The following is a 71,276-nucleotide window of genomic DNA, read 5'->3' as shown; positions in this document are numbered from 1 at the left end:
TAAAATTGGAATAAATTCTGGAGTTTTACTTTTTAGAAGAAACTTTAAAATGAATATAAAGCAATGCAGGTGGAAAATGTCAATTTGGTTTAAATAAGGACAGGAACAGGTCTGAAACTGCAGTTCCTCTAGTGACCACTTGAGGCTGAATAAAATGGCCAAGTTCAGCCATAACACTCTTGTGTTTATAAGTGCATATAAGAAAATAGTCTTAATCTCTTCAGATATTTTCCTCCATCATAACAACTGAACCTTTTGGCAAGACTGAAAATTGGGTGCATGGCTGCAGATGTGCCGACATAGGTTACTGCACTGGAGCTCTGCAGTGTGTGAGCTTTTAAATGGAATTGTGAGCTGTTATTTTATTAGCCAGGCACTTAGCACTAATTACCAGTTATCCATCTCAGTACACATAAAATTGGGTGGTGCTTACTCCTGATGACATCTTCACCCTTTTGTTCAAATATTGTCACCTGTGGTTCCACAATGGCAGCAGCCATAAAGCTAAAGTTCAGGCTTCCAAAGGTGGAGTTCAGATTTTCCATGATGGGCGACATCAAGATGCCTTTTCCATTTTTTACAGTCTTGAGTAAGAATAGTGGATATAAAAAGTCTGCACATGCCTCACTAAAATGTGTTTTAAAGAAATTAGTCCCAGATAAATCATTTTAGAACTTGGTTTGTGTTAATCCGCCATTGTCGTGCTTAAATGTGGAATTCCTCTTCATCTTCAACTTTCTAGTAGATCCCTGAAGGTTTGTGTCTAAATTGATAAGTCTTTGGAACTGCTGATCATTTCTTCCACCTTAAACAAAAATCCAGCACCAGGTGAAGAAACTCATGCCAGGATGCTGCCACCACCATGCTTCACCATGAGTACTGTATGCAGTTCTGTTTTTGTGACAAACATCTCTGTAGGTGTTATGACTAAGAAGCTGAAACTCAGTCTCACAGGACAGAACAAATTTACCCACTTGCTTTCAGGAGGGTTGATGTGCAGTATGTTGTTGTATGTTGGTGCTAATTTAGCCCTTTTTTAACTCCCCCATAGCCATGTAGTAAACAGTAACTGTGTGAATTCCTGGAGCTCCTTAATGATACAGTGGGACTGTTGCAGCCTCCATGATGAGGTTTCTTTGTGTTTTTTCAGCAATTTTAGAGGGACATCCAGTTCTTGGTGATGCCACTCTTGTGCCATATTTACTGGCTACACTGTGTTCCACAGGACATTTAATGCCCTTTTGTACCCTTCTCCTGACTGAGACCTTTTGATGCTTTGTAAACTCTTTGCTGTAAGATGCAACTTAGTATGGAGGTTCGCCACATAATACACACTTTGCTCACAATTTCCCTGCCATATCGAATGTAATACAACCACTGGTTGCTAGGGAAACGTGTAAAGTGATGGACTTGAGTGCAAACACTGTCCAGCTACTCTCCGAGCTGTCATGAAACTGTGAAAAGTGCAACACAATCTGGAAATGAAGACAATTCACCTTTAAAGTAGCATGTTGGCAGCACTGCAGCCAGCATGATTCATTAAGCACATCTTTTACTTTGTGATTGAACCGTTGCCTTTTCCAGTTTGTGTTGGACTTCACAGTTTCACAACAACTCAGAGAGCAGCTGGACTGTGTTTGCACTCAAGTCCATCAATATGGACAGCAATATGCTAGCGGCTAAAAGAATCACAAGGAGGTTTTTCCCAACAGGCTAGGGAATGCGTATTTTTTCCCCTAGCGACAGGTGGTGGCCAGGAGTCACTGACCCTCTGTATCCTTGTGCGACTGGGACTTTAGCAAACTTCCATCAATCCATCAATCAATTTATGTTTTTGCCTCAAAACCAGTGGTTGCCAGATGGTCTCTAGGCTTGTGTAACTGAGGCCTTATTCACTCGACCCTGCACTGTCACCATGACGGTCACACATCCAAAATGGCCGACAGCCTAATGTCACAGAGTCAGCAGTTTTGCGTCTGCAAAGCCTCAATAGGAAGGTATGTACACATTGAAATGTGCAGGTTATAGTTACATCACAGTCAACACAGCACTGCCTCTGCACTACAGCTGCTACATTCACAGTCTGGCTGAGGCAGACTGTATGGAGTGAAGAAGAGGACCCAAATGCAGACAAGCAAAACGAAAATTGGACTTTTAACACAAAGCGGTATTTTTATTGTGGATGATGAATAAGTACAAAACAAAAGGCGAAATCAACGGCAATGCTAAACAAAACTCTAAACTGCGAGGAAACTAGAAAATAACATGAAAAAAACCCTAAACATGGAAACCTGACAAGAATACGTAAATACCTGGAAACATGACGTGAACTTAGCAGACGACCTGACGACGAATGACTGGAAACACACAGAGTAAATGCACACATGAGGTGATCAGGGGGAAACAGATGATCTGAATGAACGACGTCACAGGGGGGAGAGTAAAACCAAACACACTGAACGTAGGAACGCAAGAACTCTTCAAAATAAAACAGGAAACATAGTGAGAGGCAGACATGAAACACATGAAGGGCGAGGGAGACTTAACACAGGGGTTGAGGACACAAGGGGAATCTAATAACAAAGAACTATAGGCATAATAGAAATGAACTTAGAAAACCTGAAGGACTCAAAACACCCAGGATCGTGACAGCTACAGTCCATTTAATACTCTATATTTTTTTATTCTATTCTTTTTTATAAATATATATCTTCTTTATTTATACAGTTTTTTTTTTCATCTAAGTGCAATTTTACCTTTCATTGTTCAAGATTGAGGAGACACTGAGCCTAAGAATTTCATTGCAGGTAGTAATGAGCCATTGTTACCTGTATATGACAAATAAAAACTTGAAACCTGGATTTTTGCACTTTTACAGGTATTAAAAACGTTTCATATCCACTTTACATGGTAAAAATTGATTTCAATTACTGGCTCATCACTAAAAATATTTAGATATTATTATTAAAAAGAAAGCTAAACTATACTGAGAGGGCCAGGGCTTGGTGAATGCACAACTGGGCTAAGGAGGGACTCGCTGCGGCCTTCACTATCAAATATCACAACATAATGCTGTTCAGGAGCTTCCTGATCATCCAAGAGTAAAGCAAAAATCATCTTTGCACATTGAGCTTTGCTTTCATAGCTCGTGGAAACCAACAGCTACCGCAGCAAGAGGCTTCTGGAGATTTTACATTTTCTGCACAGCAAGTGAATATATTATGAGATCTATAATTTCACCAGCTGTCTCCTTGTGGTCCAGCCTTTTGTTATACACACAGTCCAAGCACTGACTCACTCGTTTCTGTGCCCATTTTCTTCTCTCTCCCTGCACACACCAAGATCCAAAGCCGAGTCCTCGGTTCTTACTCATCCTCACCTAACCTTTACTGCAGCCCATTGGCCGTAAGGACAAGACGCCCCCAGAACAGGCTGCTCCAAGGTATTTTCTAGGCTTGAGTGATCTGAAAAGGTGTGGACTCCAGTACACATGACTCATCTAAATAAGTTGCATGAGTCACTACACACCAAGCTTAAGGTCAGGACATCCACCTTACACTTCCTGTCACAGCAGAGGTACACTGAGATGTGATATTTGGAGTGGAGGCTAAACAGGTTTACAGGAGTGGACAGCAATAACTTCAAAGTTATAGGAGACTCTGTCTAGCACCGCTAAAAGGAAATGTGCTTCCCTTTTCCAAAAACGACTGTGACTGCACCGGTGAGCAGGCTTCACGGCTCGCTTGCCACAAGTACAAGATTGTATTTGTACCAGGTGGCTCCCAAGTGGGTGTATGTGTGCAATTTTTCCTTGCTCAACAACTACTCCCACTGGCTGGGTTCATGAATAAGACTGTTTTTTAATAAAGCTGAAGATGAAGATGCCAATCTAGGTGAAGGAAGATTATATAATTTTTCATTAAAGCCTACTGTGCGGGGGGGGGGGGGGGGGGGGGGGATTATCCTCTTTTTTATTTTAGATGCCATGGAGAAAGTTGGGGAGAAGGGATGCTTAAAAAAGTGTTATTGCCTTAATTCAGGCACCTCTTTTGGGTTAAAAAAAAAAAGCAAAGTCTTGCCTGTAACACACACGCACACCAAAACAATATACATCTGGAAGGACTGATAACCACAACACATGTATAAAGACAGCCTAGAGTAAAAGCTGGAGGACTTTGAAGACCTCGCATTTATGACAGAGAGACTGTTGGAGATGAGAAGAAAGCAAACAGAGAAAAGCATTGAGAATCCTGTACTCTCTACAACTTATTATAGTTAATAGCCATGCTAATCTCCTCTGCTTTCTCATGAAGCAACTTTTATTCCATTTATCCACCTGATGACCCGAGGAGAGCAGCAGACACGGATGAAGTTTACGGTTGAGTAATTGCTTGGGCTCTGCCTAAAGGAGGATATGATAAGCTCCAGCTGCTCCTCGCTGAAATGAAGTCATCTATATTTTAATGCAAAACTGTAGAAAAAGTGCATTTTGCAAAATCTATTAAAAACCATAGTCCAAGCTCCAAGCTCGGCCTGCATTATTTATGCTGTAAAATAGTCATTATCTGCAATCTAATTGGGCGACATAGATCCATAAAAGATCCTTTCAGCTTTATGTCATGGTGCTTGTTTCGTGAAGCCAAAATCCTGACAGACAATCACAGGTGAGCAAGGATATATGTAGTAACAAATTGAGTTTTAAGAAGGAAGCAGCAGGGCCAGAGGCTGTAGGAGCTGAGCCGAGTCGTGCTTGAGGAAATGGCAGAGCAGGTCAGAGGCTGTGCCACTTCCCTACTGTTCTGGCACTGGCAGGAGTCGGGCAGGGGGAGGAAGAGCTCGCAGATGCAAAGCAGAGTAGGCAAAAAGCGCTAACAAGCAACGATGTTCAAAGAATGGCTAGAACAAGGCTAACTGTGAATCCCAGTCTATGATGTGGCAGTGTGGTTTATGGCAGAGATGATTGGAGATGATTGGCAGCCGGCTGCTCATCTCCTGTGCACCTGATCCCACTCGTATAATCAGGACACGACACAGACAGACAAACAAGGAGAGGGAGCGAGGGGGACGCTCCGGGTCAGGAGGGAGTCGAGGCAGAAGTGGTGGGTGAGACACGTCAGATCAAATCCAGACAAACAATCATTCTGTCACATTTTTCATAGAAAATGGTTTTGTCGGTTGTTTTATTTATTTATTTTTGCCTCATTTCTGCACAGTTTTTGTCAAAGGCAAAGTAAAGCGGAAAAAAGTTAAGGATACAAAGGGGAGTGTGGCAGCCAGCACCCCATTACACCTAATCGCCATTCAGGATTCTTGTATAAAAATGAGATTTGGGGGGAAGTTGCATAGCTGGGGCCAGATAAACACCAACTAATGGATGCTGTATTTGCCTTAAGTTTAGCAAGATGGAGGAGCTGTGATTTTGATTTTGGCTTCATCTACCTCTGGATCATCTCCCCCTTGTTTGTCATCTGCTGCATAAATTGGATATATTACAGCTGACCAAACTCAGATTGTCTGAAACCCTAACCCTTAAAGGTTGGGGTCTAACTAGCTAGCTCAGCTTTTTTTCTTTTTAGCTCCGCTTAAAAATCTGAGACTCTCCACCAGTTGCTCTTAGAACTAAAGAAGATTCTAGGATGAGAGGTGAAACGTCTTCAAACCTAAAGAAGTCCAGATGCTTTTCTTTTCAAGCTTCTTAGACTACGATGACCTCGATGACTGAGAACCTTCACAGACATAGCTAGCTCTGACTATAAAAGACTAGCCTAGCCACCGTTAAGTCAACCAAAAGTTCAAGGTCTACTACTCTTAATCTTAATCTCTGTAACCATCTAACAATCACCATTGGTTTTTGTGTTTTTTTTTGTTTGTTTGTTTTTTGTTCAGATATTCAGAAACTTTATTGTCATTGTCATGAGAACAACGAAATTAAGAATGGTCCCCGATCATTGCATCATCCCTAGCAATATCAAAATATAAATAAAACAATAAAATTCAATAAATAAAATAGATAGAATACTTAAAATACTAATAAGATATAACAGTAAAACATTCACATACATTCCCACACACATGCTTCAGACCGTGCATAGATTAACACAAGAGTGGCGTGATGGACATTTTTTTGTAGTATTCAGATGTGTTATTGCAGTTGGATAACAGCTGTGTTTGAGTCTATTAGTCCTTGCTCTGATTGCCCTGTACCGTCTGCCTGAGGGCAACAGTTCGAACAGGGAGTGGCCAGGATGTGAGGTGTCTTTTATGATGTTTTGGGCCTTTTTAAAACAGTGGGCGTTGTGTAGAACTTCCGGTGTGGGGAGAGGGCAGCCAGTGATCTTTTGGGCGGTGTTAATGATCCCTTGGAGTGCTTTCCTCTGAGCCCCTGTGCAGCTAGTGTACCAGATGCATATGCAGTAAGTTAGAACACTCTCAATGGTGGCTCTGTAGAAGGACACCAGCAGTCTCTGTGTGATGTTATTCCTCCTGAGAATTCTCAGGAAGTACAGTCTCTGTTGGGCCTTTTTCAGCAGCTCGGAGGTGTTCACACTCCAGGAAAGGTTCTCCTCTATATTGACTCCCAGGAAGCGGAAGCTTGCCACCCTTTCTACACAGTCCCCATTTATGAATAATGGTTGGATCTCTGCCTTTTTCCTTCTGAAGTCTATTATGAGTTCTTTGGTTTTTGAAGTGTTGAGGAGGAGGTTATTGGCCTTACACCATGACGTCAGCTGCTCCACCTCGTCTCTGTACGTAGACTCGTCTCCCTTGGAAATGAGCCCCACCACTGTGGTGTCATCTGCAAATTTCACAAAGATGTTGCTGTGGTGGCGAGGAGTGCAGTCGTGTGTGTAGAGAGAGTAGAGCAGTGGACTGAGCACACAGCCCTGGGGTGAGCCAGTGCTGAGACTCAGGGCTGAGGATGTGTGATGGCCAACTCTGACTCTCTGTCTACGGCCCGAGAGGAAGCTATTGATCCACATGCAGGTGCTGTATGGAAGCCCCAGGTCTTGTAGCTTGGCCACCAGTTTGTGTGGAAGGATGGTGTTAAAAGCTGAGCAGTAATCCACGAAGAGCATCCGCACATAGCTACCATGCTCTTCCAGGTGAGTTAATGCAGCATGGAGTGCTGTGGCTACAGCGTCTTCCGTGGATCGGTTTGCTCTGTAGGCAAACTGGTGTGGATCCAGGCTGCGGGGCAGGGCTGCTGTGATGTGTCTGCGGACCAGCTTCTCAAAGCATTTCATTACCACTGGGGTGAGTGCCACCGGTCTGTAGTCATTCAGGCCGGTGATGTGGGGCTTCTTAGGCAAGGGGACTATGGTGGAGGACTTCAGGCAGAGTGGGACAGTCGCCTGTGCGAGGGATTTGTTGAAAATCCTGGTGAAGATCCCAGCCAGCTGTCCTGCACAATCCCTCAATATTCGACCTGGCACACCATCAGGACCCGCCGCCTTCCTCGGGTTAACAGCCTGCAGCATGCGCCTCACCTCGTGCTGTTGTTGTTGTTGTTTTAATTGGATAAACTTAAATCAATGACCTGAAGAGTTATCAGCTAATGGCCAGCTGCTAAATTAAAATTTACTTACCAGAAGAAAATGACCAAAAACAAAATGCTACCACCTGTCGTTGAACTGTAAATAACGTTCTCTGGTATGTACTGTCCCAAAAAAGTTCCACTATTTTCTTTACATTTTGATTCTATAGAGTGATTTTTGAAAGTGGTCGGTGTCAGGCCCAAGAAACTATCTACAGCAGATGAACAGCATCAGAAAGCCATGGCCTTAAACAAAATCCAGCAAAGACAAAGGACCTCAGAGATGCATCTGGCCCTTCAGCTGATCCATCTACTGTTCACTGAAGCCTCATCAGAAATGGCCTCACTGGAGCGTAGCTGTCAAGAAAACTTTCTTAAAGAAGGAAACAGACTGGATTGTAAATCAGTAGCAACAGGTCTTATGAAGTAATAAATCTTATTTTGACATTTTTGGTTCAAATGGTCATCAGTATGTGCACAGAAGGAAAGCTGAAAAGTACAACAGGGGTTGTATACAGACATCTCTAAAACATGTTGAGGGGTCTGCCATGTTTTCAGCCAGTGGTGTTGGAGAGGTTGTCAAAATTTATACAATTATGATTGCAGAAAAATACCACCAGATTTAGATCCACCAATCAGTGCCACCTGGAAAACATCTGACTGGCATCCTTCGTTGTTTGCTCTGATGCCCAAACTGCCAAAGCAGTAAAAGCATACCTGGATAGAGAAACACAATGGGGCAGAAGTCATGTATTCCCCGGAGTCCATGTATGTTTGCAGATTTTAATAAATTGATTCACTCACTTTTCAATTTTTCTAGCAAAATATAAAGGTTAACCTTTAACTTTTTTAGCAACTACTGTTTTCCATGAGAGGATTAAAATTGTTCTACTTTGGCTCTGGTACTAAATGACCGAAACTTGTGAGGAGATTTGAAGAATCCCCAAATACAAGACATGTAGATAAGTGAATAACTACAAGTATTTACACTGTGATGGGCAAATTGAATCAAGGCAGGACTTACACTGAAACAGACAGGAAGTTACAAGAATACACAAAGGCCAGCAACAACAAAATAAAACAGGAAACAGCTCGACAGGAAGCCAACATCACATCAACAGGTATTGTGTTGAAAACATACCACGTCTTCATGTTAACCGGTGAGGTGTTGGGGTCATTCTGTAGAGCAAGTTAGTCCATTTCTCAGTGCTTCAGACACATGACAAATTTAGGCCAGATCCTCGGGCATTCTCATGTCGGGTTCATTATTAATTCAGATACATTTTGCACAAATCAGGATGATTTAAGTGATTTAGCAGCTGTGAGCAGCAAATTAATACAAAACCTTTTGTGACCTGTCATCACAGGATTGATTTTGCCTCACTGGCATATGTCATCGCTTTTTTTAGTATGGCACATGCACTATTAACAAGTGTTACATAACCTTAATCAGAGAAGTAAAGTGAAGCTTTGAGAAACCTCCACGCCAGCAAGTACTTTCTCTTTAATCTTTAATTAAGCATAAGGTGCAGTGTTGATTCATCCTTTCTCAACGAGATCTATTTTTAGCCAGCGTCGCCCACTCCTCCCCTCTCTGGGGAGGTAGGGGAAGCCTTTAAAAGCGAAGAAGAGGCTACCCAACAGTCCTGTCAAAGAGTGATTGGATTGAGGAAGGCCACTTCAAAGCATATGTCTGTTTGGATTGTGACATGCATGCTGTAAAATAATCATGGTGTCGGCAGCATGTGACTTCTTGTGCTTGATATCATTCTAGAGAATCAGGGAATATGATTAGAGATGTGGCATATCGAAACAGGAAGCGTTCTTGATTCATAATTCATGTGCTTTGGCACTTGATGTTGGCCCTGCCATCAAGCTAACATTGTGCACTAAGAACCCAGAACAAGTGAAATGTCATTGCATATCAGCATTTCTCACTGTGACATGATGAAGACAATAATGAATAACCAATGAATATTTTAGGACTGTACATCACACCATGCCCATTTCAGCTGGAGCTGGTCTTACTTCAAGTAGCTGGAAGTCATCTCCTGGCCATTTTTATCACCAAATTTGCTACCATTTAGAAAATACTGAGTTTGCATCAGCTATAGGCTTATGGAATAATGCTAGTGGTATTATAAGATAAGATAAGATAAGATAAGATAAGATAACCTTTATTAGTCCCACACGTGGGAAATTTGTTTTGTCACAGCAGGAAGTGGACAGTGCAAAAGTTATGACGCAAAAATTAGAATACAATAAGAATAAATACTGTACACAGCTGTACAGAATAGAATAAAATAATATACTATATACAGTAGAATAAAATAGAATAAAAATATACAATAAGATAAAAATAGAATACGAATGCTATATACAACTGAGTAAAAATACAACGATGCCAGAAAAGATTATTGCACTTAGTGTTATTGCACATGTGTGGATGTGTGTGTTTGTTCAGTTAAAGTCTTTGTTGTGGAGTCTGACAGCAGTGGGGAGGAAAGACCTGCGAAATCTCTCCGTCCCACACCGTGGGTGCCGCAGTCTCCCACTGAAGGAGCTGCTCAGTGCTGTCACAGTCTGCTGCATGGGGTGGGAGACGTTGTCCATCAGGGATGACAGCTTAGCCGCCATTCTCCTGTCACTCACCACCTCCACTGGGTCCAGAGGGCATCCTAGAACAGAGCTGGCCCTTCGGATCACCCTGTTCAGTCTCTTCCTGTCCCCAGCAGAGATGCTGCCGCCCCAGCAGACCACACCATAAAAGATAGCAGAAGCCACCACAGAGTCATAGAAGGTCTTCAGGAGTGGGCCCTCCACCCCAAACGACCTGAGTCTCCGCAGCAGGTACAGCCTGCTCTGCCCTTTCCTGTAGAGGGCGTCTGAGTTATGAGTCCAGTCCAGTCTGTTGTTCAGATGAACACCAAGGTACCTGTAGCTGTCCACAGCCTCAATGTCCATACCCTGGATGTTCAGTGGTTGCAGTGGAGAATGCTTGTGCCTGCGGAAGTCTACCACCAGCTCCTTGGTTTTACTGGCGTTGATCTGGAGGTAGTTCAGCTGGCACCAGTCCACAAAGTCTTGAGTCAGTCCTCTGTACTCCTTGTCGTCCCCATCAGTGATGAGGCCGACTATTGCAGAGTCATCAGAGAACTTCTGCAGGAAGCACTGGGTGGAATTGTGGGAGAAGTCTGCAGTGTAGATGGTGAAGAGGAACGGAGCCAGAACCGTTCCCTGTGGGGCCCCCGTACTGCAGACGACCCTGTCCGACACACAGCCCTGAGTCCTCACATACTGTGGTCGGTCGGTGAGGTAGTCCAAAATCCAGGTAGTGAGGTGATGGTCCACTCCAGAGTTCTCCAGCTTGTCCTTCAGAACCGAGGGAAGAATAGTGTTGAAGGCACTGGAGAAATCAAAGAACATGATTCTCACAGTGCTTCCAGCGGTCTCCAGGTGTAAGCCCAATATCAAGCACCAGCATGGAGTGACCACTAAAGGATTGGCTGGGGGTTTTGGGAAATGGGCTTTCTAACCAAGAGTTAAATGAGAAGATCGATCTCAAATCAGTTCAATAAGTGAGGAGCAAGACTCGGGAGGCAGGTAATTTGGTTTAGCATACAGGCAGCAGAGGTAAGGAAGATGAACATGGCTCTACCCAAACATAAAGTGGATCTAATATGCTCTACATTTCCAATTAGGCACTCCATTAAGACAGCTGTGCATTATTCACAGTTAATAAATCCTTATTAAACCCTTTATTTAATATCACCTATTTTGCAGCACCTCGGTTGAGCATGTGCTTGAAAGAGGCCATATTACCTTCTGTCCTTTTAAGTTTCCCACTTCCCTACAAAGTCCACTTTCCTCTGATAGGTCAACTTCTGGAAACCTTGCTGAGGTGTAGCACCCAGTGAAAATGAGCTCCACTTTCTCTTCTCACCAGTGTGGAGGCTCAAAAACAGACAGCAGAGCTACTAAACCTACAAATGATAACTTCCTGAATCCAAAACTGATCTTGAACAAGCAGCCTGGGCAGCAACAGGAGTGCAGAAAATATGGCAAATATGTTTGTTTCTTGTTTGTTAGCTTTCAGTCACTAATCAATTTTGTTAAGCTACTTGTATGTGTATTTGTAGGAAATGTGCTAAAATTCAGACAGACTTAGGAGGTAAAGTATGTGGTAAAGCTATGTTGCCAAACATTCATATGATAGAATATGTTAAATGGCTGTTATACCACTCCAAGCTCAAGTATGTTTACTCAGTGAATTAACAGTTTCAGGAAATCAACAGCAAACTGTGGTGAGCAACTGCAGGGCGCTCTGTTGTTAGCCACAATAACTGTCAGTTTTACATTTTAAAAAGAAATGCATGAGTACAAAAAAGATTAATCCAATCAGTTGTTCCAGCTTTTTTATATAAATAACCTTCTATAAACAAGTACTTGGTGACAGGGGGAATCTGCACCAAAGGGTTGGGGGTGAGGGGAACGAGGAAAAGGAGAACAAAGGCAGACGGGAAGAAAATACTCACTGTAGGAGATGAGACACAATTTAGTGACATGCAATAGTAGCATTTAAACAAATGGCGAGTCAAAGCTTTAGAGAATTGACTTGTTTTGGTGCATAATCTTTATAGTTCCAGACAAAGACAAGCTACATATCTCCAGCTTATCCCAACTGCTACCTCTTGCAAATTAGCTTAAACCTGTAAAAGCACATGCTACGTTGGTCAGCTTTCATAAATTGAACAGGACAGCAGAAGTCTGTATTTTGACAATGTTTGCCTACCCTGAGAGACCCGTGGGATTTGATCACCTGTCGGCTTTTCCTCATTGGCTGCCAGGGCCACCTACCTTCAAGCAAACACATGAGCTGTATTTGAAAAGCTGTGACTGATGAAAGCACGCTACTGATGGGTTTCATTTATCTATTTAATTATTTTTGTCTAAAATCTTCATTTACTCATGGCTGTTGATTAAACTATTGACAGTCCATTATCCAGGAGCAGGAAATGAGTAAACAAGGATGCTGCCTTTCTCGTCACTCATCGGTGGCTTTTCTAAATCACTGCAGACAGACTAGGTGTAGCTGTCACAGTGGTCCAATAGTCTCAGCTGCTTTTGTGCCATCTGGGTCACATAGGCCCGTCGCCCATGGTAACAACACCCCCTCCCTGGTCTGCCTCCGTGGTAACCCCATTTTCACTTCACATCAGAGCCGTTGCACTGCTCTTATGTTGGTCAGATGCATTTTCTTTTCTTTCTTTTTTTTTCATTTTAGCAGGTTTGTGAAGACTTACCTAATGGATAGTGGATTTTCACAGCACTTTAACATCCTTCATGTGATCATCAGCTAAAGGTGTGATGTCAAACTAAAAGCAAAAGAATTGGGGGGGGGGGGGGGGGGGGGGGGGGGTTCTGATGGTGCATTGCATCATGTTTGCTGTAAATGAAAAGGAAAACTGGATGTGTGTTCATCCTGTGGGAATTGTTGCACTGCCACAGCAGAGGGTGGATGATCCAATACATTTTATTCTGATTAAAAGACTCAAGGGAAATTGATAAATTAACACAAATATGCTGAAGCTTGAACAGCATAAAACTAAATGCTAAAACTAAATAATTATTTATGGGCTTTTATCCATATTTAGATGGGGGGGCGTTGTGTCATGTGCAACAATGCATGCTATAAATCAAGTTTTCCAATTGTCACTTTGTATTTGGCAAAAGAGAATATTGTTAATTTATGATGAAACAAGAGGATTTCAATATAAGCAAAAAACTAAATTCATGATTCATATAGCACCAAATCACAACAACAGTCACCTCTGTGAGCTTTATATCGTAAGTTGTGCTGTCAGCGTTAATCTCGTTAACATGACGTTAACGCCATAACCGCATTAACACGGCAAATCTCCGTTAACGAGTTAACGCGGATCGCCCCGCGCATGGGGCTGGACGGCGCTAACGCATTAACGAGCTAACCGCGCTAACACGTTAACGAGATTAACGCTGACAGCACTAATTGTAAGGTAAAGACGTACAATAATAAAGAGAGAACTCCAACAATCAGACAACCCCCAAACACTTCGCGACAGTGAGAAGGAAAAACTCCCTTTTAACAGGAAGAAACCATCCCTAACTATAAGGCTTTATGAGAAAGTATATTTCTGAGCCTGATCGTAAAAGTAGAGGGTACGGTGTATGTTTTATGTAATAATGATAATAATACATTTTATTTGAAAGAGCCTTTCAGAACACTCAAGGACACTGTACACAGTAGCAACATAAAAGCAAGCAGTTTACACAATCATAAAAGACATAAAACAAATTTAAAATAGCCGAGTGGAGAGTTTATGTGGGATAAGCTATTTTGAACAAGTGAGTTTTGAGTTGGGACTTAAAGAGAGAGAAGGAAGAGATATTTCTTAAATCAGGTAGGGATCTAAACTAAAAGTTGGTTCCATCCTAGAGAGACCTGAAAGCTGAAGGCTCTGCCTCCTATTCCTTGAAGTGATATTATGGTACTATGAGGCCTTTAAGAAAAGATAAGGCCTGTAGATTCAAAGCCTTGTATGTGAGGAAAAGGATTTTAAATTAAATTCTGGATTTTTTTTACATGTATCTGTACCCATCTGCTGTCACCACTGACTTTAAAGCGGTGACTTTATTAAAAAATAAATAAATTTTAACCAAAAACCTGGAGACGCAGAACCTGTGGGCGTGTGACAACATGATGCATTCTGAGTGAAAGCAGCAGCAAGTCTCCGATTATTTAATCCTGGTGTTGTTGTTGTGACACTGAAGCTAAACCAGCAAAGAAACCATCTGACTGTCATGATGCCTTGGCCTGTTTCTTTTAATCGCTAAAAGATGTTTCAGTTGCACAAAATTAGGTGACTTAAATGCAATGTGGAAGCAAGAAAATGTATATTTTTATCTGATGAGTAGCGAAGGGAGAAGGAAAGGACCAAGAGAGTGGGAATTCACACTCTGTGAGGCTTCACATTTTGTGATGAAACCAGTATAAGCTTAACACTTCATCTAAAGTAATGCAATATATATTTATATTCTTCTTCTGTTCAGCAGTTTGGATGTGATAAATGTGATGAACTGATGGACTGATATGGATGGGATCCAGCAGCCTTGTATCTGCAGGGAAACAGTGTACTAATTTTAACTGCATGTTAATCTGAGTGAATTGGGTAGATGCCACTGCACAGCCCATGTGTCTATTGTGTATTTCCAGCTCCGCGTTGAGAAGAAGCGCCATCCGCGCTTGGCAGCTCTCCACTGGTGATGGCACGAAGCTAAACTTTTTGAATTTCAAATAAAGAACGTGTTGAATGTGGAAATATTACCAAACAAACCCTCCCTCCATATCTCTTTCTGTCTGTGGGGGTGCAGGAAAGTTTACACGATGCCAAACTGAGGAAGCACCAGGTATGAATTGGTAAGCCTCTGAGTGTGATGAGGATAATTGAGGCAGGTGGGAGTGTTTCCTTCAGGTGTACAGCGACATCTGAGTCATCTACCGTTGCCATTCACTCAGTAGCTTTGAGACATTGATCGAGTGCCTGGATCAATTCATGAAAGCTCAAGTGGCAGAGATTTTGAGAGATTTCCTGTTGGAAAATCCTCCTAGGAACTTTTTTCTATACTAAACTTAAACAGGAAATGCTTCAGATTTTGGAATGTACTTTTTATTTGTACTTTCTACTCTGTTTGGACAAAGATAACATTTACAGAATATAGTGACAGAGGCCAGTTTATGGGAGTTAGACCCCCTTTTTTTTCCTCCGATGCTCCAAAGTATATAATTGGGTCTGTTTATAACTAAGGGTTGTTTGAGGGCCTGTTTGAATTGTTTTGTTTGATTGTGTTATCCTGTTGGAAGCAGCCATTAGAAGATGGGTACAAGCAAATGTCCCCCACACAATTACACCAGCCTGAGCCACTGATTCTAAGCATGATTGATCCATGTTTTCCTGGTGTCTACACCAAAGACAACATCGAGACTCATCCAGACCAGGCAGCATTTTTCCATCTACTGATGTCCAGTTTTGCAGAGCCTGTGTGAATTGTAAGCCTCAGTTTCCTGTTCTGGCTGACACAAGTGCCACCCAGTGTGGTCTTTTACTGCTGTAGCTTATCAGCAGCAAGGTTTGACAAACAATTTCAAGGGGAATCAGACCTGTTGTTTGACTATGCTGTTTATTTTAACTCACCCCTCAGTGAATTTGCCAGTTTGCTTAGAATCAGTATCTAGAATCACTCGTCTAAAAGATGCTGAATTCAGAGAATCATTGGCTGGATGGTCATTAGTAATTTTGTTTTGCTCTGATGTTCTTTCTGGACTTGTCAAGATCTGCAGGCACAGATCGTCTGTTTGCAGAGAGGATCCAAAATTATTATTTTTTTAACAAAAAGCTAGCTGTTTATTAGGGCTGCATGGAAATGCAAAGCAAAAGCAAGAGGAGACTGGATGTTCACTTATAAGAAGCTAATCTGAAAATCTCAAACTAGCACAGAGAGAGCATGGAGGATGGAGACAAACAGAAGATCTGGCAAGGGACAAAGGGGAACAGACACAACATATACACATGAGGAGACATGCATGGAAAGTGGAGATGCATGAGAACACCGGAGGGACAAATCAGGCATAACATGACAGGGGAAGCAAAACTGGACACAATGCACATGAGACAAGGATGACAAAATAAAACGGGAAGTAACACAAACACGCGCACTGACACTAGGATGGGAATAAGCAAACACGACAGGTTGAGGAGGAACAAGGAAACAGGTAAGGGAGACACAAACAGGAAAGAAATGTGAGACAGAGAGGGAATAAACAGAGCAAATAAACACAGAGGACACGGCAGACTCTCACAGGAGAGACACAGGGATAAGACAAAGACAAGAAGCCATGAACCAGAAATACAAATAAACTCAAAGACATAAAGAGAACCGAAATCAAGACTTGAAGTTAAATCAACTTCAAAAGTAAAGGAAAAAACCATGACTTCAAAAATAAACTCAAAATGCTGCGTCAGAGACCGAGCACCCTGACAAGATCACAAACACAACCGGAAGAACTGAGAATGAAAGAACGTGGAGGAAAACACAACCGAACCATGAAAGCAGAGTGTGAAAAAATATCTTGTGGCATTCCTCGGTTTCAACACATTATTACACATGACATGACATCACCACAACGAATCACCCAGTGACTCACTGATATCTTGTTAATTTAAACTCACAAGTCTGCATTTTTCTGGGATGAGCGAGGCGACTTAGTCATCCAAGAAATTCAGTTTGAAAGAATATTAATGGAGCCACTCAACAAATAATAGCTTTAGATTTGATGTTTGTTTAATTCATTAAATCCATCCATTAAAGAAAAACAGGTGGGGTTGTAAGCTACTAGTAAAGCTTCTGTAAGGTGTAATACATAAAGAGCTGTAACACAAATAGAGTCTTCTCTAATGTAGGATGCACACATTAGTGTGTCACACGACTCATTTGTACAACCTACAGCAGTTATTATTGACTAAGAATTATTTCAAGGTTGTGGGTATTAAAAAGCTGTTTCTTTAACAAGACTAAAAGTAAGAGCTGCTGTTTGGAAAATATGAAACAAGTGCCTGTTGAAAAAGTCCAGGTGAAGCCAGATGTGTCTGAGACACGAAACAAAGTCAGGTAAAGCCTCAAATCAAAGAATAGCATTGTTGTATTCAGTGCAATTCATTAGTAAGTGAAAATTATGGTGAGTTTCAAAGTTTTACTAATATATATATGTGGTTTTGTGCATGTATAATGACAGTTTATCTGTTTAGATCCGCTTCTGGTAAAATGAAATATGCTTTTATTGTCACAATCTGTCGGACAGCGACTGCAGTCAGTCCAAATCAGAGCATGACTGTGTGGACATGGAAACAGCCAAACAGAGACTGAGAGGGCTGGATGCTCAATCGCTGGGAAACCAGTTACTTATCCAGCTACTTGAAATCACCAAAGCCAAAAATGCCATCGCCAGGCAACCACTGATTTATTTATTTTTTTCCTCTTGTTGCAAGTTGGTCGCCATCCTATTTTTACTCTAGTGTGACTGAGCCGTAAACAAGCTCACATATACTGACAAAATAATAGTATAAAAACACCTTCTATTTAAAAGAAAACTTGAAGAATAACATGTAGAAAGGTTTGTTTTCTTTCTAAAATGGAAACAGACACACAAAAGAAGTCATGGCCGTGACAGCTGTCAGCATCACAGTCCAATATGGTTCGCTTTTGCTTCTGTTCACTCTCAGAGATGTTGCATTACATCGAGTCCCACGATGCCACGATGAATAAAGCATGAGAGAAACACGGGGAAAGTTGTTGGCTTAGCCAAAGATATGCAGCCACTTCTCTCTGCCCTAGATTTCGGGCACTGCGAGTCATTTTATCTTATAATGTGTTCCCCTCTGTCCTGTCGTTTGCTTTCACCATCTCTAAGTTCATTAATCAGAGCTGATGGACGTCGTGCAAACTACTTTAGTTTTCATATTTCAATAAATGTGAACATTTTTACTATAATTAATACTAATGCTGCACCCACTGAGGAGCTCCCAGGAAACTGATTTTTTTAAAGTCAGAAGAGGTTTAAATAATTGGCTAAAAAGCCGGCTGTGAAACTTGACAATCCTTCAGCAATAATGGAAAGAGCATTTTAATAACCACATGTTTTAATATCGCTCAGGTTCCTAAAATGGCTTTATGTAACCTTGCTAATTGTTTTTCTTTGCTGAACTAGATGAAGTCTGGTTTTAACATTTAGTCCCAGACAGCGACTCGACCCACGTATGCACTGCATCTTTATTTAACCCCTAAACGTCTGGTGTATCCTATGAGTTTTTGAGACTCGCATATCATCAGTGCGATGCTGCACAGTACATTTTTAAGCAGTAATAATATAATAATAATTAATAATATAATTTTTTAGATTGTCAGAGCATTCAATAAGCACTCAATTATCATGGTTTGGGGCTTTAAAGGGTTAAATCTATGCACGTGCATATGCATATTTTATTTTGTTTATATCCGTTTTTGCCTTTTGGCATACTGCAAATGAGTAGCCAGCAGACTTCCTGGACAGGGTGGGTCTGCTTTACTGATCTCCAGGGTAGCGGTGTGAAACAGACATAAACAGTCATTGTGTCAGTCAGGGCTGGGGCCAAAAGACCACAACAACAGCATCAGCAACAGTGTCGAGCTGGGATGGGTACGTAACCTCCTCCACTCCCCGGCCATGTCGCAGCAGTTAAATATAGGGCAGCGGGTCGATCAGATGATCTCTGCAGATGCAGAGCAGCAGGAGCATTTTCATCATTTCATTTCTTCCAAGAAACATAACAGAGTGGGGTGAATGGTGGGAGGGGGACAAGTGATTTAAACAGGTCATTAAAATCCACACATTGCTATACACGTTACGACTGAGCAGTTTATGTCCATCTCACAGCTGAAGCATCGGTTGTGTTTAAATGCTCTTTCATCTCTGAGGAAGTTTCTATTTACTGATCGCAGTTACTCAAAAACTCCAGAGAACTTTCTTCCTCGCTGTACTGAACCTTTGAACAGGCTGAGCAAACGATTGTGGATCCACATCAATATTCAGTGACGAAGCCGCTGAGCAGGGAGACGTGCGAGCACCCGGTCAGCTGTACGTAACCTCAAGATGTCCATTTCAACCACAGTATGGACTTTATGAGAGGCACTCGCCTTTTTAAGGAGCCACAGTGTGTCTTTTGTCCTGGCTTCCTCCCCTCACCCCCAACCGGTCACCGTAGATGGCTGCCCCACCCTGAGCCTGGTTCTGCTAGAAGTTTCACAAATGTTTCAGATCATCAAACAAATACACGATCTGTGACTTGACCTTAAAAATTCAGTTCATGCTGGAAAACCCTCCAACGTGGCTGAATTACAACACGGTGCTGTAGAAGACTCTCTCCCACAATCGATATGTGATCCATTGTTGATCTGCCCACAGCTGTTGTCACTAACAGCGCACTCGCTTACATCACTGTCCTGAGACATTCTCGCAATCACGGTTTTAGTAACGGTAATATAATTACCGTTTTTGTAATAGTAATCCCTTACTTTACTCGTTACTTGAAAAAAGTAATCAGATTACAGTAACGCATTGCCACACACTGATTGTATAAACAATGTTTTTATTGTATCAGCGGTCTGGTTGTTGTCTGTCACATACACAAAACAAACCCCAGGGAGGCACTTCTCACTGCTCGGCTGCAGTCCCTCGGAGGGCCTTACCGTCTTTGACATTTGAGCCACAGGGTGATGGAAGCTGTGTTAGAAAGACGCAGCAGTGAGCGCCCATCCAGACGGGACAACACGCAGCTCAGCCCTCGACTCCTGCCAACAAATAATTCATACCGCTAACATTTACTTTGTTCAAACGCTGTCCGGCCTTTCTCCCCCGCCCTGTCTGTGAACCCCAAAGCACACGTCTGAGCTGAATGAAATGTCTAAGTGAAGCACGCAGTTAAAGACTGAAAGTTTACAGGAGCTTTTAGAGTTTTTATGCTGTGGGCGAGGAGAAGATCCACCACAGAGCTGATAATCTTTAAATAGAAATACAAAGACGTAGCTTGAAATCAGCTTTATAGTGAGTAAGTATACCTGAACTCGACAAAAGTCCAACAGTTAAATAAAAAGGAGACAGGATGCTTTGAAATTAAATTTCACAAGACAACATAACCCAGAGGTTTAGAGAGCTCCAGCAGTGAAGCCCCACCAGGAAGAAATGCATGTTGGCAGCCTTACAAAGACGAAAGAGGACTGTGAAATTTCAAGGCTTCAATTCCCAGAAATGATGTAACGTTGCCTCAATAAAACTCGCTGCTTGGACCTGAATCTTATCTTTGAGGCTACAGGGCTGGAAACTAGAGTTCAAACAACGATGTGCAGAGCTCTGCACAAATTAAAAATCCAAACAAAGTCAATGAAAAGTCGTGAAGAACGAGTCGATCAAAAGGCTTCATTCTTTATCTTCTTCAGCGGTCTCGTCGAGGGTCGGAGGTCATGTGCTCCGTGGGCGAAGGCGCAGCTTTCAGCCTGCAGGGGGCAGCCCTGAGGGTGGTGAGCGTGAAACCAGCAGAGGCGAGTTTTCAGGGCACCCGGGGTGACGGGCTTCCTTTTAACATCCGCCCTGAAGGGCATCTTCTCCCGCCAGTCTCTTATGTAGACACGCCCTCCTTCAACTAAAGAGTGACAAGAGGGAGACACAAAATCTATCAGACTCAAACGCTCCTCCCAAAAGATACAAATAAATATTTTCTTAAAAGACAGAAATTAGGAGAAGAACACAACATAGATGCCTGGCTGTCAGGGCACCGGGTAGAAAAAGTCATGTCTGCGCTGACCCCCACAGGTTATAAGCTTCTCACCTTTCGAGAGTCGTGCACATTTTTATCTATTATCAGAAAGAAATGTCAACTTTGTTTCTATCTCAAGTCTGACTTTGCTTGCACTCTAAGCAATTTCTGTAGGGGAGGGGATCCAATTTTCTCAAACTGATCCCTCGAGACCAACCAAATTCCAAATGACGATGGTAAAAGCGCTCATTTCCCCTCTTTTTCAATCAACAAAAGCCCAGTGTGATGCCATGACGCCAAGCAAATTAACTCTTTGCATTGGACGATTCAAGAGTTTTGGCAAGCACAAGTACGCTTAAATATGCTTTGATGTCAGTGTTGTGGTTACGGGGGGGGAAGAAAAGGAAGGCATACTTCTCACCCTGCTGTCTGACACTTTTAACCAGGAACAGCAGCAAAACACACTGCTTTACGGTCAACGACAGTACGACTTCCAGGACTGCATTTTAAAAAGTGTTTGTCCAGTTATGTTGAAAGAATTGTGGCCTGGATTGTTGTTTCCAAATTGTGGTTCTGAGCGTGAGACGTTTTCGTGAGTGAATAAAATTTGGAAAAAAAAAGATGTTGCTGCCATGTTTATCTTTAGAAATAGTAGCTTTTAAAAAAGTCTTAAAAGCATACACTGTAGTTAAAAGATGTCAACATATGGGTAAAATTTTGCAACCTGGAACGAGGCCATCGCCACCTTATGGTTTTAAAGAAGTGCCCATACCAGGAGGTGGGACTAATGCTAGCTAGCAAGCTAGTATGAAAACAAACAAAATGTTCGTAATGGAAAAACTGGACAGCTGACTCCTCTGAGGGCTTTTTGTACTGACGAACACCGAACGAGCAAGGTGCAAGCAATAAAGCATGAACTGTATTCTAATTAAGACGTTCTTTTAAGGATCTATTAAAGAAGACTTGAAACCAAAATTACCAGTTTACTCAAGTCATAAATCAAACGAGAAGTAGGGTAACTTTGAAATATCCCCAGAAAGTAGGGTTAAGGCCTCCATCTTTTATATACAGTCTATGATTTAAATTGTTGGAAAATAAAAATTCAAACAAAATCTTTTTTTAAAAAGAAGCTAATGGTTTTTTATTTAACACCCTTTCTGTTACTCATATAACCTCCAGTATCTTTCTCACTGTCACTGGTTTCATTTAAGCACTATATTGTACTTAATGAACAGTCTAGTTCTCAACAATACAACTTTCAAATGAACCATCTACGAGAACGTAGAGAAGCGTGCAGAAAAGCTACCTCTAAATACTTGATGATTGTTCCTCAGAAGCGTCTGAAGACCTCCGCACTCTTTCTTCAGGAGCCGCAGGGTTTCCTGCCCCAACAGCCCCGCAACCTCGCTCACAGAAAGGCTGCCTGAAGGGCAGGGAAGAGGGACAAACAATGAAAGATGGGAGTTATACATGTGCAGGAAGAGGTCTATTGATTTTATAATCATCAATGCATTAACACAGTGCTTCAGCATGCACAGAGATCGTTTTTATCCAGCATTTCAGACAAAGAACCACTCGGCTTGAGTTGATGTTACCGGCTGTTCTATGACAAGAAAATGCGAGCAAAGCTATATATACACATAGTATATAAAGATTGGTTTACAGTAGAGAGTAGCTTGTCAGAGTGTTTGTCAGAGCTGTAAAGTATGCTCAGTTAAAGCCGTTCCAACAAGCTGTCGGGGCAGCTGGAACGCGTTTTGCCAGAGTAGCCATTTGAGAGCCTGAATCATTTTTGTCAACTCTCCACTGGGGCAGAGATTTTAGAAAGGAAAAGGAGAATATGTACAGTTTTAACCTCTAGGATTAGCATAGTATAGATGACAAACCCCTTTGTAGTCACACATACTTTCGCACTATGGTTATAAAGATCTTTTGGCATTTCTGGCCTTGCCCTTTTTACACCACAAGGGAATTCAATCTGAGCTGACCTTTGGTTTATACAAATGACAAACTTCCTCCTTTCTCTGACGTATTGGAGGGAGAGACACACCGCATGATTTCATAACTATATTTGACTTAAATCTGCATCTTCAGTGATATCTTCATCGTACTTCTGTGGTCACTCGCTGCAATCCCTGCTGGCTTAGAGATGATATGAATACTGAATATGAATGAAAAGCACCGTCTGACCCTCTGATCCAAAACTCAGTTTTCCGAAAACTGTTCAGTTTCAAACTCTTCTGCTTGTCAGGTCTCTGAACCTTGTCTTTCTGCCGTTGAAATTCATCGAAAAACATATTGTCCACCCAAATACATCCTAATTTTAGTTGGCCAAATTGCTGCGTTAATCCCTAAAATATGCGACACACTCCCACATTCACAGACACTAGCACAGCCAAACCCAGTCGTATGCTGCAGAGTGTGAAACTGGGCAGACTCTCATCCCACAGCTCTGACGCCAGGGAGCTCCAGGCCTTGATATAATATCAATACACCGTTTAGAGCTGCCCTTTACTGCCTACAATGTTAATGGGGATTAATGGGATAGGGACAGTATTGACAGAGTAGATTCAGCTTGGACTAAGACCAGGTGCAGATGAGAATTAATGACTTGGCTTAAAGTACAGTTGGATTTGCTTGTTTGAAACGATGCCTGTTGTGTAGGATTGCTTTTGTTGTGCTGAAGAAAAAAAGAAAAAAAAAAAAAAGAGAAAAGAGCTCAGCTGTGATTTCCATCTTTGCAAAAACTGCAACTCTCACAAGGCGTGTAAAGATGACAGGACATATTTCTGAGGGATTACATACTTTTAGGGTAATATTTGTCTTGATGAGCAGAGGAGGGGTAGTGGACATGGAGCTGCCCAGGCAGGAGGAATAGAGGGAGGCCACAGAGAAGATTCATGAATGTAGAGAAGGAGGACATGCAGAGGGTTGGGGTGACAGAAGAGGTTGGAGGCTGGTGATTTGTTGTGGTGACCCCTAAATGGAGAAGCCAAAAGAAGAAGAAGAAATCTATATACTTCTGGAGGAATCATAGGGTTTGGAGACAATGGAAATGCTATGATTCTGCAAACCATTTAACTTGAGCATAAAATGGTCACTCAGACAAACAACAACAGAAGTCTCGCTTTTTTCCATCACATTTGAGATCTCTTAATCGGTCTCTCTGTACACGGCTGCCCCACGTCTCTCTTTGCAACCTCACCGCTAGCTCACAGAGCAATAAACACAGCAGAGAGAGAGGAAAGGAGACAGGCTACTGCTGTGCCAGGAGAGCAAGATGTCCCTGCAATGCAAAGGAATAAGTACGCGAGCTTTTTGCTAAACCTTTAAAAAAAAAATCTATTTACAAGGTGATGAAAAGTTGGCAAATGATCTGGCAAAGGTGCAAAGCTAATAACAATCAGGTGAACTGAAACATGAACTTGCTATAATATGATGCCACCGTGTTGCCTGGCAACCTAAAAAAAAAAAAAAGGGACTACTGGCATTTATATAGTAATGCAGGACACTGACATGTACTAGAACCAATAATTACATTATTATTGCTAATAAACGTAAATATGCATGCTTGCTGAATCCTCTTATAGCACCCAATAAATAATATTTACACTCATCCTCATATATCTATGGCTCGAGCATGTGGCTTACACATTTCCCTGCCAAGCGAAAGATCCCCCGGTTCAGTCTGGGAGGAGACACAAATCCCTTTGGGGTTGTGTCAGGAAGTGCATCCAGCACATCCAGATCAAACGTGCGGAGCTACCTGCTGTGGTGACCCTTTGCGAATAAGGGAGCATCTGAAAGCAACTTTAAAACCGGCCTTTATATGAATGACATTTTGGAGACAAAAGCAAAAGTATACAAAAAACAAAAACAACCCAAAAAACTCCGTTTGGATTTTTTCAAACCAACAATCTGAAAAATATTTGGTTTAAACTGAAGGAAAGCAGAAAATGTTCCAGCATGTGAAAGAGTGAAGTGAAGCGTTCACTCATCAAAAACACACCGTGCCCTTCCACTGAGTACAATAGCGTGTTTACTGTCCCTCTGACATTTTACTGAGTTGACATTTAGTGTCGCTCGATGTACAGCTACACACAGATTTTCATTCTCGGCGTGATTACATAACTCTGTGACTCAGCACTACAGCCCGCATGAATTAGTAACTTGCTTCATATTTACAGTGTCTCAGAAGAGCTGTGAGATATTTTTAAGTTTAATGCACAGGAAGCACAATATATGCAACTGATATAAGCAGCAGAGACACTAAGATGTTTTAACTTGCTCAGTGCAAACCTTTTAAATAGAAGAACTTGTCCCAAATAAAAAAGGAAAGAGTCTGATTGATGTTAAATAGGAATTTTCATTTCAAAGAATTACTATAAATCACTGAGTATCAGTCTTATGATACAAACCCAACAATAGCTGGCCAAACAGGAAAAATACTGACTCTTATGCATAGTGAAAACCTGCTTATTTCTGACAGTTTCAGAGCTTAATGAGTATTATTTGTTTGTATTTACAGTAAAAGAGATAAAAAGAAAAGATAAAAGAACATCGTCTGACGTCGCACCAGAGCCATAAAGCCACAGAAACAAAATGATCATAAAATATCCGCTTAAGTGCCAAAAAGGGAAACATCACCATACTGAAAATGATTAGACTTTTTGAAGATGCATTAAAGAGCAGACAGAAACTAAACTCCAAAGCACTTTAAATGACTCCGAGACCCATCTGGATTTATTTAACATGCGCTGGCTCCCTCTGAATTTGGCCTTTGTTCGTACACAGCAGATAACTGGTAGGAATCCCTCAATACAAATGCGTGCTCATGCATAAATCATAGATGGTGGTGCATTATTCATGCAGTCATCTCCATACAGAGTTACACTCTCCCTTTATTCACTCTCCCTAAAATTTTCTACCTTTAATTCCACCGACACCCCGACAAGAAACGTTCTGTTTTAATAATAGCAGGCTTCGTGCCCTTATCTCGTTCATAACGTGTGACTGTGTGTGAGTGTGTGTGTCAGCGGGGCTGCAGAGGTGTTGACAAAGGTGATTGCGTGGGTGCTGTGAAAGTAAATGTGTGTGCGTGTCTGTGGGTGTTTGATACGGGCTGCGTGGTACGCAGCTGGCGGAGGGTGTGGCAGAGTTCAAAGAGGCGTCGCTCTGTGTCATCAGGTCTCACCGGCTGATGCTGAGGGGCAGGATTGTAATCAGCGAGGTGGGGGGGTCAGACGGGATGATGGACGAAGAATGAAATTCAAAGTTCAGGCAGTAGGTGCTGCGGATGTAATGGTGTAGCTGGTGAGTTTTAAAAAGTGCTGACGCCATATGTAACGATTGATTGTGACGGTGTCGTTTCAGAGGCATCGGGTTACATCTGCACCGCACCATACGAGGTAAAAAGCACTCACTATGTAACTGATCAAAGGCATAGACTGTGTACAAAAGATGGAAGTAGCCTCGGGGGTTGAAAAGTGACCACAGTAGGGAAATGCCCCAAACCTGCATTCTTTGTAATGGACAGCAGAGGCACCAAAGCACAACAACAGTTGCCTCAATGTGCTTTATATTATAAGGTAAAGACTCTACAATAATAAAGACAAAACCTTAATCAGATGACCCCCTGTGAGCAAGCACTTGGTGACAGTGGGAAGGAAAAACTCCCTTTTAACAGGAAGAAACCCCCAGCAGAACCAGGCTCAGGGAGGGGCGGCCATCTGTTGGGGGTGAGGGGAGGGAGACGGGGGAAAAGGCACACTGTGGAAATCCAGAGTGGTGCATAAAAACAAAGGGTGAACGAACAAGAAACACTCAACAAGCCCCTGGCAACCCAGCAGCGTAACTAAGGGAGCACTCAGGGTTACCTGATCTAGCCTTAACTATAATCGTTATCAAAAAAGGAAAGTTGAGAGCGTGTCTGTCTCCCACATTCAAATGCTTGCACGCTTCAATAAATCACTGGACCCGTTTCTCATTTTCCCAGCAAAATATAAAGAAACGAGGTGTGGCTGAAGACTTTAGCAGAGTGCTGTACACCAATGTGGTGAATACATTAGAGGCAACGAGATGTCCACTAATAGCCAACCATTAGCTTCGAAGCAAAGGGAGAGTAGTGAATCTGTATCCTGTATATGTGGACAAGGCTTAAATAGTGTGGTTCACAACAGCTGCTTATCCACAGACATTAACATCCACCTACCAGCCCTTATACAGCTTTCTTACATCATATACACTTTCAAGCTCATCTAACGTTCTTCTCACCTCTCCAGCAGAAAACACATTATAAAGTCATTTTGCCTTTAATTACAGGTTGATACACTTAATCACAGTGAGAGAAGTTAATAAAAAAATAGGGTGATAGATGTTTTTGATATGCTAAGACTGGGTCATTTACATAGCGCCAAATCACAACAGCGGTTGCCTTGAGATGCTTTTTTTTGGTAAAGACAATAATTAATAATAACTGTGTTATAATATAAAAACGTGACAATGTCTTTAAAAGCTGTTTTTGGTGCGAATAATTGGTCAATTTAGCCGACTGCTAGGTGGTAGTTAGGCAACATGATGACATCATAATATCTCATCTAGACAAGAACCTTCAGGGGCCTAAGATGCATCTGAGCGCCAGGTCTTGATGCTCAGACCGGGCACTCAGATGCATCACACAGAGAGTCTTTCTGTCCTACAGGCAAATAGGAACACCTCACAGATACTGATCCTATTCTGGATTTGATCTCAACCTGTGACTCAGTTCAGCAGCGACTCATGTCAATCGTTTTACCTCCTTGGTTCCAGTCACGGCAGGATCCTTCTCCATCGCCCGCGGTCATTCCCAGAAGAGCATTAGCAACCCGCAGAACAACACCGTCAACAAAGTCCCGCGGGAGAGCAGCACAATTTCGCACCGCTTCGACGCGATCTCGCGGCTGGAACCCGGCTCCCCAGGAGCTCCCGGGGGTGCCGTTACAGCTTCCGTCCCCATTGCAACAGTCCTCGTCATTACTGACGTCTGACCTCTGAACTGTGACCCCGGGAGCAGTGCAGCGGCTGTGGATGTAATGAGCCCTTTGTTGCTCTACCTCAGGTTCATCAGATAACTGATAGTTTCTTGACTTTCCTAAAAGACACACCTGTGGGAAAAAAAAGAAAAAAAAAAAGAGAGCAGAGTGTGAGGGCGACTCCCTGTTTGGTTGTCTTTTCTTGTTATTAAGTTCAAAGAAATCATACTTTTTCTTTCCATTTGAAAATGTTCCCATGAAATAATTTTGTGGGAGAGCTTTTGCTGATATGAGCAAACTGAGTGTTACTGATGAGCAAACAGCAAAGCCCAGAAAATAATAGCTTGTTCTTTTTATGGCCACGAGTATATTGTAGCTATTAATGGCTACCCGCTAACAGATTTATTGTTCCCTCTGGGATTATAAAGACATCCTTGATTTATTGTACGTCTACACTAAACGAAGCCCAGGTGGAGAAAAGGCTGGGACGCACAGCTGTATGATTTACTTCAGCCATCCACTGATCATAGCGCTGAGAAGTGTTTCCACATAATCCCAGGATTGCAAAAACATGTAATGAAGTTACTGACTTCAAGCTAATCGCATGACAGCAGCTGGTCAAGACAACCTGATGAAGGTCCAAGCTGTTTCGAGCTGACAGGAAGGTAACAGTAACTTAAATAGCCACTCATTTCAACCGAGGTGCAGAAAGGCATCTCAGTGCACAACAGATCCAGCCTTGAAGCAGTTGGGCTACAGCAGCAGAAGACCCTACTAGCTGACAGGAAGCTGAGGCTACAGTTCACACAGACTTTCCAAACACACAGCAGACTGGAAAACCATCGCCTGATCCCGTCTCAGTTTCTGTTGTGACATTCAGACGGAGTCAGTATATGGTGTAAACATGAAAGCATGGATCCTGCCTCGGATCAACAGGAAGTCTTGGCACACTCAGTACTAACCAAATGTTAAACACCCCAATCTGCATGTGTTTTGTTGTTGACCATGTCCATACATTCATGACCACAGTGTAACACTCCATGTCGCAAAGCTCAACGTGACAGCGAGTTCCCTGTACTCTAAAGTCCTCCACAGTCACCAGATCTCAACCCAACAGAGCAGCTTTGTGATGCGGTGAAACGGCAGATTCTCATCACGGATGTGCAGCAACTGTGATGCTGTCTTGGCAACGTAGCCCTTTTGTGCTATTCTGAAAGAAGAGTTATAACTTTCAGATCTGTGCAGGGGAGAGATGCAGTTGAGGTGCATTATGGGAAACGTCATAACTAAGGTGTGTTTTAATTTTCACAAACTTTTTTACAACCATTTCAAACCTGCACCTATTACAGAACCCCACCAAACGGATTTCTCTCTTTATTTCTTTCCCTCGCTGTCTTGTATTAATTATTTGATAGCTGACAGCAGAGCTGCGCGGTAGACGGGTGGAGAGAGAAGAAGAATTCACGAATTGCTGAACTAATACAATGTGATTTGTTCTGGAGCACAGACTGAAAGAAGAAGGAAAAAAAAAACAGAGGCCGGGGTCAAACAAATGTTTACAACAAGTCAGATGGATTTGCTGTGAAGCCGCCTCCACTCTGTTTCTGTCAGCCTACCCGTTTAGTAGAAGGTATTCTCAAACAGTCTTCGTCAGTGTTGAAGCCACAGACTTGGCTGACCTCAGCGATGAAGTCGATGTATTCCTTGTACTGAGACTTCTTACACTGGCGTCTCTGGTATTTTCCACAGAAGTCGAAGAAACAGCAGGGGAGGACAAAGTAGCGGCAGGAATAAGACGACCTATAATTTGAAAAAGAAGGGACAAAATAAATCTACACAGTGCCGATCATTACTCTTTAATGCAGTCAGACTACAGAGGACTTGTTTTACTTAAGCATTTTTCCACCTTTACTCAAACTGTTCAGACAGGAAGCGACACACACAAGAAATCATCATCTGCAGTCTCAAACAAGGAGAAATCTGACTCCTCACGCTGAGGCTCAACATCGCCATCAGGTGGCCGTTTCAGTAAACACACACACACACACACTCTTCACACATCACCCCCTGCCCATAATGTTATTCCAAAACTGGAGAGATCAGCTGGCACTTGAGCTGCTGAGTGTGATTGTGTCTCCTGATGACTCGCCTGGCTGCTATAACGGGGATCCACGGTGTGAGCTCGTCCGAATGGTTCCCAATCAGCCAGTCTGTACCCGGGAATAAGAAGCTCTCGCTGGGAGTAATTGCCTTTTCCTGAAATAGCACAGACCCAAAGAGTACAAGAGGTCCTTAGAGCAGGAGGGATGCACACCGGTCTAATTTAATATCATTTAATAGAAATAAGTATTTTTATCTGCTTAGACTTTTATTTGAGATGCATTTAAAGTTTTGGTTTGGGTTTTTTTCTTAGTGGGCTCAAATATTTTTTATAATTGCAATTAGAAAACAACTACAAGATCCCAACAACTTTTTTTAGAGAGTTTATATAAATCCTTTCATATTTAACAGATGGCCCTGACACCAACATCACAAATGATGAGAGTTAAGAGCCTGTGAAGTCCAGAGAGCTTCCGAATAAAGGTTGAGGACTGAGTACAGCTGCCCCGGGGGCGCAGAGAGATTGTTCTACCACATCCGCTCCGCTAAAATCGGTCAATAATAGATGACCTGAAATGGAAGCAGTCAGCAGCTTGTTGTTAAATGAGCGACTGAGGACAGGAGGCAGACGGGAGAAAGCGGCGTTTTCAGGGCAGGTTTCTCTGGAAATGTGTGTGTCCACATGTGTATGCAAGCTTCTGTGGTAGTATTTTCTTTGTGCATCTTATTACAATCATAAAAGCAAGAATCTCTTAAGTAAACTACAAGAAATGTACAGTGCTGTGAAAAACTATTAGTCCACAGAATATTGGAAAATATTCTGTGGACTGATGAGACAAAATTTGAACTTTTTGGAACGTTTGAGTCCCGTTACATCTGGCATAAATCGAACAAAGCAATTCATAAAAAGAACGTCACACATGGGACGACCGTCAAGTTATGCCCTAAATCTCAAGATCTGAAACACACCAGCAGGTCCGCCTCTAAGTAGCTCAGATAACGGCACTGTTGCCTCACCGTCGCACACGTCCAGGTTTGTAACCCACCATGTTGTCAGGCCTTTCTGTGTGGAGTCTGCATGCTCTCTCTGTGTGACCTAGTCAAAGTGTGGACCTGAATCCAATTGAGATGCTTTGGCGTGACTTTAAACAAGCAGTTCATGCTGGAAACACCTTAAATGTGGCTAAATTAAAACTATTCTGCAAAGATGAGTGGGGCTAAAATTCCTCCACGCTGATGTGAGACTCACTGCCAGTTATCACAATCACTTGATTGCAGTTTTTGCTGCCAAGGGTGGCAAAACCGCATTCATAGGTTTAGGAGGGCAATTACTTTTCCACACAGGGCCGTGTATGCTTGGATAGATTTTCGTTGCCCTGAATAAATTAAATCCTCATTTCAAAACTGCACTTTTTATTTATTCAGGTTGTCTTTTTCTAATTTCTAAACACATAAGAAAGAGGAAAAAGACTTTTTCACAGCACTGCAGGTGTAAAATTCTCCCTGATCATTACTTTTACATCTTTATGAATGCTTCATTGTACTTTTTAATTACAATAAATTGAAGCACAAAGTGAGGACACGGAGTCGAACGTTTCATGCTCGGCTCGCTCACCTCCAGCAGAGTCTGGGGGCCGTACATGTCCCAGATCTTCCTCCTGCGAACATCGATGCCCCTTCCAGGGTGCTGTAACACAAGATGCCTGATGGTCAGAGAGGCTAATCAACCTCAAACACATTCACACACTCAGCCAAGTCAGATCAAAAACATTAAAATTTAGAATGTACCCCTTAACGACAATGGCCGGCCGATATGTTTCTACTACCAGATCTGGACCTGCCCCGGCGTTTTCCCCTGTCTATAAAAGTCCACTGTTTACCTCAGCTGCTGAGTGAGAGATGTCCATCTTTATTTACGCTTTACTTTGTCAAAGGAGATCGATACGGGTTGAGCTGCTGTTTTTACCGCTGTTAGCTCCTGTTAGCCAACAAAGTTGGAATCAAACACTTACTGAATAAACTCGCATCCAATGTGAGATGCAATCAAACTGTTTATCAGAGGGAAAGTGTGACCTTTAAACTCTACGTTATACTAACTGCTGTTGTTGCCAGCTCATTGATACGAGGGTCGCATTTCTAATCTGTAGAAAATATGTAATTGGGACAATATCTGGAATAAATCAGCATAGTTATGAAAAGTTTTGTCTTCAGTTCAGGAAACAAGGTATGAGATGTTGGTTTGGAAAAATATTCAGCGATGCTTCATCTCCTGCTTTGCGTTTGTGTGGGAGCCCCGTCAAGAACCTGTCCATTATCCATTATGCTAGCAGTGTCCAAGCTTTCTTTTTTTTTTTTTCATACCGCACCTCCCCTGCAATGGCTCTGCGCCCCCCCTAGGGGGCGGGCCCCACACTTTGGGAAGCTCTGCACTAACTAACTCCTATACATTTTTAATGGATCCATTCTAAGTTTATATGAACATATCAGTTTGTTGAAAGAGACACTAATCTATGTATATTTATGAGTACAACACTCTTTTTTTTAAAAGGAAATTACTGACTGTACCTTTAAGACAGCGCTTCTGGCTTTCCTAAAGTTAGTGTGAAATGTTTTATATGTGACCACCATATACAGGGTTATCAAATATGAAGAGTGTTCTCATACTGTGGATGATTTTGAGGACTTTGTGGGCTTTGGGTGAGAATGTAACCAGGAAGTAGCTGCTGTTTGTTTGAATTTAGAAGAAAATCAGTGTTCAGTCACCAGTGTGCAGAACAAAAGCTGAGGATTCAGTCACTCATAACAAAGATCAAACACTCGGTCCAGCGTGACGATCTGGCCTAATAAACTGCTGCTTTTACATGAATTCATCAAGCACTGAACTCACCCCTTCATTGGTCAGAATGTGAACCAAGAGGCCATTTCCACAGCCGAGGTCCACAAAGGACTGCCTGGCAGTCAGACCTTTCTCTGCTCTCTCCTCGGCCCACAGCACCTGCAGCAGCACGGTGACACAGACTCATGGTTAGGGAGTGACAAATGCTGCTGATACTCGTAACCTACAAATGGATTCCTAAGGTCAAAGGTCATTTTTCACATTCAGGTTGATTGATTTAGCTTAAGTTGCATGACCCTCTGACACCTGACATAAGGTCATGTGAGTTATTAGCTGTTTTTACCTGCACACACAGTACCTGTATGGACGTATTTGTTAATTATTTCAAAGGCTAATTCAAGTATAATCGTGATAGGATCCACTCATTTGGTGAAAAGAAGATTATTGGAAGGTTTGAACTAACCAGGAGATACGTAGCAATAGCAACATCCTCATACACAAACTTTTCAGGATCTGTAACCTCAGGCCAAACCTGGAAACAGTGTGAGAAATATATATGAATATATCAACACAAGAGAATAGGACGTAAACAAAAGAATAAACAAGCCTCACATCATCCAGTCTCCTCACCTTCACCATGGCCTTGTACTTGTCCTTCAGCTGTTGGTACATGAGGCTGTACTTCTCCACTGGCAGCAGAGACAACGTGCTCCTGAACTCGCTACTCCTGCACTCGGTGGCCCAGCGCACCAGTTTAGGCAGCAGGTCAGAGGACAGCCAGGGCAGCTTGGGGTAGGCGACGCCATCAGAGAACCAGGAATCGACCGACAGCGCACACAACTCCAGGGACCTGCAGATAAAGCACAAGTCATCTACAGTGTTGTGCTCATTTTATGCTAACTATACTAACATGTATATTAACTGAGAGTTTGTGACGTCGCTGCTCCGAGTTCACTTATATCAATATCAGGAGGATTTTTAAATATGAAAAAATAATTTTAAATATTAATAAGAAAAAGGAGATAAACCCAAAACAAATTAAAAAAAAACAGAGACAATGTAACAAAGTTTGAACAATAAGAATAACAACTCTAAATTATATTCTGTGGTTTAAATTTTCTTATTGCTGTTGACAGTGAATGTCAGACCCATTTTTAAACATCAGTGGTGGACTACAAAAATAATAATAATACTAGATGGTGAAGACCCTCAAAAAAACCCTAATAACTTGTCTTTCATTCATACACCCACTGTTAGAAGAAATCAAGACTCAGACCAGACGAGATTTTCCAGTCTTTTCTTGTCCAGTGAAATGCAGCCTCAGTTTTAACAGGAGTGGCACCTGGATTGGTCTTCTGCTGTAGTAGACGATCCACTTAAATGTTTAATATGTTGTGCACTCAGAGATGCTCTTCGGCATATTTTTTGTTATAACAAGTGTCTATTTGAGTTACTTTTGGCTTCCTATCAGCTCGAAGAGGTCTGGACATACTCTGACCTCTGACAAAAAGAAGCAGAGCTGCAGCTCATTGGATATTTTTTCTTTTTCCACTCCATTCCCAGTAAACTCTAGAAATGCCAGCAGATCAGCAGTTTCTGAAATATTCCAACCTATACGTATGGCACCAACAACAATGCCATGCTCAAAGTCACTTAAATCACCTTTCTTCCTCATTCTGATGCTCAGTTTGAACATCAGGATTGTATAATCAACCAGTAAACTATCGTCCAAAACAAGGCATTTCGTCCTGTATGTTCTAATGTGCTGTAAAGATGATGACTGCAGACTCACCATTCCTCACAGTCCTGATTGCAGAGCTGAATCTGATAAATGTTGCCTTTCCTCAGAGACGCTTTTCCCTCTGCATCCTCTTCAAATGGAATAAAGGTCACTCGCTGTCTACCAAAGTCTGCAGAGAACAAGAGAGAAGGCATTAGAAAGAAATATAACTGATACAACAGTTTGCAGAAGTGAGAAGCTCTTACCTTTCAGGATAATTTCTTTATGCAGGTTTGTCCCATAACAGTTTACTTTGGGAATAAATGTCCTGACGCTGGAGGACCATGGTTTGTCGGCTTCGTGGGCAGCTGAGGCCCCAGTGATCATGAAGAGCAGCGCATCTGTGAAGAGTTCAGGATCATGCAGCAGGAGCCGTAGGTCGTCTTGGTCCACATCTTTGCTGTCTGTCTCTTTAACTCCACAAAGACGCTTGTTTACAACATGAGGTTTCTTTATCCACACGTCTACGGCTGACCAGAAGCCATCGGGGAGACTCTTACATCCTCCCGGGAACTTTATATCGAAGAGCTTTGGCATAACTGAGCAAGCGAAGCATGTGTGTTTACAATCACTGAATCAACTTCCGGACAGGAGGGTTTTTGTTGTTTTTTTGGGGGGGGGGGGGTGCGCCGATATATGTTTCCAAGAACAATGAAATGAAAAACGGATCATTTACGATAAATCCTACTTTGGTCCAAAAACCTTTTAAGAGCTTTATTTAAAAGAAAAAGCGAGAGGCAGCTAGAAAAACGCACTACTATGTCGCTGAGTGATGACGTTTACACCAGCGACAAAACTCTATCATCTACGCGGCATGCCCAATAGAGGGTGCTGTTTATCTTTGTCTGTAATGACTCTGTAGTCATTCAGGGGTTTAGGGGGATGTTTTTGTTTTGTTTTTTGTTTTACTAAATAGCGAACAAGTCAAAAAGAAATCACTAAAAGTATAAGAAGATTATTTGTAGCCTTCACTAAAGCTGTTTTTGTACTGTGATGAGCTCTGAAACCTGACTGAAACTCTTCAAATAATAAACATCGGCAGATGATCAGTATGCTGTTTTACAAGGTTGGAGATTGGCCTAAGAAAGCTAGGTCAACTGATGGCTTTTTAAGCAACGATTTAACTTCTACCAGCTTGGATGTCTGTGGTATAAAGTAAAAGTAACGAACACAGTGTTGGAGTGTTGCACAGTATAGCAGATTAATGTGATTTTTAGCAGATGATGCTTAGATTCATTCACCGAATTCCTCCTTCGTACCAACTTTATAATATCTATTATACGTTAGTATGAACATTGTAGTGTCAGTGTAGAGGATGGATGCAGTAGCACAGATCAACTGATCACAGCTTGTGCATTAAGAAAATCTGCTGGCACTCTCTATAGAACCTATTCTGAGTTGTGAGTTCTGGCCCTTCCTGAACCATTTCAACTGATTTTAGGATTAGTCGACACTAGTATATAGATTTCTTCATAAAATTAAGGCAAATCATCAAAATAATCTCAGCTCTTCATGTTTCTTCTCGCTGTCTTCAAGCTTGGACTCTTCCCTTTCTTCTCTTTCAGCATTTGTGCATTTCTTTGGCAGGCTTTATCAAACATTGTGTACAAGCCTTGATTTTTTTTCTTTCCATGTCTTGAAGCTTGCTTTGTATCTCTTTATTTAAGCTTACAATTCTTGAATTTTGCACTTCATAAGTTGGTGTGCTGCCTCCTGCTGTTCTTTGTCTTTCAACTGTTGAGTATTTCATCTCACTGATTCTTCCAACATTACTTGCAGCCCTTCATTTTTCTTCTCTTCCACTTGAAGCTTGCACTTCATCACTTGGTGTATAGCTTCCATATTATGAATTTGCACTGCAAATGTTATTGTATTTCCTCCTGCTGTTCATTCTCATACAACATTTGTTTATTTCTTTGATGTGCTTCATCAATCATGTCTTGGATCTTGATCTCCATCTCAGTGCTTCTTGCTTCTCTTGTTTTCAGTTCAGCTTCCATATCTTGAAGCTTACATTGCTGTTGGTGTATTTCCTGCTGCTCCTCTTTCTCTTTCATCACACATTTTTTGCAGGCCTTTATTTTTGTTCTCCATGTCTTGGAGCTCTGACTACACGTCACGATACTTCTTGTCCACCTGAGTTTTTTCCACATGCCTTTCTTTAATCCTGTTCTCCAGGTGGAGTTTTTCCCTCACTACATTTATCAAATGCTTTTCTGAGTGCTACAAATCCACTCCACTCAGGAGCGATGGGGTGAGCCTTTTTTCATGTTTTTTTTTTTTAGTATCTCAATGCTACAATTCTTCTAAGAATCTGAATGTTTTCGAATTCTTCTTAGTTGATACTGAATGATTGATGGCTGTGAACATCAAAGCTGCAAACAAACAGACGCTTGGGCTGAAAATGGAACTTTACTCTGCCTACTTATAAGTTCAGACCAAAGAAAGGTGAATTTTATATCCTAAAAATCTCCCAAGGCTGCTGCTGAGGTCAACACTACATGTGCAAATTAGCTGGTCACATGACACTTTTGAATAGGAGGTTTTTTTTCTATTTTATTTTATTTTATTGGAAGAATTATAAATAAAGTTACAATCTCTGCAATTATTGTGACATTCATATTATTATTCACCGACTCATTAACATATTTATTTTCAGTGGTCATCACATATAGAAAACTGCACATATAGAATCAAAAGTCAAATCTAATAAGAACAGGTCAAATGTGACTTTGTGATTTTGCTAGCATTTCAAAGGGTTTTTCCTGCTGGACGTTATTATCCCGATTCCACAGTGTCCTCTCGATCTCCCTTTTTCCTGAATGAGTGTGTCAGGACACCTTCTTGCTGGGATGAGCTGTAGGAGCTTCTCCTCACCTGGCGCTGCTGACTCAAACTGGCACACAAACTGTCCATCATTAGTTACCTGCACGTGTACGAATCAGCTCTTCATCCACTCATGTCCAGCTCAGTGCTGCACTCAGTAACTAGTGCAGCTCTAGGAAATCATCTTCATTGGCTGTTTTTCTCCATCGCTCTTAGATCCCCTCTGCTGTGCCCGTCTAAAAGAAAACTAACTGTCTGGGAAAAACTTTGTTCACCTGCCTGCCTTTGGCTCAAACCTGTTCTCTTGTGTAATCAAACCTGGTTCCTCTCTCACCGTCTGCCTTTGGGTCCAAAACCCAGTGCCCATTTTGACTGTAACAATGAACTGAACTGAAATCTAACCTACAACACCAAAAACGGTGCACCATCTTTGTCCCATGGGAGACGTATTATGTCTCTGTTAAAAATACAAGTTGTGGACATTTTCGAAGGTTTGACCCTTTAAACTTTTTTTAAAAAGGAAGAAATTTGGGCGACACCATGTGTCCTCCAGCAAATATTTCCTCTGTGGTCCCATTAAAGATGGATTAAAACATGACCTTGAGTTCTCTGTTCCTTGGCCATAATGCACAGGATAAACAGCTCACTGTGTGAAGAAAGGTTGATTAAAGAAAAGAAGAAGAATCTTAAAAAGAAAGAAAGAAATAATGGCCCAGACTTCAGGAATCGCTAATCAAATATATAAAAGTTTTGATTCATTCATAAGCGTGATCACTCCTGGGCTATGGTTTAAATCTATGTTACAGCTATAAGCACTAAAAGAGATTTTAAAAAATAAATTTTCTGTTGTCTACATGGTCGCCTTTACCTCTACACCGAAACAGAAAATAAGAACAGTCAGGGGTTAAAGTGAGATTTGGCAAGTGGTACAGTGTGTACACACCACTGACACAAACGGTTTGAAATAACAAGATGTTGAATGAACTTGTCAAAGTCTCCATTCTTTAGCCGTCTTCCATATATCTTATTTCTCTTTATGAGGCTCTTTAAGATAATTAACATTTTCTGACAGGGTGAACCCAGCCCAGCCCAGAGGAAGCACTGGCTCCAAGTCTCTTATTTCTTTTATTTACTCTATAAATATGAGTCTGACTGTGTGTGAGTTACAGTGACAGTGAAGACTATTATATTTCTTTCTGCTTCTGGTCTTTTCAGTTCAGACGTGTCATTTTTCATTTTCACGGCAATGATTTGTCCGTGTAGAGTTGCAAAACACAAGAGCTTGTGAATGTGAGAACTTGTAAAAATTAACTAAAAAACATAAATATATGAGTCAAATATTTCTGTGTGTAAATAGCAGTCTACATATTACAAAATATTTTTTCTGTAACTCATTTCAAAAATACAAGTTCACATATACGAGCTCTCACACTGTTCAACATATTTATCTTCAATAAGTCATGTTTCCCCTTTATTTTTATTATCTGTCTCTTTTTCATCCCCTTTTGTTTGTTGTTCAGTGTTTTGGATGGATACTGCCTGTCTTGCTGTGATATGAGCTTCCAGCTAAGCTTGTGTCGTATAAATGAGAGTTATGCCCAGTGTAACAGAAAACCATCAGATTTAGGAGAACAGGAAACATCTCTCAAGATTCAAGATTCAAGAGCTTTATTGTCAATACAGTAGTATACACAGTGTACCGAAATGCTGTTCCCCACCGGTGCATTTATAAATATATAAGGGATATATCTACACACACTTCCTGTCAGCCTCTAGCCTCTCATCACTTGCTGGAAACAACACATTTCTGTCTAAATACATGTGTAATGGGTTATTATTGTCCTGCATGACTTAAGAAATTTGATGACACCATAATTTGTCATCTCATTATGTCGTAATGTTTCTATTGTTTGTCTGAAGCTAATGACAGAAAAAAAAAAACCAAACATATTCCTGAAAGAGGTCTAAGTCATCACAAGCCTGTTGTGACTGTTAAGCCGTAGCCGAGCTGGAAGCGCTTGAAAGAAGTGGTAACAGATTACTTTTAGGGCGATCATGTGTGCACGGTCCTATAGGCTGGTCCACTGTCAGGGTTGTATAACCGAGGCAGGCTGGCAGAGAGGAGTAAAGTAGGAGAGACTGTACCAGGAAGTGCAAAGTTCTATCTGTGCTGCCTGCTTTGCATTCAAATGCAACTTGAGAGGCTAAAAATCTCGTCCAACTGGTTCAGCAACAACAGGCATGGAGGAAAGGAAGACTGAAACGGAAAACCATCTGTGACACTTCATATGACTCAAACCTAATAGCAGGTTTAATCCATGCTCAGTCTTGAGAGTAACACAATGGTGCTAATTACACTGTGGTAACAGTTTGTACTCTAGTATTCATTAACTTAAATTAATCACAACACTATTCACGTGGAGTAGTGTTATGATTCAGTATGGTCATTTCCTGATCAAGGCAAGTAATACATTCAGTAACACAGTCAGAGATTCAAACTAAAAGTAATTTAACGACATATTAATTAAACCTTCTAATCTTTTTGAAAGTTGTCTTTTTTATATTTTTATATTGTTTCCATTATCATTATAATAATTATTATTATTCATAGCAAACATCTAGCCTAGCAGTTTTTGCCAGGCCTATGGCGCTTTATCATGTATGGATAATTCATCTTGTGATTCTTAATATCCTCAGTATACAGTGACAAAAACTTGGTTGTTTACAAACTCTTTAACAAAAAAGTATATTTATCTTCTTTTCAAGCTATAGTCAATGTCTGATCAAAAGTAATCACATTACAAGCAGTACATGTATTAGTAAGACAACACACATCGAATGAACCAAATTCTGTCACATATGCAAGTTTTGAGAGAATTAAGTTACATACAACATATGTTCAATGTGGAATGATGATTATTATTATAATTATTACAATCAACATCAGCAACTTACACTTTTCTGAAACTTTAAGCAGTTTTAGCTGCCTAATGTTTATCTGCCAATAAATTGACCTACTCTTAAGTGCACATAAGCTAAGTGCACATAAGAAAAGCTATTAGCTTCAAAGCTAACGTTAAAATAAAATGAGCTAATATTTTAACTAAAATAAGACAGACTTTATTTTGCTTTATCAGCTTCACTAAACTGTCGACCCTTATATATTAGTTTTTATTTAGAGATCGTTTTATACAAATAAACTTAATGAAAACAGTTTTAGTTGAGCTCAAACCACTGTAGCAGACAAAATATTACAACTTAAGTCATTTTAATATAGTAGCTATATAATTACATTTTCTGTCTAAAAAATACTTACAAGTGATTTAATATTTATACTTAAACATGAAATCATATTGTTTAGTAAGTATTCATATAGCACGTTTAAATGTGCTATTGATTTATTTCTCTATTTATTTTTTTACAATAAAATTAACTAAAATAAAGAACTTCCCAACGATTGACACATTAATACATTTACATCACTCAGACCACATGGGGTGAAGCCTGACTTGGTTATGCTAACCCTTTCAGGTTTACTCTTGTGTTCAAAGCTCAGGTGAGAGGAGTGACGGAGGGGTGTGGTCTAGTGAGGTAAAGGAAAGAGGTGGGGGAGGAACCCGAAGACTTACAGGTAGATGACTTATCCACTTGTCTCCGGGAAACACAATAATATCGGGCAAACCTGTGAGTAAAAACACCCCGGATCTGTCACATGGTGATTTAAGAAGAGCGGGTTTCGGGCTCAGACAGAAGCTTTGATTTGAAGCGAAGCACCGTCGTCGACGTCGTTACAGGTTTCACCGCAAACATGGAGCACTTGTCTCGAAGCGTCTGTGGCTAAGAGAGAGCCACCAACCGGCGACTAAATCGTTTTAACAAGAACTCAATAATATAAGTAAGTTTGCAGAATTTTTTTTAATTATCATCATTATTATTAAGAAATGTGAAACTGTGTTAAATGCACCTTTTGTAATCGACTGTCATTTCCTTTGTAGAATAATTAAGAACAAATTCTGAGAGTTAATGTCTTTGTTAGAGTACTGTGTAGTTTACTTACATGTTGCTTTTATGCTAGCGTGTTTCACTACATAAAATACGCCACTTTTTAGTAATTTTTTACATTTAATTGGCAGCTGTGTTTTCAATACAGCTACAAAATATATAATCATTGTATTAAAATAGATGCACGCAGCTTACTAATAATTAAACCGCCAAGCTATTTATATGGCAGATCCAGAAAGGCAACTAATATAATGCCACATAAACTACATTATCTTTTTTTCCTCGGAGTACTCAGTTATTTGTCTACTTACACACTGTACATATTAGTATGCTAACTAATTACTGCTTTTTTGCCCAGGTAAGTAATTAAATCTCTTAATGGACATACTGTCCTTTTTTCAGAGGCACACCCTGCACCCTTTCAATCACAGATCAGTGTCTGTGGACTATAATATTTCAGTCACGACTAAAAATATGCACTTTCTTTGGAAAGTAATCCTCCTCTGCACTTCCTTGTCAGTTTCATCTTGCTTCATTCTTAAGTTGCTGCAGTGTAAACATATGCACCTGTACTGGATATTTGAAGTTGGGAAGGGAAAAAAAAAAGCTGCCTGTGTGATTAAAGGTGGGGGAGTGCTACACGTGACTGTTGAGCCACATTAGGCTAACATAGTTGAACTCCTTGGGTTCACGTGCCATTAGACTGAGAGGAGATTTCAGCAGCTGGGCGACAGGTTAAATATTCATCACTGTGTACACAAAGACAATGTTTACCGGTGTGCATTTTTGTGTGTGTGTGCTTTCATTAATTAACTAATCTGCAGGGAATTGAGTTGATTTGAACTTGCAGTAAGTGCTCATTTAATTGGGAGTTGTCCCTAGAAAATTTAGTGCAAGCCCAGGCTAGTACCCTCTTGCACCCTTTGCATGGCTGTTAGAATGAGGAAAACTAAGTAGTTGCTAAGTCTAGGTGTTTTTTGTTTTGTTTTTTCCTCAGAAGAGCTGACGGGGAATGTTGAAGGCCTTCCCTGTCTCATTCCTGCTCGGCTTAGTTTGGTGATAAGCAAGTGTTTTATGGCGGTACAGTCTTCCAGTGAACTAAACAGCACGGCTCATAAAAGAAGAATTTGCTGACATTTAACATTTCGTTTCTTGTAGTGAGGAAGTTATTCAAATTCACACACTCCTTCTGTTTCACTCACAAAGATCTTCAAAACTATCAGCACTAACGACGGTAAATTTGAACTAAATATGACCAGAGTCCTTAAATCAGTCGCAGTCATGCAACTGTTTCAGAGGTATTACAACGCACATTATAACTTCTGCAGTTACATAAATGCTGTGCGAACAGGATCCGGTTAGACTGGTGCCCCTAAACCTCAGACAAGCTAAAGTTTCCAACTGTGTTTTTCACAGAGCACCAGGATCGTTGCCTATGAGGTTCAAAATTAGTCACGCACAAGCATCGACTCGTCTTTTTATGAGGTCCAATTTTGAAGGCTAGACTGGATGTGACTAAGAAACTGAGGGACAAAGCGGCAAGGTGGCAACATGTGCATCAAAAGTCAGCCCCAGATTAAAGTAGACATGAAAGACTACATGTATAAAGGCTCATTTACACCATGGAGCCCTGCTTTCGAGAATGTTACAGATCCGACTCTGTCTGTGAAGCTGGATTTAAGAAATAAATGTTGAAAATGGAAGTTTTTAGAGCATGTGTAACGCCATCTAGTTTAAGTAGAGAACGTGACATCACTGGGTTGGTTGGTTGCTGCTAATATTTTACATGAGCTAACTAGTGAACAGTAACTAATAAAAAGCAGTTAAAAGGGTCATTTCTGTGCTGCTCCTGGCTGAAGCAAAGAGTTTTTTTGTTAAAAAAGCAAGGATAGGCTGTTCACATTCACTCTCTGTCTCTAAAGCAGTAAATGGTTCTTCAGTGTTTGCTAGCTGCACTCAAACAGGAAATCCACCTGTTAGCTGTAATGTTTGGGTTTGTAAACCACTTTGTAAATGACGAGTGTGGAGGAGAGCCTGTTTGAGGCAGGTGCACTGGTGGTTCAGCAGACTGTCGAGCTAGAGTCTGATACAGATACTTTTTCGTCGTTGTGTCAGGTGTACTGAGCGGTCCAATCAGGAAGATGTGACCAGCAGTGTTTTATGCAGTAATGTAGTCTTTCTTTTCCCGAGCACATCTAAACAACTTACAACATAACAGCTTACTACATGCAAATGTTGAAGACCATTCCACGTCAGCTTCACTCTTCAGACTCAAAAGCCATGTCCATCTTTTAGATACAGACCTTGGTCGCAAGTATTTATTTCTTTTTCTTTTTTTATGCAACGTCATGCTGGTATGTGTTTGCGGTACCTTTGTTTCATTTTCACTTATCTGCGTCTTCCATTATGTTTTACCCTACTATGTCTCATTGTGACATGATTTGTGTATCTGACGAAGTGTGAGCCATATGCAAAAATAATATATATATATATATATATATATATATATATATATATATATATATATATATATATATATATATATATATATATATATATATATATATATATATATATATATATATATATATATATATATATAAAAATAAATATAAAAATAAAATTTTTATTATTGGTGTGATATCATCGACTAAAACAAAATTAGATTTTCCAGGAGAAAGGAAAAACAGGCCAGAAATTCTCTCCACTGTCTTATAACCTCTGACCTATAACCCCAACAGGAAGGTCAGCCAGGTCATGGTGATGGACCAGGACACTCAATGGCTATACCAACTCCTAGCTGAAGTCCAGCTGGAGAAGTTTTACCTGCGCCTCAGAGATGGCCTCAATATCACTCGCATTGAGCACTTCGGCTACGTCAAAGAGGCCGATCTGGAGCAGATAGGAATCAGCAAACCTGGTGAGCCTGATCATCTTCTCTGATCATTCATCCTGGGTGTAAATAAATAGGAACCGCTCCCCCTGACTGAAAACATTTCCCCTTAGGCTCAGTAATGGAGGTATGGTTAGTCACAAAAGAAAGACGGGCTTTAAGTGGCCCTCAAACAAAAGCATTGTCCCCTGTTTACCTGCAGTAATCAGTGTAGGCCTTATTTATCGATGAATTTAAAACCTGTTTGCATAAAGAGTCTAACACAAAAGAAATCTTTCTCTTAGCCACATCTTCTGGCCTCTCAGACTTCCCCCTAATTTAAAATAATAAGAAATGTTATCTAATGCAAATGAATTCACTTTGTTTGCATGCTTAAGTTAATATGGTTAATAACGGCTAAGATTATTAACATACAAGCGCTACTTAGTTTTCAACATACTGTAACACAGAGCAGCAACTATTGCATAGGTTTATTATCAATTATTATTTGAAAATTTTACAGTTATTTATTTAGCGTGTACCATTTCAGAAGGGTGTAGAATAAGGAAAGCGACAATTACTTACTGAGAAACTGCTGATTTAAATATATTTCATATACAGTCACAGAAAATGCAAACATGTCTGTATTTTCTTTCTTGCAGGACAAAGAAGACTATGGGACGCTCTAAAACGCTACAAGTCAAGCGTGCGCGTGCGGTCACGGGTGCCGAAGGTCCGAAACACTTCATTTGCATTAGCTTTGTTACGGAGTGTTATGTGTTAACTGTCTTTCTTAAGCCTGATATTCAATTTGTCATTTTTATTGATTTAATGATGCACACAGGTGTTCAGTGGGGAGCCGTTAACCGGAGGTGGTCAAGCACAGGGCCAGGAAGTCGGTGTCCGGGCTCTTCCTTGTCTTATCCAAGACAGTGAGCTGATTCTGGCGGAGAGGCTGGGCTCTGGGTCATTTGGGGTGGTGAAGAGGGGAGAGTGGCATACACCCACTGGAAGAGTGGTGAGAAGCCGTTTTACAGATCTGCTGGACTTTCTCTATAGATGTTGTCAGACCGGAAACTGAAGTCGTGACCAAAACTTTTGGCAGTGGCACAAAGTTTGTCTTTAACAATTAATAATTGTTTTGGCTTTTACAAAGATTCCACAAGTTTTAAAAACTGTTATTGGCAAATGGTTTTGGACAGGACTGTTTACAAAAAGGTGGACATAATCACCATAACATCACTCCAATTCATCCATTGGAATGTAATTGTGTTGTGCAAGGTCTTGCTACCTTGCTAATCAAGCTAGCAAGCTTGGTTAGCAAGGTACATCCACTGGCTAAAGTATAACTCGCATAGTACACTCACAAAAAACTGGAGCACATACTTCTTTAGCAGACTGTTAGTATAATTAATCACATAGCATTCCGTGTTAGTCAGGAAGCTAAATTAAAAGCGCTCCAAAAATGACTCAGTGAAGGTCAAAGTTTGCTCATAGCGGATAGCTATAGCTGCCAGAGTAAACATGTGCTTGTCAGTCAGAGAGGCCATACTCCTCAGTTTAAACCTTAATAATGTATAAATCTGTGAGTTAAAAAAAATCACCCTCTGTGCCACCGTTATAAAGGGAAATAATTGACTGTTTTTGTGTGTGTGTGTGTGTGTGTGTGTGTGTGTGTGGGGGGGGGTCCTTAGAAGAACTGCAGTTTATGGCCCTTGTGTATAAGCTTAACTTTTTTGCCACTTGATTGCACCTTGCAAACCAAACTTGCTAAGGTTAGTTGATAACTTATCCTTCCATCCTTACACCCTAGATATTGTTAGCCATTGCTTAAAAAAACAAGAAAAGAAAGAAAGAAAATACCAGCAGGTGACTTCAGGGTAGCACCGTTTACCTTTCGTGTTCTTTTTTTATGATTATACCCTGGAACAGTAGGCGTGTACACACCCTTGCTGCCTCCCTTTGGCTTGTTAAAGTGAGGTGTCGGTCTGTATGCCTGATTAAAACTGAGCATCTGTCTTTATCCCCTTCCTCTCCTCAGTTGGCTGTGGCAGTTAAATCGCTGAGGAGCAGTATGTCGAGGCAGGCGGACACACTGAAAGACTTTCTTCAAGAAGTAACCGTCATGCAATCTTTAGACCACCCCAACATCATACGACTCTATGGTGTGGTGCTCACACAGCCCCTCAAGATGGTAAACTAGAAACAGTTTGTTGATCTATTCAAACTACTGTGTTTTGTAGGAGCCAGATTTCTTTTAAAAATCCTTTTTATTCTTTTTATCTAGGTAACAGAGCTGGCCGCCTTGGGCTCACTTTACGACACCCTGCGTGCACGTCAGTATGAGTTCTCTCTGGTCCGCCTTTGGCTCTTTGCTATGCAGATTGTGTCAGGCATGGAGTACCTGGAGAGCAGGAGATTCATCCACAGGGACCTGGCTGCAAGAAATGTACTGCTGGCATCCAAGGATATGGTGAAGATCGGGGACTTTGGTCTGATGCGAGGCCTGAACCAGGAGAAAGATCACTACATCATGTCGGCACACAGACGGATACCGTTTGCATGGTGGGCAGTTGGGTGAAATTTGAAGCTTGAGTGGGAAATAATTAGAAATCTTGTTAGAGTCACAACAGATTCTCACTAATAACACCAATAACTCTTTCTTTTGCTTCTGGTTTGTCTGCCTCCCTTCTCTCCAGGTGTGCTCCAGAGAGTCTTCGCATCGGCTCTTTCTCCCTTTCCTCAGACGTGTGGATGTTTGGTGTCACTCTCTGGGAAATGTTCACCTATTGTGAAGAGCCTTGGTTTGGTCTGTCGGGCCGGCAGGTAAGCACTTGTCAGAACACTGACGCCATGCTTTTTCTGTATTTGTGTGCATGCCGGCAAGGTATTTGTCATTCATGTTTGGAATGTGTATCACCGCCCTTATGTTGTTTGTTTTTCTGGCATGCTCTATGACTCAGTGTGTTAGCATCACTGACATTCACTCTTCAACTAGATATTATGGCGGGTAGAGCGGGAGGGCGAACGCCTGGAGAAGCCACCTGATTGCCCTCTGGAGCTATACACTGTAATGCGAAAGTGCTGGGCATGCAATGCTGCAGACAGACCCAGCTTTGCCCAGCTCAGCGCGATGGTGGCGGAGGTCTGAAGCTTTTCTTGTCCTTTTCATTTAAAAAAAAATCAAAGAAGAGATTGCTGTTCTTGCCTCATGAATATGCCTGAAAGTCTGCGCACTTTTCTGCACGTCACATCAATTCTTTCCTGTCTTCCTCCACAGGCTAAACCCAGAGAGGTGCAAGCAATAAGAGAATTTGCAGAACCCAGAAAGCTCACACTTTTGCCCAACGACCTTGTGACTGTCATCGACCACAGGTGGGTGAGCGAAAGGTGGGTGGGTGGGACGAAAGAGGAGTAAAGGAAAAACTTTAGCTCGCACAATGGACCTTTGTTGAGATGAGACGGGGATTTGAACCAGCCCGCTCTTAAAGAGACATTCCACTCTTGGCGAGTCCTCGAATGCATGTCACTTTGCTGAACAGGTCGAGCAGCTTTGAAACTCTCCTCCCTGTGTTGTTTTTATTTTACGTAACACGTCTGATGGGTCTATTGGTATTACCTGCGTCATGATTAGTCTTTTCTTCCACCAATCTGGTTGAATATAAATCTGAAAAACTTCATGAAGTTTGTTGTTTCCGACACACAAAAATCTACAAATAAAGGTATTGTAGTCATGCAGGGAAAGGCCAAAGTTAAATAAGATTATCCCACAGCAAGTATTCTCTTCAGAAGTGACTGACAATGCTGGAAGTTAAGCCCACTGATGTAATGTAACTCCTTACGTGATACAGACTGCCGTGACATGGTATCCAGGCAACAATAGTGCTTTTGTAGTATAGTTAAGTTTTATTTATTTATTTGTTTACCACGGGTTTATTGTGACGTCTGCAAACAGAATGAGTAATGGTCCAGTTTCACTTAACCTCACTTTGTTTAGCAAAGCGAGTAGTTAATGTAATCCCATGGAGCGTTTCATATTACATCATTATCAGAATTTATTATATTTTGTTTAATGGAAGCATAATCATTGTGCTAATCATTATACTGTTTTTTCACTGTAAATGACCACCAAGTAAGCTGATTACACATAACTCTCAGCTACTTTAGAGGGAAGCTTTATGTCAGTGGAAGGCCTCATTTAGATTTCTGCAGGGAGCCTGCGATGTAACCTACATAGGTGGCCAAGGTCTTGCCAGCATTATGTGTTAATTACCTCGTGGGCTTGTTTTGGTTTTATGTGCGGTGCCAGCTGATAGAAACAAATAAAATGCTGGGATTTTTTTTTCTACTGGGACCCCAACTCTCAGTGGAAGTCATTTATTTTACTGACTTCTGTTTGGCATGTAGGAAATTCGTTTCCTTATTAACCAGTTGTTTTCCCTTTCTCCTTGCAGTCTGGAGCTGAGTGAGTGGAGGGGGCAGAACCAGAGGACGTTGGCCATCGGCTGGTTTCCTGCAAGCCTCACTGTCCCATCACTCCCCTCAGCTGCTGCTGCAGCTGCCGCAGTGTCCTCCGGCAGCTCCGGGCCTAACCCTGGTGGCTACATCTCAACCCCAGTAAAGGGCAGTTTGCAACACACCGGGCACGGAGACGTCAACCCTGAGCGCTCCTGGGGAACGCCTGAGAACCCGGACGAGTCAGTGATAACCCTCATTCACTCCTCCCTAACGTTGTTTTTTAAAATATCTTTGAGTCTTTAATAATTTTGGGGTGGTTGCTTCTTCATAATGTGTTGACCAGATACAAAATCAGGTCAACACATCAGGTGAAAAAGAGGTTTCAGTGATAACTCTGAGTTATTCTAACTGACAAGTTTTGTGTCCTGGAAAGAAAAAAATGTACATTTTTCATCTCAGGTCCCTGAGTCACTGAGTTTTATTGTACAATGATAAGCACAGCACTCAGCTGTTTCCTGTTTTTAGTTAATATACTTTGTAAACTAAAGATGTCAGTCTAATGCGTTTACTGTGGTGACCTGTGCAGAGCTGGTGGCGGCTGGAGGTCAGGACCCAGCAGGGAGAAGGAGGGATCCAATCTGCAGAAAATGGCAGGTAGGAACTAAGAATACATGTGGGTTTAAAATGTAGTGATCAAAACCACCAGGTACAGCTCTGAGAAATACAAAGTCAGCATTAAAAAAAAATAGAATAGACTGTCATTATATTAATATTGCAGGGTTTTTTTTCCAAGGCTGAAGGCAAGACTTGATCATTTCATATATATGTTATTATATTTGTACAATTATGCTTTCATTTATTTGCAAATGCAATCTTAACTCTTAAAAGTTTAGACTTTTATAAAGCTTCAAATTCATGTCAGCCAGAAATTGCTCACTTTTGTTTAGCAACTCTGCCCCCTGGTGGCTCAATCAGGAAGCTTGGTAGGAGCTGGAATGCGGAATAACGGTGCTGTGTGGAGTTTGGATACTGCCATTGTGCCTCTGTGGGCTCACTCTGGATACTCCCACTGCTTTCTCCCACAGTCCAAAGAGGACTGTGTTGAATGCATGCATGTTAGATTAACTGGGGATTCTACAGACTGGTGATCTGTGATAGCTGGTAGATGATTGAGCACCACCACAACCCTGAATTCAATTAGCAGTAAAGGAAATGCATGTATGAAGGGAAAATGATTAATGTGTGAACTAATATGTTGGTTTTCTGAAGAGCAATAAGCAGCACTTGCTCTGCTTTTTGTCTTAACTGTCTGACTAGTGTATAAATTTAATCTACTTGATAGTTTTTACACATTAAAAATATTTTTCTTTGTCTTCAGCTATGACTAGGAGCCTGGAGTCAGTCTTGGGTGGACATCGGCCCCGAGCTCATACAGTAGGGGTGTTCAGAGTGGATCAGCACGGAAGACTCCTTCCTCCTGTGATGCCGACTCACAGTGCGGTGATGCAACAGGATCCTCGTCGGCTGAGCGAGGCTAGTATCGCTGCCCCTCCTCGACCGCCACCTCCCAACCTGAAAGCGCTTCGAAAAATCCAAAGGATTAACCAAGGCCAGGGCAGCGCGTTGCCCCAGCAAATGGTTCCCCCTACACAACCCCAGCCTCAGCAGGTTGTTGGGGGTTCCAACCTCGCCAAAATGGCCCAGCTGGCACGCTCTACCCCACAGCTGGATGAGTACTCGGACAGCAGGGAGAGAGATCGGGAGCGAATAAGAGAACGGGAGAAAGGGCCTCAGAACACAAAAGAGGGTCTCATTGCACAGGCAAGTGATGCAATTCCTACAGATCAACATGATTTTTATGCCTTTTATAGTGATAAAACTGAATTTAGATAAAAAGTGAAGGTCAGTAAAACCTGTTCGTGGAAACAAATGCTTACCTGAAAAATGTCGCATGGTATAAAAAAGAAAACATTTTATATTCAAACAAAGCAAAGGTCAACTTCACTGTGACATCATATATTGTGCAAAACTCATTTTCTGGCTATTGTTGAATCATAGACAGTATAAAACATGGGCATAGCTTCTGCTTTTAAAAAAATGTGCAAGTGTCTCAAACCTGCATTATATCTGAAGGCCAACAGATGGCGGTAGCTGTGGTTGCAAAACGAGTTCAAGTCCACATCAGCTTTTTAGCAACCAAGGCTACGTTCACACTGCAGGTCTTAATGCTCAATTCCCATTTTTTTTTGATCAAATATGATTTTTTTTATTATTATTTTTTTTGTCTGCTCGTTCACACTACAAATAAAATGTGACAGCAAACGCGCTCCTGTGTGAACCCTCAAAGCGGCCCGCATGCCACATAAAAGGACAGAAGGACAAATTGCGGCCATATTTCGCCAATTAAATTCCTTCAGAGTTTACACTGATGTAAACTACAGCTTGTCTGGTTGGTAGTAATTCCAGTTTTCCTGCTCACTGTCTGCTGTTCTCATTGCTCTGTTCAGATTATGGAGGCGGTACATGGCGTGACCACGGACGAGGTTCATAACGCACTTCAACGAAATGACTGGAACCCAGTACGAGCTGAACAGCAACTAAAGGTCAGACCATCAAATTAAAATAAAAAAATTTTAATCGCACTTGCCTGTACCTGTTCTGTGAAGCTAATGATAAAATATGAGCCAAAGGAATCCAGTTTATACATGTAAAATATAAATGGCCATCAAGGGAAGTCAAAACAGTATATGTACGATATAAGAGACAAAGTAATAATGTTAACATATACTGCTTATCCAGCATACACATAAACAGTAACAATAGTCAAAATATGCACATTAATACAGCACAAGTCTTGTTTTGTGCACTTTGTTAGTTGGAGATAAAGGCAGGTGGTATATTTCTAACTCATGATATGAATTTTGCAGAAGGTCCTCGAGTTGAAAGCTCGGGACCATTATTGTTTTAGTTATGGCAATAAAAAAAAAAAAAAGGTTTTGCAACCACCCTTCCTCATCACATCAGCTTTTTTGGAACCAACATGGTGACAGCGTAAATGCTTATCTCAAGACTACAAAAGAGGAATTCAGAAACAGATTGGTACAATACACGGGTCACAGAAGTAGGTCACTCGTCCCATAGATTTTGTATTATGGCAGCTATTTATCGTCCGGTTTGTGCACTTAATGCTAGGACATCACAGGGCAGCACAGTGGTGAGTTTAATATGTAACCAACAGTAAATCTGTGTCCAGAGTAGCCCTACCAGGAAATCCAGCTGTGCTTTACAGGCTTGTTCATGCATGTTAAAGAAATACTTATTAACTATAAACTTACCATCAAGTATTTAAAGAGAGGAAATCTGCAGGCTGTGTACATGTTATATGCAGCTTACGATAAACTTTTGCTTGTGTTTGTGCTGCTTCCATACCCACAGTGGGTTTTTTTTGTCCTTCTGAACTTGCTCCTCTTGTTTCTCTCTGCAGATGGAGCAGCTGTACTCGCTGAGCCTCTGCTCCAGAGAGGACTGCGTCAAGATCCTCGCCAAACACCAGTGGAACCTGCAGTTTGCCAGCCGCTATCTAATCCGAGTGACGACCAGCGACAGGCCCGGCCCGCCCTAGAGGGGTTGGCCTCTTACCAGCCCAGACAGAAGAGTCTGAAGAGATTTGAGGCAGCCACCGTGACACACTCCAACACTTGGAGCCCCTCAACTACAGGAGCACATGAAAATAGAAAAATGAAGGCAGACAAAGACAAAACTGACTAATATTTTTGAGAAGCTTAGAAACATGACATGTGATAAAATGACATGATGTGGTGTTATATAGCACTTCTTTTGCACATAGGTTTTCTGTTTTAATACATTTGTACATATTGTAGTAGAAACTTTGTTAAATAAAACTGATCTCTGGTGGCCTGAACACAGGATCTCAGCTCTGTGGCTCTTTAGTTCTCTAAGAGAGGCTCTTACCTTTGTCCTACTGCCTGCTAAGATTGACCCTGTGTACACTGACACGTTACAACTGGTTTAAACAATGTTAGGTGATCATGCATTTAAAAAAACTACAAAGCCATGCCTCAGTGTTCCTGAGGGATGGATGGATGGACATGTGCAGACATTTTCTGAAATAATATATATGAACATCTCACATGATCCCAGGAGATGGAGCACTAAGATTTGATATCTAATCTGGGGGCACTTTGATCGTCTTCCACTCATGCTTCTGAACCAGGGAATGGATCTAAAAAGATAACTTCCTGTTAATAGGTATATAGTATAGAACTTCAGACTGAAGTGTGGATGCCATCAAAGTGTGGATGAATATGTACATATATAATTATGCATGCACATATAACACATTTGGTTGGTGATGGCAAACAGCTAGCAACCAAATTTAAAAAGAACAAAAAAACAAGTCAATTGATTCAGTTAAGATTCTGGTCTCCTCTCTAGTTCTCTGTACCAGCAGTCATAACTGCACCAACTCTTTCCAGGGACTTAGGAACTACAGTGTTTCGTGCAAGCTTTGCCTGTGGGGTTTTCCAACCATTCTGAGGCCAGATCAATGCTCACTAACCTCAACATCTGCTTTTAAATTTTTCCCTCAACCTGCATTTTCTCTCTGTCATTACGCAGGCACATGTTCAAACTAGAGATGGACCGATTCGATATTGCGTATCTGTATCGGTCCGATACTGACCTAAATTATTGGATCGGATATCGGAGAGAAATATAAAAATGTAATCCGATCCATTAAATATCAAAAAAGCACCTCACAAAACTTGCGACACGGCGTAACTCTGCTCATAACCGTAGCACTTTGGAGCAGTGTGCTCACGTGATAGAGCGGCTGTGTGTATTTGTAGCCTCGCTACCAAACCTGCATTTCATCTCTGTGAAAGTTATCCCAGAGAGAAGTAAAGCAAGTGTGTAAGTTCATCTCTGAATGTTTGTAAAGCATTCCCATGTTAAGCTTAACAACCGATATATGGAGCGACTGCCTCTTCTCTCTCCCTCCCTCTCCTGCTGCTACTTCAATCATGAAACTGATTAATGATCAGTTTCATTTCTGTCTGTCTCTCTTCTTTGTTTTTGGCCCACTTTGCACCAGAAAGAGGAAACCAGCGGCTGAACAACAGCAGCACGTTTAAGCTTGATAAGCTGTTGTTAGAATTTATTTAATATTACTTTCTACTCCAGGATCTTTTTCTACGCAGCTGACAGCTGGTAACTGTGCAGGGGCGGATCTAGCAAAGTTTAGCCAGGGGGGCCGATAGGGCATGAACAGGGAAAAGGGGGCACAAAGAGATACTTTTCTTTATTCTCATTTAAAATGTCGAGCTTTTAATAAATAATTATCTGACACCCAAAGTTTTAATCTGATGTAAAATGTATAGAAGTCCTTTACTGTATATAGTAACTGTTAAGTCTAATATATATACCCTAGTAAGCTGTAGTACTTTTTCCTTTGGGAAGATACCATCTGTGCAGTCTGCAGTTCTGTAAAAGAAAGATGTTGAATCTATTTAATTATTCTTGAAAAATAATTTATTTCTGTGCATTTTTTTCCACACTGCATCAAATTAAAGTTGATTACATCGATTAAGCATCATGAGGTGGAGGGTGGGGGGTGGTTCCCCATTTTCTTTGCTGGGAGTTTGCAACCCTATTAGTTAGGTTGCTTAATATTTCTGCTAAGTACTCTTTAAATTACCAGAATAGGGAGGATGGAGTAGGTTTAAGTTTATTAGTTGATCAGTTTTGCTGAACTATGAAATATTTTGGGTGCAGTGTATTTTTTACATACAGGTATAACAGAATAGCTTTAGTGTTGTTGTTTATTTAAACTTGAGTATTAACTTATACAAAATGCAGCAATATATTTAAAAAAAACAGTTTTATTGATTAAAAAACACTATATCGGATTCATATCGGTATCGGCAGATATCCAAATTTATGATATCGGTATCGGACATAAAAAAGTGGTATCGTGCCATCTCTAGTTTTAATTTTAAAAAAATAATTATCTCTTTCTAAATCATTACAATTATGTGATCTAACTGGTACTGAAAGGGTTACATTTCAAAAGTATGTCTTTTTGCCCCCTTTTCCCTGTTCATGCCCTATCGGCCGTAATAACATGGGAATGGAAGTGCCACTGGTTGCCTTTCCTCATAAGAGCCATCCCTCAAGATTTTCTCCATTTATAGCAATGCATTATCAGGGATTGTAACATCTAGTCCTTTTGCTGAATATGTTGATTCATGTTCATTATGTTCATTATGTCCATTCACGTTTTCTTCAGTTTTTGTTCTACTGCAGAATATTTTTAAGGCTATCTGCTATTAAAAGCCAGGCCAGGCTGATGATTAAGTTTAACATTGCCTACAATATTGCCAAGGGGTGCCAAAAAACTTTAAGCACAAGCACTTTTTCAGTAACTTATCTTTTTTGCAGAATGGTGCTCCAAATAAAGAACTTTGTGTTCACAAGATTGTTAGTTAATCATTTACAAATCAATATTGTTTGTATGCACAGCAATTTAAAAAAAAAGTGAATATGTAAAACAGTGGGGTTCAGCGATTCGGGTGAAAAATTTGGGTGCACCTAACTTTTGTGCTGGTGCACCTAAGAAAAAAAGTTAGGCGCACCAGTGCAATCATGGCAAAAGTTAGTCTGGAGCCCAGTACATAACAGGAAAACACCTTCATCGCAGGGCATCCCCCAATGTTTTCGTTTTCTTCTGTTATGAAAACACACTGCTGCAATTGTTGGCCTCTCCGATTTTCTCAAAGAACATGAAATCCTGCAGAGCAACGCCAAAAGTATTCGATTGTTTTATTCAGCAACACACCACATATTTCAAAATCAACAATGTCCATCTACATCGTGAGGAACGAGGAAGCAGGCGCCCACCAGCACAGCTTTCATCTTCACGTCCAAGTCCAGCGGGAACTGGATGCCAAAGTTACTGGTGTCAGTGAAGGTTTCCTTCAGAAGGCCGCCCCACTGCCTGCTGATGCGACCAATGGGGGTGTCGCCATCTTTCCCCTTGAGCTGAACAACAATAAGAATACCAGCGTTCGTCAGCCACAATTGCTTTCTTAAACACTCAAAACTGTTCACATTGTTGCTGATTTGTTTAAATTTGTTTTGCCTTCTTACTGAGAAATATGAGCTTAATGTGCAGTTAGCTTACCAGGAGATAAAACAGCTTTTTTGGTTCTGTATGAAAGGTAACACAATCTGACCACCAGCAGCACTAAGGATCATTCACTTGGTGTCAAACTAATGGGAAAAATGTGTTTCCGTGAATGCTCTTTAGTGTTGGAAAAGTAACTGGACGAGTGGGAGAAAATACTGACAAGCAAGCTCACCAAGACACAAGAAGATTACGTAATAAACAAAAATCAGGCTCTGCTGCAATCCTGGGAGATTAGCTGACCTGATCTGCTGTTTAAGCTGCTTTAGCCTGCCTACAATTGCAATTCACCTGCAAGCTGCTTTGCAACAAACCTCCACCAAAGCTCCTCTTTTTATAATTATTAACTGCCCAATTATTAGTTGACTTAATTAAAATCATCATCAACATTTCTGTGACTGTTACCAGTCCTGTTTAGATTATCTGAGTGGATCTGTAACAAATCACTGTTGGCTGATGGATGAAATTTACTCAGAGTTCGGTTTCCCCCCACAAACAACGACCCTCTGAGCTCACCTCAAAGTTGACATCTCCACAGCAGTTGCAGGCAAAGCAGGGCCCCTCCAGTCTCATGAGTGTCTCCTTGTTTGCTCCCTGGATGGAAAACTTTGGCAGGAAAGGGTGCCAGTCCTGTTTGACGTACCCTATGGTGGTCCCAGGTGGAGCCTGGACCTCCATCTGTTGGTCACATAGTTAGTTAGACACATAGTAGCTCTGCACAAAATTAGAAAGCTATTTCACAGAGCTTCGTTTGATGTTCTAAACAGGCTGTAGAACAGTGTTTAATGGGTGATCACAAAGATCTTGAATCAAATGCTTTCCCTAAATTTGGCCTCAAGACCATCTTCTTGAGCATGCCTGGATGGACTACGGTTAGTAGCTGTTAATTTTTTGACTGCTCACTGGAAGCCTCCTTTTAACTGCTTACACTGTGCACTCTGTACATTTCACCATAAAACTCAAACGTGCATAAAAAGCAAATACCAGTGTCCTTGTCAAACTGACTCCAATTTCACATCAATGATCACTAATGATACAGGCAGGGCCTGCAGCTCCAATCGACTGTCAATGCAGAGAACATTAATCTGCATGCAGCTGGTTCCAGGACAGAGCACACTGATAACTCAGAGCAGTTTCTTTGGTCACCTGGACCAATCAGCAGTAAATTAGCCCACTTCCCACCCTAAAAACTACTTTAAATCCAGCAGGGTTAACAGAGGCAGGCGAATAAAGCAGACTTGTATAGCAGCTCCACTAAAAACATTCCTGAAGAATAGAAGTAAATCCTGAACAGGAGATGAGCTGTTGTAAGTGTAAGTGTCACAAAATAAACTACAGAGCTCACGTTTCTCTTAAAATCTTCAGATTTTTCCTTTAATTTCTACATTACATTAAAAAAAAAAATCATTGCCCCTTATAAAACTGTAATGTCTTGATTTATTTGCCTTTATCTGATCTAACTTTTGTATCTATCTTTATTTAATCAAAAAAAGTGATTAGGTATGTCTTAACAGAAAGTAAAGAGTTTATTCTTCCCTATTTGAGTCTCTTCAGATATTTGCTATAGCTAAAGATTAACCAGCACATCTAGATCAAATACAATAATCCAGATATGATGGATGAGTACTCAGATTTCACACCAAAAATGCTTTTGACCGGGAACAATATTGGTCTAGGTGTGGTAAATGAATGCAATATGACTCCATTAACCTCTTTCAACACTAGCCAAGTCACTTCTACTCAAACACAGAAACATTAGAGTGGACTGACCTCTTGCAGGTAGCAGGGGCAACAGCAGGAGGAGCAGCGGAAAGGCCTGATGAGACGGATAACCTCCCTGTCCATGTTGTCCTTTATTTTCATGTCGAAGCTGCGCAGAGAGCCGTAACAGTTCCTTTCGCAGCAGTCACTCTTCTCTTTGGCCTCGTAGATCTTTTGACCCAGACTGTTTTTGATTTCATACTGTCTGTTTTTCTCAAAACCGATGAATGCTGGGCGTGGTTGGGAGAAGAGAAGGGAAAACGGTGAGCAATGAAGTAACAATAAGTAAGGAATTTCAAGGGCAGATATAATTTTTCTTCCATTCGTTTTCATCTTGAAAGGCTTTAAGCCTCACACACTGCTGCTTATGAGCTGCTGAAGGATTAAATATTCTGTGTTGTACAAGATGCACGCCTCACCTTCGACTTTCTGATGGATCAGGATCTGGTCAATCTAAAACCGAAGGAGAGAAAGCAAACTGAAAATAAAGCAACTCTGTGGCACATCCTGCAATCTGAAAGTCTCTTCCTTCTAAAAACAATTAAAAGCACATATCAGGCATTTTCAATGCAAATGACCTTCCCATATAAAAATTCATTCTTTAAGCCATAGAGTATTTCAGCTCCATCAGACTCTGCTGGTTAAACAAACATACCTTCTTTCTCTTTGTCTGCAAAGCTAATCAAGCACTAATGTGTATATAATGCAAGCTTGGGAGGTGTTTCCTTTAATATTTGCACAAATAAATCCTATAGAGGGATTTTTAAAAGAAAATTTTTTGAATGTGATCTTTAACTGGGTTCAAATGGCCAACGGGACTGACCTCGCGTATTATTTTAAAAAGGAAACTGACTTTGGTGTCACACATTTCCAAATCCGAGATGAGATTAATGATCACCAAATAGTGCAGCAAACTACTGTACAAGTATTTCAATGGTGAGCCAATAACAGAACTACAAAATGCTACTTTTACCCACAACAGTCTTAAACATGTGACCTTTTCTCTTACTAAGAGGTCTATGAGAGATCCAGGAACTGTATCTGTTCACCCCCATGGCCAGCAGCTTTTCAGGTTCATACCAAATCCAAATAAAATGGGAGGATTAAATGAGTCATCCGGCCCCCTTCCTTCCGGTTAGCGTATAGCCTCAGGGTGCTGGACGTGGGGTGAAACCCTCCATGCATGGTAAGGAGCTTTCTTGTCTTGATGTCAGTGGCTTCCCTCTCTTTGTTACCATCCGACTACACTTCTCCAGCCCGAACAACATTCCGATGTCATTGCTGCATATCCTGTTGGTGTGGATCAGTGAATCGATGTCTCGTTCACTCTTGGCATACAGCTTGATGTCATCCATGTACAGGAGGTGGCTGACAACTGCTCCGTTCCGTAGTCGGTATCCGTAGCCAGTCTTGTTAATGATCTCACTGAGGGGGTTCAGGCCTATGCAGAACAGCAGTGGGGACAGAGCACCTCCTTGGTAGATCCCGCACTTGATGGTGACTTGTGCTATGGGCTTGAAGTTGGCCTCCAGTGTTGTCGGCTACATCCCCATTGAGTTCCCGATGAAGGCTCTCAGGGTCCTGTTGATCTTGTACAATTCTAGGCATTCCAGGATCCAGGTGTGGGGCATTGAGTCATAGGCCTTCTTGTAATCAATCCACTGCACAGGTTGGTCAGTCTGGTCTTGCAGTCTCGGCTGACTGCTTGGTCTGCCAGTAGCTGGTGTTTTGTCCCTCTGGTATTCTTGCCCATCCCTTTCTGTGCCCCGCTCATGTATTGACCCATGTGCCTGTTCATCTTTGCCGCTATGATGCCTGACAGGAGCTTCCACGTGGTGCTGAGGCAGGTTATTGGTCGGTAGTTGGAGGGGACCGGTCCCTTCTGGCCACTGAGCATTGCCGTTATGGGTTGCGTCCTTCTCCCATATGCTCTTCCAGTATTGTTCTGCCTCCAGCCTTGGTGGTGCTGTTCTCTTATTGTTCCCTTGCCACTGAGAGTACACCTTTGCTGGTTCCGTGGAGAACAGCTGGTTTATTCTCCTGCCTTCTATCTCTCTGGTGTACCTCCTCAAGCGGCTGGCCAAGGCTGTGAGTCTTTGCTTGGCAGTTTCCAAGACCTCAGGTATGGACAGCTTCCTGTACTTCTTAGGCACCTTCCTCATCGCGGCTTTCTGCAACTCCGATAGTTGGCTAACCTCCCTCCGTGCTACCTTGATCTTAGCCTCTAGCCTCCTTCTCCATGGAGGGTACTGCCCCTTGTGGCTGTTCAGCTTGTAGCCAAGCATCTCACTGATCACTGCTGCCGAATTGTAGATCAGCTTGTTAGTGTCGGTAATCGTGGTTGTAGGTATTGCCCGTAGTGTAGGGCTGAACGATATATCGCATTTGCGATAATATCGCGACATGATCAAGTGCAATTTTCTAACCGCAAAGGCTGCGATTATACTGCGATTATAAGGCTGTCCAAATTACTACCATATCCCAGAATTCATAGCGCGGCCCAGCCAAACTCCAGTTTCCAGCAATGGCGGCCGCTACTAAGTTTTAAAATTACTCATACTAATCTTTCTGGGTCACAAAATAAACTTTTAACATATTTTCAGGCGAGAAAGTAGTTGTGTAAACATCAAATATCTGCTCGGTTTATCAAGATATCCCATATTTGCAAAAGTGCTTCGACGTTTTCAGAGGCGTCTGCTACCCACCAGCTCGACAGCTAGCCGGGAGCTCGAGGATTACTGATGCGGCCGAGAACGGCACAACTCCCGGCACATCATTTTCAGATCACCGCGGAGTTTCGCTGCTCGGGTTAAACGTGATATATAAGTCACTTAGACAACCTAAAAATGTTATTGTTGGGCTTTTTTCAGTGTTTTGTTTGTTCGTGAGTAAATCGGTTTGGCTGAGATTAAAGTTATTAGATTAGATAAAATAAAACTTTATTAATCCCCCGGGTGGGTTCCTCCTTGGTTTTCACACAGCTGACTAAACGTCAAACAGAAAACTTATTAAACAGAAGTATGAGACAGTCGAGAATTTACACCAGTGTCTGGTTATATTTTAGATAGCAAGAAGCAGACGGCCGAGTTTATTAAACTCCACCGAGACAGCGGTGACGCTAATCAGAAGGCTAGACCGTCCAATTTCACGCCTTTAAACTTTAAAGGCATGTTTGTGTGTGTGTTTATACAATTGCTATTATGTTTGCACTTTATGTGTAATGTTACTGACTGCAGAGATCAGTAAGATGTGTGTATTTTTTATTTATTAGTTTTATTTATTTAATATTATTTTTTAATTGAATGACTGTCTAGTAGTTCACAGATGTCGAAAAACTGAGTGTGGTAAAGCCACTGATTTTTTTTATGTATATTTCTGCAATCTGCACATTGTACTGACTTTCATTTTAATGTTTACACCAGGGTTCCTTGTCAGCACTTTATGCTCAGATGTTTGTAAGCTAAAAATAAACTATTGTGTATGTTCAAATATACTGTTGTGATTGAAGAAGTTAAATAAAAATGTCAGTCATCAATTCATGCATCACCTCATGTCATCATAACAGAGGTCTGTCTTCCAGGAAAGAACAGTTTAAAATTAATGTAATATAGTATTGGCCATACTATATGATGTATTGCTTGTCTTTGTTTAATAATACAGAAGACAAAGACCTTAAAAAATAATCGCATATTGCATCGCAATCGCAATATTGGGGCAAAAAATCGCAATTAGATTATTTTCCATAATCGTTCAGCCCTACCGTAGTGCTGCATTAACATCATCTAGCAGACCTTCTGAGGGTACTTCACGTAATATTGGTAACCGGCTACGGGGGATCCAGGTTTCAAGCTTGGCCATAATCCTTTCTTTCAGGTCAGTTCCTCTCGCACTCAACAATCCTTCTCCTATCGCACTTGGGGCTTGGTACCCAATTAGGGGTGGGTTTTTATAATGGATTCATCGATTAAAATCGATTCTGGCTTGGATAACGTAAAATCGATTCATTAAAATCCTAAATCGATTTTTTAATATAAATTTATTTTGTCCGAAATGCCAGAATCTCTAGTGACATCTCACAAAATTTCAAGAACCACCAAACAGTAAATGAGAGCAGGTACAGGGATTCTGCACATAGACTTAAACACACAGCGGATCAGAATCAGTTAGATGTCGCCTTTCTCACAGTCGGGGCTGAAAGCCGACAGCTCGCTGATCCGGGTCCGCGCTTTGTGTTCACGCCCTTTATGCGCTGATTCTAAAGCTGTTAGTTTGATCTCTCTCCAAACAATATTGACCGAACCAGCAGCAAAAGAAGATCCAAACGCTTCACATAAACATCGTCATGAATTCACTCTTTTACTGTTTTGCTTCCATTGCCATGCGCAGCTCTCTCCCTCTCTCCCTCCCCCTCTCTCCCTCCCCCTCTCTCTCGAACAGTTTTGCTTTCTTCATTATTCGCTTGCTTGTTACGCACAAGTCTACTGTTGTTTACAGCGCTGTCGGCCGCTGTTTTTTTCCCTTTTACATTCTTCCGAAAAGAAAACCTCATTTCTGCTGTTCAATACTGAACAAATTGAAACTTTTTAAAATTATTCAAAATGCAAAACGCTTAACCGTGTCTCTAATAAAACTGCTGTAACGTCAGAGGTAATGTTCATTAATTAATGGTTTTCTTTCGTTTTCGATGTACTGCAGAATATTTTTATAAAATCCCAGGCCAGGAAAATCACCTACATGTTTTTCTGTGTTTTATCTTCAGCTACTTTGACACAAAGGCATCTGCTGTGATGCTCACACCTTGGATAAGTCTTGCGAGTGTCAGCTTCCTTTTTATAGATACAAAAATATGTAAATGTTCTGATCTGAATTATATTTCTGACTGTCAAAATTTCCCAGATTTAAATCGAATCGAATTGAATCGAATTAAATCGAATCATGGATCGAATCGATTCGGGACCTTGTGAATCGGAATTGAATCGATTCTAGAAATCAGTGACGATACCCAGCCCTAATATATATATATATATATATATATATATATATATATATATATATATATATATATAAAATGCGATTCTGATCAAAATTCATGACATTTAACAAGACACTGAACCAATGCCACAGCACTCACAATCACCTGATTGCAATGATTTTTTATTCTGCCAGTGGTTCCCAAACTTTTTTTGCCGGGCCCCCCTTTGTTTTACAAGAAAGATTTTCGCGCCTCCCCGAACATTTTTCGTGTTGTTCGCGCCCCCGCGAACACGCACACGCACCCACACATCCTCCAACCACACACACTCATATTTTGCTCCATTGCGGTTTATTTCACACCTCAAACATTTAGTAAACAATTAAGCAAATACAAGTAATCTGCAATAAATTACAGGTAGTAAGAAAATAAACTACTAACTCTTTTACGCTAACGTCTGCACCTACACTGGTATTTTTGAAAACGCAGCTGTTTCGTCCACACGTAAACAGCGTTTCGAATCACCGAAAACTGAGATTTTTCAAAACTCCTTTTTTGTGTTTATGTGTGGACGAGGAATACAGAGTTCGTCACGCAATGTCAAAGGTATGTGCCTTTTTTCACGTCACGCTGTGCGCCACGTTATTGTTTACATGAGAATTGCAGAATGGCAGATAGAGACAAAATACTGTTAATCTGACTATCTGCAGGTTTTACACGCTTACATACACGCACGCAGTTACAGTCCCTCCATTTACAAAGGCAGATGTGATTATTTTACGTGTAGTTGTTTTTTTTCCCTGTGTAATAATATTCAACATTGCTATCAATACATTTTTCAAAAAATGCCTCTCTGTGCAAAATGGGTTCAAAAACATAAACAGCTGTGGGATACTGTTTGTCCGTGATTTGAACAGGTGGAACAAATCGTGGCAGGATCAGCCTGATATTATTTGTATCCCGCTGTAACTTTACTGTATACAGAGCTAACATCTCCAAAATGTCAGGAGTAGTTAGTTATTACAGCAAGTGTTTGTGAACTAAAAATCACAAATGTGGGATACTGTTTGTCCATGATTTAAACAGCCCAGCGCTGCTCCCAACAAAGGGAAAACCAATTCTGCAGGGGAGACCTACCTCGGCACTTGTGCAGGTGAAACCAAAGGGCAGATATGCTTCACCATATTTTCTAGTCCTAGGCTTAGAATGAAGTTGGTTTGGAAACATATTCAGCTATGCTTCATCTCCTGCTTTGCGTTTCTGTAGGCGCCCGTGCTAGCAGTGTCCAAGCGTTTTGTTTCCCCCCCCCCCTTTTCATCCCGTGCCCCCCCCTGCCATGGCTCTGCCCCCCCCCCCCCCCCCCCGGGGATGGGCCCCACAGTTTGGGAAGGTCTCTACTATCCAATGACTGATATAACACTAATAGAAAGAAATAACTAGATAGATGAAAGAAAGACGTGAACAAGTGGAGCCTACAGTGAATTTTCAGAGCTCATCTTGGAAAAGCAAAATATGTTTGGCACAAGAGTGCATTCAGATCATAATTGTGACTCCAAAAGCTGCTGAACAGGACAGCATATAAAACAAAACAACAAAAAACTGCACTGGTTTAACCTTTCTCTGCCCTACCTGTGTGAGGTACTCAAGTCCAGGTGGGACACCAACGGGGACTGCTGGACCTCCAGGAGCTGGTGAAATCCCCCCTGATGGGCCACCGTATTCAGGGCCTGGAGCTGGTCCTATGGGTACTGGCTGGTACATGACCGTAGGCTGTTTTTTATAGCCCATGTTGAAGCCCGGTGGATGGCCATGACTGGGGTGTTCATATCCAGGAGAAACTGGACATGTACCTCCACCGGGCTGAGACATGGGGTAGGATGACTGGTTTGGAGCACCTGGGTAAACTGGAGGGGAAATCTGTTCAGATATACTGACAGTCTGATTTGACTGAATTTGAATATATGAGCTCGGTTGTCACCATACAAACTATGACAGTCAAACTTGAGAAAGTAGAGCTCAATATTTACCAATATTTAGCACAAATAAGAAATACAAGGGGGAAATGTAAGAGATCACAAAAAACTAAAACAATCCATCAACTCTGAGTATGAATGACAATATAAATATACACACATAAAAACTACGCTACATATATATACCGGTATATAAATTCCCCTCTCTATCCTTCAAGCTCGGGTCCTCTATCAGAGGCCTGGGAACCTGAGGGTCCTGCGAAGTATCTTAGCTGTTCCTAGCACTCTTCTGGACAGAGATCTCTGATGTTTTTCCTGGATTTGCTGGAGCCACTTGCTTAGCTAGTTACCACTGGGATCACTGTTACCTTCATCCTCCACATCTTCTCCAGCTCTTCTCTGAGCCCTTGGTATTTCTCAAGTTTCTTGTGTTCCTTCTTCCTGATGTTGCTGTCATTCGGACCTGCTACATCGATCACTATGGCCGTCTTCTTCTGTTTATCTACCACCACTATGTCCGGTTGGTTAGCCACCACCATTTTGTCCGTCTGTATCTGGAAGTCCCACAGATTAGCTCGGTCCTTCTCCACCACCATAGTTGGCATTTCCCATTTTGACCTTGCGACTTCCAGGCCATAGTCAGCACAGATGTTTCTGTATACTATGCCGGCCACTTGGTTATGGCATACCATGTATGCCCTGCCAGCTAGCATCGTGCACCCTGCTGTTATGTGCTGGATTGTCTCAGGGGCATCTTTACACAGCCTGCACCTGGGGTCTTGCCTGGTGTGATAGACCCCAGCCTCTATGGATCTTGTACTCAGAGTTTGTTCTTGTGCTGCCATGATTAGTGCCTCTGTGCTGTCTTTCAGTCCAGCTTTGTCCAGCCACTGGTAGGATTTCTGGATATCAGCCACCTCTTCTATCTGCCGGCGGTACATACTGTGCAGGGTCCTGTCCCTCCAGGATGGTGCCTCCACTTCCTCGGATTTCTGCTGCCTGAGGTATTCACTGAGCACGTGGTCGGTTGGGGCCATCTTCCTGATGTATTCACGGATGTTCACTGCCTCATCCTGGACTGTGGTGCTGACACTCACTAGTCCCTGGCCTCCTTTCTTCCGCTTAGCGTACAGCCTCAGGGTGCTGGACTTGGGGTGAACAGCAGTCTAAGGACCCAGGGCTCATGTATTTTTTGGATATGTTTATTATTCCGTATGTTGTGTTTTGGTGGTTTTCTTTCCTTTTTTCCTCCTTCCTGTGTGTGTGATCATACGCGCTCCCGGATTTTTTGGGTCGCTGAGGGGACTGTGACCCGGAGGTGTTCCCGCACTGGAGGCTGTTGCACCTTCTGCTCGTTAGCCTTCACCAGCTGCAGCTGATGTCCTGCTTAGGAAGGTGGCGGGGCTCCAGTCAGTGCGGGATTATACTATGTTAACCCTGTAAAGTACCTCTGTTGATGGGTGTTTGTGTGAACGACATTGCTACTGTGGGTTTCCTGCTGAGCTGTGTGTGGTTTTGTGTCACCAGGAGTCGGGAGTGAAGAGCGTCGTCTCAAGGGGAAATCACGGAGCAGAATCGGGTTTTGTAGTTGTCACCTTTTTCACTGTTTATGGACACGTGCACTGTGTGGGATTCACAGAGGAATCGCCACTGGAGGCTGGATCTGTACATAGTTGTTGTTCTTCCACTCACTATAAATAAATCCACTGTCCTTCACTATAAGAGTCCAGCGTTTGGGTCCCACTTTCCTCAACTCCACGGTCTGCCATTGCTGACCGTGACAGTGATAACAAGTGAGTAGTTTTTCTTTTGGGGGGTGGACCGGATTTTTTTCTCACATTTTTAAAACACTCTTACATCTTCATATTTTCTCCCAATGAAGAAAGGAAAACAGTCAGCACAAATGTGAAATACAGTTACTTACCAGGAGCAGACATGGTGCAGAGCTTTTCTGGGTGGAGGAAGAAAAATAAGGTCACACTTCCCGACGCAATCCTATGGAAATTCTGTGGAAAACTGAAAGGATAAAGGGAAGAAGAAGAGAAAAAAGGGGGAGGGGTGGGTGAGATAGAAACCAGCAGGAGGAGGGTGCACAGAGAGCGACAGTTGCACAAACATGAATGCTTAACCTTAATCGGTTATGCCCTCAAGGCGAGCGACTCGAAGTTGTGTGTAAATGTGCCCTGTCTGGGATCCTGACACAAAGCTTCACGGATAATATTCAGAGACAACCCAGAGGTGCAAAACAATCCTGACAAAGTTGGGTTCCAACTTGTGGCCCTTTTGTCCCTGATGGAGACCTACATTATGAAAATCAAAGGATTGGGCGTGCCCCGTGTCAGCGCAGGACTTGCAGCTAATGGAGCCCTTTTTTCCCCATTTATATGTCATTAAAGTACACTCAGGTTCCCATTAGAGCTCATTAAAAAGAAAAACACCTACAGCTTCTTAAAGCCCACGAGCATCTCCTGCCTCGTGAACACTCTTTATGTCGTAGTAAAAGAAAGAATAAGAAAAAAATATGTCTGTGAAGGTTCTCAGTCATCCAGGTCATCGTACTCTAAGGAGCTTGGACAGAAACGCGTCTGGACATCTTTAAGTTTCTTGAAGACGTTTCTCCAACCATCTGAGAAGCTTCTTCAGTTCTAAGAGCAAATCTGGGACTCTCCACCATTTGCTCTTAGAACCCAAGAAGCTTCTCAGGTGATAGAAGAAATGTCTTCAAGAAACTTAAAGAAGTCCAGATGCTTTCTTTCCAAGCTCCTTAGAATAAGAAAAATAAGGTCATGAACAGCACACACACTCACACAAAAATATCTCACCTCTCTGGCTGTTTCCCTTGAAGTGCCTTGAAGTGCCAACGACAAGAAACGAAACTTAAGTGGGGGGAAAGCAGAGGGTTCCTGCCCACTTTCTCTAACCTGTGCTGTAAGCCTCTCATCCTCTCACTTCTCTCTAGTCTCCTCCCCCTTTCCAGGATTTTAAAGCTAAGGTTTTGGTGGATCATTGAGCTGTGAACACGAGTGTTTTAGTGCACTGGGCGGGAAGAGGAGACTGGCGTCACCAGAGTAGACTTGTAGTCAAGACCGCCTAATCCGAGACCAAGACAAGACCAAGACCAGAGGGTATCGAGACCAAGACAAGACCAAGACCAGAGGGTATCGAGACCAAGACAAGACCAAGTTGAGACGAGACCGAGACAAAAAAAGTCTTTAAACTGCAGCCAGATGCTATTCTATATACATATGCAGGACACCTTAAACTACTTTTTTAATTAAGCAGCAAGGCAGAACAAAGTCGGGCCTGTATCAAGACACGAGGACTAAACCCCAATTCAACCAGACCCAGAACTGATCCAGAATTAAAACAGGACTACAACAGTTCAAAATCAGGACTACTGAGGACTTAACCAAGACAGAACAAGAATCAGAACTAGATGATAGCACTAAAAATCATCATAGACCTGCACTACACTTATTTTTTTAATTCTACCAAAGTACAATATTTAGATTGAGAAAAGTTTATATAATTATTTAGCCTCGTTGTGCAAACAAGCCTGCAAAACTTAATAAATATTTGAAAAGTAACAAATGGTATCTAAAAAGAAACACTAGGTACATGTTCTGATGAGTTTTGGCAAACAACCATTTGACTAACATGTGTGTCTCACCTGCTCTTGTTCCATCTCTGTTCTGTCCTCATTCTCTCTCTCCCTCTCTGTTCCTCTCTCTCCCTCTTTGTGCTGACAATCAAGCCAAACACCAACATCATCAAATATACAGTTGAAACCAGATATTTATGTACTCTTCAGATATGTCTATGAAGGTTCTCAGTCATCCAGGTCATCGTAGTCAAAGGAGCTTGCAAAGAAAAGCGTCTGGACTTCTTTAAGTTACTTGAAGACGTTTCACCTCTCATCCGAGAAGCTTCTTCAGTTCTAAGGTCAAATGGTGGAGAGTCCCAGATATAAACCTAGTGGGAGAAACCCCCCACAGAGGGACAAAAGGACCCCCTGATGATCCTCTAATCGCCTGAGCCAAGGTGTGAAACTGGGTGTGGATCCCAGTCAGCCAGAGTTTCGGGTGTGTTCATTGTGAAACCTGGCCCCACCTTATCATGCGAATTCCTGAGATCAGATGGCTCAGGATGTGAGTGGGCGTTAAGGCGTCTGGGAAGGGATCTCAAAACTGGATTATAGATGGCAGACATTTTGCTAGATCCGCCCCTGCACAGTTACAGCCGTCAGCTGCGTAGAAAAAGATCCTGGAGTAGAAAGTAATATTAAATAAATTCTAACAACAGCTTATCAAGCTTAAACGTGCTGCTGTTGTTCAGCCGCTGGTTTCCTCTTTCTGGTGCAAAGTGGGCCAAAAACAAAGAAGAGAGACAGACAGAAATGAAACTGATCATTAATCAGTTTCATGGCTGAAGTAGCAGCAGGAGAGGGAGGGAGAGAGAAGAGGCAGTCGCTCCATATATCGGTTGTTAAGCTTAACATGGGAATGCTTTACAAACATTCAGAGATCAACTTACACACTTGCTTTACTTCTCTCTGGGATAACTTCCTCAGAGATGAAATGCAGGTTTGGTAGCGAGGCTACAAATACACACAGCTGCTCTATCACGTGAGCACACTGCTCCAAAGTGCTACGGTTATGAGCAGAGTTACGCCGTGTCGCAAGTTTTGTGAGGTGCTTTTTTGATATTTAATGGATCGGATTACATTTTTTTATTTTTCTCCGATATCCGATCCAGTAATTTAGGATCGGTCCATCTCTAATCTAAACCAGACATAACCCCAGCCTCAGCAGGTTGTCGGGGGTAGAGCGTGGTGCCTCAATACTGTGGAGTGGAGCAGGTGCCATCCAGCTGGATGAGTACTCTGACAGCAGGAGAGAGATCAGGAGCGAATAAGAGAACGGGAACACAAGAGAGGGTCTCATTGCACAGGCAAGTGATGAGATTCCTACTGATCAACATGATTTTATGCCTTTATCAAGGTTCAAGGTTCAAGGTTCTTTATTTGTCACATGCATAGTTATACAAGTATAACACACAGTGAAATGTAGTCTGACACGCTCCTCGACATGTGCAAAAATTGGGGGGGGGGGGGGGGGGGGGGGTGGAGGTGTTTATGGTGATAAAACTGAAATTATTTAGATCCAAAGTGAAGGTCAGACCTCCTGTTCATGCAGTTTTTGTGAAACACCTGTAGGGAAACAAGTGCTCACTTGAAAAATGTCTTACGTTATAAAAAGAAAACATTTTATGACCAAAAAAATTAAAGGTCAACATCACTGTAACATCATGTGTTGTGCAGAAACCCTTTTCTGGCTATTACTGAACCATACACAGTATAAAACATGGGCATAGCTTCCGCTTTGGAAAAAAAATGAAGGCAATGTGGAAGTGTCTCAAATCTACATTCTATCTGAAGGCCAACAGATGGTAGCTGTGGTTGCAAAACGAGTTCCAGTCATATAGAAGGGTATGGGGACACAGCTTCCTGTGAGCAAACACTTTGCTCCTGAGTTTATGGGCTCAGTAAGTCATAGTAAGTCATTTGAGAGTCATATTGAATAAAAATGGTGCCTTGGTCAAATTCTATTTCAAAACGGAGAATTATCTGTGGTATAAAGCCACACGTTCATTGGCTAATTTTTTCAATCACAGGTTACCCACATTGCCATTGAGCAATGGTTTTGCAACCTGCCTTTCTCACAACATCAGCTTTTTAGCAACCAAGATGGTGACAGCGTAAACCAACAGATGATGTCACCCTGCCTAAATCCATCTTCTGTCCTGTACATGTACTGAACACTATAAAAGACAGAAGAACAAATTGCGGCCATATTTACACCGATGTAAACGACAGCTTGTCTGGTTGGTAGTAATTCCAGTATTCCTGCTCACTGTCTGCTGTTCTCATTTCTCTGTTCAGGTTATGGAGGCGGTACATGGCGTGACCACGGACGAGGTTCATAAAGCACTTCAATGAAATGACTGGAACCCAGTGCGAGCTGAACAGCAACTAAAGGTCAGACCATCAAATAAAGAAAAAAAAAATCCCACTTGCCTGTTTTTTTGAAGCTAATGATAAAATATAAGCCATCGGAATCTATTTTATACATGTAAAATATAAATGGCCATCAAGGAAAATCAAAACAATATATGCTCTATATAAAAAGGCATTAAAAAAAAAAAGTAATAATGTTTACATATACTGAAGGTGGGCGAAGACAAAACTGACTAATATTCTTGAAACAGCTTAGAAGAAAGATGACATGATGTGGTTTTAAATAGCACGTCTTTTGCACATAGGTTTTCTGTTTTAATACATTTGTAAATATTGTAGTAGAAACTGATCTCTGGTGGCCTGAACACAGGATCTCAGCTCTGTGGCTCTTTAGTTCTCTAAGAGAGGCTCTTACCTTTGTCCTACTGCCTGCTAAGATTGACCCTGTGTACACCGACACGCTACAACTGGTTTAAATATTTGCACAGCAATAGCAGGTAAAATATTAGGTGATCATGTATGAAAACAAACTCCAAAGCCATGCCTCAGT

General features: G+C 41.6%; 4 protein-coding genes across 6 annotated transcripts; 1 reads left to right on the top strand and 3 right to left on the bottom strand.

The window, feature by feature from the left end:
• Window positions 1-19,735: 19,735 nt before the first annotated feature.
• On the bottom strand, window positions 19,736-35,401 carry trmt44 (tRNA methyltransferase 44 homolog). 2 transcript variants are annotated; one of them, XM_086282300.1, is made up of 12 exons: window positions 34,849-35,401; window positions 34,655-34,772; window positions 33,493-33,712; window positions 33,326-33,394; window positions 32,914-33,021; window positions 31,642-31,713; window positions 30,076-30,182; window positions 29,543-29,726; window positions 27,710-28,058; window positions 23,722-23,895; window positions 22,223-22,339; window positions 19,736-20,802 (listed from the first exon to the last, which is right to left on the bottom strand). In XM_086282300.1, exons 1-12 carry the CDS (start codon window positions 35,177-35,179, stop codon window positions 20,570-20,572), a joined length of 2,082 nt encoding a protein of 693 aa, XP_086138426.1. In that variant the 5' UTR covers window positions 35,180-35,401; the 3' UTR covers window positions 19,736-20,569. The 2 variants fall into 2 exon arrangements, with proteins under 2 accessions (XP_086138426.1, XP_086138431.1); XM_086282305.1 differs by lacking the exon at window positions 23,722-23,895.
• Window positions 35,402-41,055: 5,654 nt separating this feature from the next.
• Window positions 41,056-52,871, top strand: tnk1 (tyrosine kinase, non-receptor, 1). Its single transcript, XM_086282288.1, has 14 exons — window positions 41,056-41,363; window positions 44,212-44,390; window positions 45,005-45,075; window positions 45,187-45,360; window positions 46,384-46,536; window positions 46,630-46,907; window positions 47,042-47,168; window positions 47,341-47,487; window positions 47,623-47,717; window positions 48,797-49,039; window positions 49,387-49,454; window positions 50,179-50,621; window positions 51,308-51,403; window positions 52,285-52,871. The coding sequence occupies exons 2-14, from the start codon at window positions 44,228-44,230 to the stop codon at window positions 52,420-52,422; spliced, it is 2,196 nt and encodes a 731-aa protein (XP_086138414.1). The 5' UTR covers window positions 41,056-41,363; window positions 44,212-44,227; the 3' UTR covers window positions 52,423-52,871.
• Window positions 52,872-54,727: 1,856 nt separating this feature from the next.
• LOC147335796 (phospholipid scramblase 2-like) lies at window positions 54,728-67,632 on the bottom strand. Of its 2 annotated transcripts, XM_086282278.1 has the most exons (8): window positions 67,533-67,632; window positions 66,635-66,726; window positions 64,367-64,641; window positions 58,185-58,218; window positions 57,775-57,995; window positions 56,521-56,682; window positions 55,689-55,859; window positions 54,728-55,608 (listed from the first exon to the last, which is right to left on the bottom strand). In XM_086282278.1, exons 2-8 carry the CDS (start codon window positions 66,645-66,647, stop codon window positions 55,549-55,551), a joined length of 936 nt encoding a protein of 311 aa, XP_086138404.1. In that variant the 5' UTR covers window positions 66,648-66,726; window positions 67,533-67,632; the 3' UTR covers window positions 54,728-55,548. The 2 variants fall into 2 exon arrangements, with proteins under 2 accessions (XP_086138404.1, XP_086138396.1); XM_086282270.1 differs by lacking the exon at window positions 54,728-55,608 and having other exon boundaries at window positions 55,627-55,859.
• Window positions 65,049-65,861, bottom strand: LOC147335797 (uncharacterized). The gene has a single exon (XM_086287778.1). It carries the CDS (start codon window positions 65,745-65,747, stop codon window positions 65,049-65,051), a length of 699 nt encoding a protein of 232 aa, XP_086143904.1. The 5' UTR covers window positions 65,748-65,861.
• Window positions 67,633-71,276: the final 3,644 nt, after the last annotated feature.

The sequence above is a fragment of the Aulonocara sp. 'chitande type north' Nkhata Bay genome, linkage group LG3 (assembly GCF_057382095.1).
Source record: "Aulonocara sp. 'chitande type north' Nkhata Bay isolate Kocher_YH1m ecotype deep benthic linkage group LG3, A_spYH_male_GT1.1, whole genome shotgun sequence".
NCBI classification, from domain to species: Eukaryota; Metazoa; Chordata; class Actinopteri; order Cichliformes; family Cichlidae; genus Aulonocara; species Aulonocara sp. 'chitande type north' Nkhata Bay.
This window is presented reverse-complemented; position numbering and strand designations above follow the sequence as displayed.

Bases quoted from the DNA above. Each gene is read 5' to 3' on its own strand.
- trmt44 (XM_086282300.1), bottom strand. From the start codon at position 35,179: ATGCCAAAGCTCTTCGATATAAAGTTCCCGGGAGGATGTAAGAGTCTC. The intron at 33,022-33,325 runs GTTAGTTCAAAC...GTGCTGCTGCAG, and splicing joins CTATTGCTACGTATCTCCTG to GTGCTGTGGGCCGAGGAGAG. The intron at 30,183-31,641 runs GTGAGCGAGCCG...GTGCTATTTCAG, and splicing joins GCCCCCAGACTCTGCTGGAG to GAAAAGGCAATTACTCCCAG.
- tnk1 (XM_086282288.1), top strand. From the start codon at position 44,228: ATGGTGATGGACCAGGACACTCAATGGCTATACCAACTCCTAGCTGAA. The intron at 47,488-47,622 runs GTCTGAAGCTTT...CTTCCTCCACAG, and splicing joins TCAGCGCGATGGTGGCGGAG to GCTAAACCCAGAGAGGTGCA. The intron at 49,455-50,178 runs GTAGGAACTAAG...CTTTGTCTTCAG, and splicing joins CAATCTGCAGAAAATGGCAG to CTATGACTAGGAGCCTGGAG.
- LOC147335797 (XM_086287778.1), bottom strand. From the start codon at position 65,747: ATGGCCCCAACCGACCACGTGCTCAGTGAATACCTCAGGCAGCAGAAA.
- LOC147335796 (XM_086282278.1), bottom strand. The intron at 58,219-64,366 runs GTAGGGCAGAGA...CTTCGGTTTTAG, and splicing joins GACTTGAGTACCTCACACAG to ATTGACCAGATCCTGATCCA. The intron at 55,860-56,520 runs GTGAGCTCAGAG...ATTGTTGTTCAG, and splicing joins GTGGAGATGTCAACTTTGAG to CTCAAGGGGAAAGATGGCGA.